This window comes from Rhipicephalus sanguineus, chromosome 8 (assembly GCF_013339695.2).
Source record: "Rhipicephalus sanguineus isolate Rsan-2018 chromosome 8, BIME_Rsan_1.4, whole genome shotgun sequence".
In the NCBI taxonomy this organism is placed as follows: Eukaryota; Metazoa; Arthropoda; class Arachnida; order Ixodida; family Ixodidae; genus Rhipicephalus; species Rhipicephalus sanguineus.
In genome coordinates this window covers 35,326,923-35,399,011 of record NC_051183.1, presented here as the reverse complement: position 1 = coordinate 35,399,011, position 72,089 = coordinate 35,326,923, and the positions used below count along the sequence as shown (strand labels likewise).

The 72,089-nt window shown below is 46.4% G+C and overlaps 3 protein-coding genes across 4 annotated transcripts; all 3 read right to left on the bottom strand.

Annotated features, from left to right (window-relative positions):
• Positions 1–19,058: 19,058 nt before the first annotated feature.
• LOC119401717 (uncharacterized) lies at positions 19,059–23,153 on the bottom strand. Its single transcript, XM_037668646.2, has 4 exons — positions 22,802–23,153; positions 21,622–21,822; positions 20,238–20,427; positions 19,059–19,339 (listed from the first exon to the last, which is right to left on the bottom strand). The coding sequence occupies exons 1-4, from the start codon at positions 23,028–23,030 to the stop codon at positions 19,084–19,086; spliced, it is 876 nt and encodes a 291-aa protein (XP_037524574.1). The 5' UTR covers positions 23,031–23,153; the 3' UTR covers positions 19,059–19,083.
• Positions 23,154–24,026: 873 nt separating this feature from the next.
• LOC119403146 (uncharacterized) lies at positions 24,027–28,859 on the bottom strand. The gene is made up of 3 exons (XM_037670094.2): positions 28,519–28,859; positions 26,124–26,295; positions 24,027–24,243 (listed from the first exon to the last, which is right to left on the bottom strand). The coding sequence occupies exons 1-3, from the start codon at positions 28,823–28,825 to the stop codon at positions 24,027–24,029; spliced, it is 696 nt and encodes a 231-aa protein (XP_037526022.2). The 5' UTR covers positions 28,826–28,859.
• Positions 28,860–42,096: 13,237 nt separating this feature from the next.
• On the bottom strand, positions 42,097–59,613 carry LOC119401715 (uncharacterized). Of its 2 annotated transcripts, XM_037668644.2 has the most exons (8): positions 58,549–59,613; positions 55,414–55,671; positions 54,160–54,331; positions 51,441–51,647; positions 49,691–50,025; positions 46,026–46,229; positions 44,774–44,963; positions 42,097–42,918 (listed from the first exon to the last, which is right to left on the bottom strand). In XM_037668644.2, the coding sequence occupies exons 1-8, from the start codon at positions 58,559–58,561 to the stop codon at positions 42,669–42,671; spliced, it is 1,629 nt and encodes a 542-aa protein (XP_037524572.1). In that variant the 5' UTR covers positions 58,562–59,613; the 3' UTR covers positions 42,097–42,668. The 2 variants fall into 2 exon arrangements, with proteins under 2 accessions (XP_037524572.1, XP_037524573.1); XM_037668645.2 differs by lacking the exon at positions 46,026–46,229.
• Positions 59,614–72,089: the final 12,476 nt, after the last annotated feature.

Sequence of the window (72,089 nt, the reverse complement as noted above, 5' to 3'; positions counted from 1 at the left end):
GAAAGCACTCTTGTGTTTTTAGAGAACGACGGGCTTATGCGAACGCCTCTGACTTGTGGTGCAATCCCGCACGCTGTAGTGAATGCAATGCATCTCTTCTCTCTCTCTCTCTCTTATTTTTTTTCTCTTTCCTCCCTTCTATTTCTCGTCTTTCTATTCCCCTTCCCCGACCCCCCAGTGTAGGGTAGCCAACCGGAATTGTTTCTGGTTAACCTCCCTGCCTTCTCCTTTTTCTCTTTCTTTCCTTTTTTGATGCAAGACCACTATCAGAATACATGAACCTGGGATCTTGGCCCACGGTCTCGTGCATGCAAAAAGCCACAAAAGCCCTATTGTGCTACTTGAAAGCGACCGGGCATCACGAGCACCTGTGAACTACCAGGGCGAGTTCGCGTTGCGTCTTCGCACTCACTGTTCATGTCTTTGTTTTTTAAATGTGAAGCATTTCTTAGCGAACTTCTGCGACTTTGACCGTATCTATCTATCTATCTATCTATCTATCTATCTATCTATCTATCTATCTATCTATCTATCTATCTATCTATCTATCTATCTATCTATCTATCTATCTATCTATCTATCTATCTATCTAGCCGCCTACGACTTCGTGCTCTCCTGGTCGCTTGGTTAATCGAATGTGCACCAAAATTGGTATGGCGTAACATGACTGTATGACGAACATAAATGAGAAGTCATAACATGAAAATCGTGACACGAATGTCATGTACAGCATGATTTACATGCTACGCTCATGATGCGCTGGCGGCCGTTTCGCTAGCTTGATATACACCAAAATTGGTATCTTGTGACGTGACTGTGTGACGAACATAAATAACATGAGTTAACATGAAAATCATGACACGCATGTCATGTATAGCATGACTTACGTGCCACGCTCATGGTGCGCTGGCGGCCGTTTCGCTAGCTTTACATACACCAAAGTTGGTATCTTGCGACGTGACCGTGTGACGAACATAAATAACATGAGCTATCATGAAAATCACGACACGCATGTCATGTACAGCATGACTTACGTGCCACGCTCATGGGGCGCTGGCGGCCGTTTCGCTAGATTGATATGCACCGAAATTAGTATCTTGCGACGTGACCGTGTGACGAACATAAATAACACGAGTTATCATGAAAATCATGACACGCATGTCATGTACAGCATGACTTACGTGCCACGCTCATGGGGTGCTGGCGGCCGTTTCGCTAGATTGATATACACCAATATTGGTCTCTTCCGACGTGACCGTGTGACGAACATAAATAACACGAGTTATCATGAAAATCATGACACGCATGTCATGTACAGCATGACTTACGTGCCACGCTCAGGGGCGCTGGCAGCCGTTTCGCTAGATTGATATACACCAAAATTGGTATCTTGTGACGTGACCATGTGACGAACATAAATAACACGAGTTATCATGAAAATCATAACACGCATGTCATGTACAGCATGACTTACGTGCCACGCTCACGGGGCGCTGGCGGCCGTTTCGCTAGCTTGATATACACCAATATTGGTCTCTTCCGACGTGACCGTGTGAAGAACATAAATAACACGAGTTATCATGAAAATCATGACACGCATGTCATGTACAGCATGACTTACGTGCCACGCTCATGGGGCGCTGGCGGCCGTTTCGCTAGATTGATATACACCAAAATTGGTATTTTGCGACGTGACCGTGTGACGAACATAAATAACACGAGTTATCATGAAAATCATGACACGCATGTCATGTACAGCATGACTTCCGTACCACGCTCATGGGGCGCTGGCGACCGTTTCGCTAGATTGATATACACCAAAATTGGTATCTTGCGACGTGACCGTGTGACGAACATAAATAACACGAGTTATCATGAAAATCATGACACGCATGTCATGTACAGCATGACTTACGTGCCACGCTCATGGGGCGCTGGCGGCCGTTTCGCGAGATTGATATACACCAAAATTGGTATCTTGCGACGTGACCGTGTGACGAACATAAATAACACGAGTTATCATGAAAATCATGAAACGCATGTCATGTACAGCATGACTTACGTGCCACGCTCATGGTGCGCTGGCGGCCGTTTCGCTTGCTTGATATACACCAGAATTGGTATCTTGCGACGTGACTGTGTGACGAACATAAATAACACGAGTTAACATGAAAGTCATGACACACATGTCATGTACAGCATGACTTACGTGCCCCGCTCATGGTGCGCTGACGGCCGTTTCGCTTGCTTGATATACACGAAAATTGGTATCTTGCGACGTGACTGTGTGACGAACATAAATAACACGAGTTATCATGAAAATCATGACACGCATGTCATGTACAGCATGACTTACGTGCCACGCTCATGGTGCGCTGGCGGCCGTTTCGCTTGCTTGACATACACCAGAATTGGTATTTTGCGACGTGACTGTGTGACGAACATAAATAACACGAGTTAACACGAAAATCATGACACGCATGTCATGTACAGCATGACTTACGTGCCACGCTCATGGTGCCCTGGCGGCCGTTCCTCTAGGCTGATCGACCCCCAAGTTGGTATTGCGCGACGTTACTGTGTGACGAACATAAATAATAGGAGTTAACATGAAAACCATGACACGCATTTTCCTCAATGACATACAAGACGATGTATGCAGCTCTTTGCTGGCTGCTTCGCATTACATCGATTCCCACAAGGCGTGGGATCTGCCGGCTTTTTTTTACTTGTTCTTCCTGCTCTACCTTATCTATTATTGCGCCTCCCCCACCCCACGTGTACCGTAGACAACCGAGCCAGAGCTTGGTTACCCGTCCTGCCTTACGCCTCCCTCTCTCTCTCTCTCTCTGGTTTTGGTTTGAAAATCTCAGGAATTCTTATTATGCTTTGTGTTCTCCGTGCGGCATCTATTTTCCCAGATTCAGATCTTTTTAATGTTATGTTTTGTCTACATTGAGTCTTTAATGTCTGGATATAGATTTGCTGAGACACTTCTTTTACTCTTTGTAAACAATGCACGATTGTGCTTGTTGTGAAGGTACAACAATTAAATTAAATGGAAGTCGCGGTGTCACGGTGAAAAATGTCTGTGCGGCACGTAAAAGCGCGTGCCCAAATTTTTGGCGTACCGAGGACGTAAGGAAAACGTCTTAAAACGTAGTTTCTAACTTTCCTCGAAGAAACTTGGACGGGTGCGATTCACGACGATTTTCTCTCCGTAGCTTTTACGAAAGCGGCACGCCACTCAAGTTTAGCTGTGCTGGTAATGAGACTAATAACACTATTCCGAGTCCGGGGCGATTAATCCTAGCATCACGCGGCAAGCCCATCCTTCAAAACACATTTATGACAGCTCCCTTGCTTAATGAAGGCACGAAAGCGCTAATTTCCTGCCTCCTAATGAATCACTGCCAACTTAAACCAAAACGAAAGCGAAACTGCATGCTACACGCAACTTATCACGCCCATCACAGATCCCCACGAGGATATGCACTTAACAGAAGGCTATCTTTATATGTACCACACCGCACGTTTTGTGTGTCTGTGTCTGTGTGTGTACGTGTGTGTGTGTGCGTGTTATGTGTCTGTACTGTGTGCTTACGGGCGTATGTGTGTGTGAGTTCTGTGTGCGTGTTTGTGTTTGTTTGTGTTATTTCTCTGTACAGTGTACCTACAGGCGTGTGTAAGTGTGTGCTGTGTGTTCGTTTCTGCGTGAGTACAATGATGCTGTATACAATGGCGCTGTACAGTAATGATGTGTGCTTGTGCGTGCATGTGTGCGTACGTATGCATATGTGTCTCTTTTTACATTGCGCAAGATTGTGCCAGGCTCTTCACGTGCTACAAATGAAATGAAATAGTTTTCTTCCGCAAGAGCCGTTTAACAAAACTTTTGACAAAAAATACGAACCCAAAACATACCTTCTCGACACACAGAGTTGCACGTAATGGAGTGGTACTACAAACACGTTGCTACGCCGTCTCCTATCCACGCGACTAAGGAAAGAAAACTAATTTTCTCAGAGTGAGGGCTTTTTAGAATGATAACGCAACACAAGAAGACGAAATGGAATGGGAGAATGAAACAACCAAGCCACGTTGTGTTTCCCTGAAACCTTCCTGACAAAGTACAACGCCTATTATGCTGTTCTGTTTGTTTGAAACCGTTAGTCACTCCCGTCCTCCTACTGAACGTCTCTGCGCATCCAAGGAGTGTTTTTTCTCATTTTGCAAGCTCTACGGAAAAACGAAGTTTCGCTTGCTACTTCTGGCCCAAGTTGGCAATGTCTTACAACTTGCGTGGCTTACGTTCTTACGAGATTGAAACGCCATGAATTCCGTCCTAGTATGCGTGCCAGAGAAGGCTTCTTGTAAGCATCTACCAAAAGAACATGCAGAATGTTTAATGTGTAAAAAAAACAATGATAGGAAAGGAATAGTCGTATGTAGATGTGGAGTAGAATATGCAAGCACCAGCCTTTCCGAACATCCCGCGATCTCATCTGTAAGGACTCCAGGATTGAGAATAGCGCTGGTTTTGTTGTTGTTGTTGTTGTTGTTGTTGTTGTTGTTGTTGTTGTTGTTGTTGTTGTTGTTGTTGTAACGGCAAATACTAGGGCGAAGTTCCAGCGACGCTCCCCAGTGTGTCTGTGGAACTGGATTGTCCTATATATTTTTCCAAAAAGAGGCGGTACAGAGTAGTTTGACGCGGTGCAAAAAATACCATTGCGAAACGCAAAAACTCGGGTTGTGAAACGTGCAGCGTTACTTTTTCTTCTACCCAATGCTCAGCAATGCGAGGCACTGCCGGTGGCAGGGCGGCGCTTTACCGAGAACAATAGGTTATCGACTACCAGCGAACAATCGCTGATACGTCGGTGTAGGCCCACAACCAAACCAAGCGAGTTTTGTTTTTGTATTTAGTCCTTTCGGCCCCACCCGCTTTAATACACCCACTTTTTTTGTTTTGTTTTATGAAGGCTTATTCTCTACTTTTTCTGTCAATTCTCGTACTCGTAATAGACCAAGTTTCTCCCTAGAGGGCGCTCAACTGATTCCCAACGCGCAGCTGCGGAACACCTAACACACGACCTGTTTTGGTGTGAGACGACAGCTTTTTTTTACAGGCTCCCTGCGTTTTCCAGAAGGCGCTTCGTAGTGTTCAATTATAGGGCTCCTCGATGCCAACTTTCCTTCGTGCAGGATGGTGACAGCATCCACTGTTTGACTCAATATGGCAACATCACGCAGCATGATTGCTTCACTGTTTCACCCAATATGGCGGCGGCGCGGTCAATGGTGTCATCACCCTGTTGAAGGAACGCTGGTATCGAGGCGTCTAACTCATTTATTACACAGTTGTCACCCACCACGGTTGCCAGAGGGACGAATAAAATTAGAATTCACTAAAACGACACGCGCACACGCTTCATTACTTAAAGTTCATGGCACGCGATGCAAGCACACAATAACACGTTCAGGTGACGAACACTCGCGTCGTGATAAAAAGTTTAAGATTTCATGGTGCATTTTATCAAGTTACCGCAATTTCGCTTCTTCCGCTCGCTGGGCTGTGCCTTATGCCGCATCCGTCGTGTATACAAAGCTCTAGCGCTTGGCGCCTGTGCTCATGGTCAACTAAGGCTTCCTGGACGCCGCCATAATCACTTCGGGGCTGTTGTTAATATGAGTGATCCCCCAAAAATGCACAGCCGAGACTGTGACGTCAGCTTTTGTACTCGCGCACAACAGTCGAGGAAGGTGATATTTCTTTCCGTTGAAAATATCTGTACACATTTTGAAATAAGGCTACCTGGGTACCGCCATATTCGTCTCTTGGCTATGGTAACTACGCTTGACCCCCCGAAAATGTACTGCCGACGCAGCGACGCCAGCGTTCGTCAGCCTTTATACTCCCGTGCCACAGTCCAGGAAAGAGGTGCTCCCCGTCTTCGTTTAAAAGGTATACAGGCTTTATCAGCGGAGACAAAAAACACCTCCTTTCCGGATTGAGACATGGGAGTACAAAGGTTAACGTCACTCCCTCGGCAGTGCATTTTCGGGGGCTCACGCCTATACTGTGGCGCTCAAGGAGACCTCGGTGAAAAGGTGTATAGCATACTGCAACTCCATGTAGCAAAATGCGCCCGTCTAGGAAGCAGAGGATAGCATTTTTTTTTCTTTCAGGCACCATTCCAAGCTTTCGCTGACGCCGTTGCATAACAGCCTCTGTGAGGCGTTGCCTGATGAGGCTGACACGTGAACGGGTGAGTTCGATCGAAGGCTTCTCGACTGCATAACTGTGCGATGAAGCTCATTTATTTATCTTTTGTTTTGCCATTACCGGTTTACCCTCTGGCCGTTTCCGTAATGCACTTCTGCCGGGCTACGCTCTTGGTAATCAAATCACGGACCCCATAACGCACTGCACAGGTACTTAGGACTGTGCACTCGTCTGCCTGTAGGTAAATAAGAAAACAAAGGCGACGAAACTTCGTTGCCGATTTTCTCGGCAAGAGCGTGTGTGATCCATTTGCCGGACGCAGGTTATTTGATGAGAGCTAGAGCTATAATTGAAATGACGAAGGACTGTTCCTGACGTTGCAGAAAGGAATGACATAAACCTTCGTTTTCTGTCTCGGCAGTAGGGATGGCGTCAGGGGAGCACGGAGGGAGTGGCACCGCCTCCAAACCTTTAGCTCCCCCCCTTCCCCTCTACACCTGTTCCACCCCAAATCCCAACGCAGTCAAAACACAACACATAAGCTCTCCAGTTCCCTCCTTCCCCAGAAGGAACTAACTTGTCGTGGGTGCCCTCGCCCCCCCCCCTCCCCTCCCTATAAAGAAATCCTGGCGCCTCGCCTGCCCTGCATTCATCGCATTGTGGAATTGGCCGCAATGTTGTACTTTTGAATTGTACAAAGTTGCAGAGCTTTACTTTTTCTTGATATCTGTTATGCCAGCTGTAGCCTTACAAGGTAGTTCTCTATAAATGGCTTTGAGAAAGTAGTACCAAAATAAAAACAAATGAAAGGAATTTTTTGCGTAAGAATGTCACAGAGCTCCAACTATGGAGCTCTGTGACGTCATTACACAGGGTTGAGCAAATGAAGAAAAGCAAGGAATATATAAAAATAATCGAACCCTGCAAGTGCGGTAGGAGAAAGTAAATGGCAAAGAAAGTAGTGACTGATAAACGCCAATCTCATTTTATCATAATTTCATTCTTTATGAAAATTCAGTCGTAAAAATCAAACCGGCCTTGGTTGACTACCTCTTTTCATTTCTTCGGGCGCTCGTTTATAACACTAACATAATCGATCACATCATATCTATTTCTTTTTGTATAGTGATGGCGCAACACAGACAAAATTCAGACGTCTTGTGCAATCTCTTATCATGTATCCAGCGGTCATAGCTGGTAGTTTCCCTTTAGTGTAGTCACTTTAGCTTGCATGAGGCGACGGGAGCGTTCCGACTGTAACCGTTGGCATGTCCTTAAATTCCAAAGTTCTTAGTGACTTTTAGAGGAACCTTATTACAATAAATAATTCAGTAGATCAACCGCTACGGTTTAGTGGAAGCAGGTATTGTTCACGATAATCAGGTAGATTGAGCATGGTTATTAGAATATCTTCCTGCCTTTAGTACTTGTGGCTACTGCCATAATCCTACAGAGAGCTTTTTTTTTTGTATTCTCAGTTCGCCTTACCTTTGGGCGTTGCTGAAAACAGTGGGAGGCGTTACAATGGGGCTAAACGTTTACCAAAGTTTTAGGTTATATGATTGATTGATTGATTGATTGATTGATTGATTGATTGATTGATTGATTATACTCATGCCAGAAATGTTCGCAACATTAATGTCCACGACCTATCCACAGGATGAAGTGCTAGCATGAAATGTTGGTTCCTCTTCCAGCGCTGTGGAAAAACGGTGGTGGTGCAATGGTGGTTTTGTGTTGGTACAATGGTGCTTAAAATTTAAGAAGGGCTACTAAAGTGATTCGCTGATCAATATATTGATATTAATTGGTAATTTGAACACTCTGGTATTGGAAGTTTTTGTAGCATGACTATTCACGGCCTCTTCGCAACTATACGTGGTCACGCTAATGAAAAACATGCGTTTAAATCACTACTTTCGGTAAACTGTCATGTAGTTTTGCACCGCATGCAGCGCACTAACCTTTTTAAAAGAAATCTCATTCGTGTCTTGCGCTCTTTCAGATATCTAGTAACGTACCACGTAGTCCGGATCAATGCAGTGAAGGTGCTGTGTTCGTGGAATGAATGCAAGTTCTATTTCGTAAGTGTTCACAATAAAAGAATGTAAGACGTGCAGCGTCTTGCTTTTTTCTGAAGGCGTGTGCCTTCCGCAGTGACGTTGAGACGTTGACATGGTACGTCTCGTGGAAAACACGGGAAGAAAAAGCACATCCTAAGACTCGATGAATGCAACTTTTTTTTTTCTTTTCTAAGGCCACCAGTTGTCAGCTCTCGCAAGGCATCAAAAGAAACCCAAGAGACATCTCATTGCCTTCAGGATATTTGCTCTTTCCTCACCCGCAGCTCTAGAGCCTACGCACAAATATCAAACGATGTTTGACTTGATCGCATTGGGCTACGAAATAGAGATGTACACAAAGACTGATGTGGTGGGGATCGAACAGATTTCCTTTTTAACTTGTTCCAGTACCGCTGCACTCTATCAGAGAATGCCAACACGTGAGTTGCTTGTGCTTGCTTTTTTCCCAATGAGAGACACCCTGAGGCACACTTATTCGCGAGAGCACGAAAAGTTGGCCCGTATTTGGCCGACAAACAACGATAGGAAGTTTTCCCATCGAAAGAGCTTGGAAGTCTACGCGAGTGGGAGCCACGGTTCGCCCACTTGTGTCAGTCGCCATTGGAAAGACTCTCAGGTACAGCGTCAGAACGACTTCACGAGTGACGTATATATCAAGCGCAAGTACTTCGGGGCATTGAGAAAATGCAGTACCCGAGCTAGCAAAACCCCAGCGATTCCAGGTTAAATTCAGTGCGGAGAACGGGACATATCGACAAGAAAACACTGGAAAAAAATGAATTCCTGGAGTGCCTACTCGAAGTACTACGCAACTAGTCTGTTGAGTAGCTTGCGGAGAGATTGACGTCAAAGTGTGATGGTGATTTTGTGAATTTGTCAAAGGAGTGCTTGCGTATCCTATGGTGGCGTTGAGCGTTTCTATGTGTTAAGATAGTGTGGGCTACTGAATAAAGCGTCCAATGAAAAATAAGCATAAACGTTCAGAATATTTATCTAGCTAGACATCTCGAGGTTCTCATAATGCTTAGCCGAAACGTGCCCCAGCCTTCTGAGGAAAGATCATAGTGGTTTCTTGAATTTAATTGAATTTGCTTTGCAACTCCGTTGCCAGGATGACTAGGCAATAATAGCTACAGTTAGCAGGTTTATGTGAACCTCGCCACCTTATACACAGGGCAGCTTCATAGCGGGCAAATAAAAGACTAACGCATTATAGTACGTACAAGGAGTTATGATTCAAACGACAAAAAATGTTACACAGAAACGCATTATGTACAAGCGTAACAAAGAAGACCAATAAAACGAAATGAACCTCGTACACGAGTATTTACAACCATGCAAATGTATGGCGTAGATCCTCCAAAGACAGAAGAAATATAGTTCAGTTATAGTCTTCTTGCATCTGATTTAATAGTCTTGGTCTTCCTTGAACATGCAGCTCAATAGCTCAGAGCTAATATTTGAACAAAATGGGTCCTTCATCCCGCGCCAACTAGTGTCCTCTGTAGCACTGCGACAAGCAAATATCGCGAAAATATAAGCTCACCTGCTGAAAGCTCTTGACCATACTGGCAAGTCACTGAGGGTCACCACTGCTGCAAGTGGTTCCAATATACGGCGCACTATGTCGTCGATGTCACACTGATTTCACTTATAAATGCGAAGCATTTCTTAACGAACTTCTGTCACTTTGAGCGTATCTATCTATCTATCCAGCCGCCTACGACCTCGTGCTTTCCTGGCTGTTTCGTTCATAGGATGTATACCAACATTGGTATGGCATGGCATGACTGATGACGAACGTAAATTACAGGTCATAATATAGAAATCATGACACGCACGTCATGAACGGTATGATTTACATGCCACAGTCTTAGTGCTCACGCGGCCGTTTCCTTAACTTCTCATATACTATAATTGATATAGGGAGGCAATAGTGTATGACGAACATTATTGACAAGATGTAACGCGCGAATCATGACATGCATATCATGTAGGGCATGATTTACATGCACGGTCTTAGGAAACTCGCAGCCATTTCGTTAAATGGATATATGCCAAAATTGGTATGGCTTGACGAAACGGCATGACGAAAATAAACGACAGGTGGCAACATTAAAGTGATGATATGCATGTCGTGCATGACATGACTTACATGCCACTCTCATGGTGCGCTCGAGGCCGTTTCGCTAGCTTTATGTATACCAAAATCGGTATGGCGCGATGGGACTCCATGAAAACCAGAAGCGACAGGTTGTAACACAAAAATTATGACACGCGGCAGTTCCATTCACTGGACATTTGCCAAATGGCTATGGCGCGACATGAGTGTAGGAAGAACACTAATGAAAAGTCGTAATACGCAAATCATGATGTGCATGTTGTCTACGGTCTGATTTACATGCCCGCCACGGTAGTCTAGTGGTTATGGCGCTCGACTGCTGACCCGAAGGTCGCGGGATGGAATCCCGGCCGCGGCGGCTGCATTTTCGGTGGAGGCGAAAATGTTTGAGGCCCGTGTACTAACATTCAGGCGCTCGTTCAAGACCCCCAGGTGGTCGAAATTTCGGGAGCCCTCCATTACACCGTTTCTCATAATCATATCGTGGTTTTGGGACATTAAACCCCAGACATTATTAATATTAATATGATTTACATGACACTGTTTTGGTGCGCTTCCGGCCCTTTCGTTAACTGGGTATATACCAAAATTGGTATGGCATGACATGAGTGCGTGGCGAACATAAATGACAGGTCATTGATTTCATATAACAGAGTATACGTTTCATAAGCACGGTACATAACAGATTGTACATACATGCATGCATTACGACCATGCGATAGTTAACTACATGTCATGACATGATTCATTTGCCTCAAGGACAAGCAATGCTACTTAAGACCTTGCTAATAATCTAGGTCGGCGACAAGATTCGCTTTTTCTTCAGCCTCACACCACTAGCTCAAGCTGCCCACATTTTTTTTTCCTTCGTCCTCGTGTGCTTTGCGCCTTGACGTTGCAACGTGTGACTATGACTAATAAAGACCGAGCCCTTTCTCATCTTTTCTGATGATTCTTTCTCGTCAGAGTAAGCCGTTTCCCAGAGTATTCGTATCCAACGTGTCATAAAATACACGTTTACACAGGCATTCCGTCGCGTACCACAAAGGATAGGAATATGAACAGCGGATAATGAAAAAGGAAATCCTCCTTCGAGATTTCAACTGATATCCCAGTTAGAAAAAAAAAACAAATACCTGTACGCGTGTTAGTCGCCTGATGGCGCTATAAACGGCAAAAGGTTGGACAGGAAGAGGAAAACGACTATGTTACGCCCAGGGTTGTCGCCTTTTGTTGCTCTACAATGGGCGGTGTGTTCGCTCAGATTCATCCGTTCACTGGATCGGGGGCGTTCCATTTGCGCGCCGCTGCCGTTAGCGCTATTTCCACGGATTGTTTCCGCGTGACCAGCGACGGTTCCACGTCCGCGGCGCGCGTGGGGATTTCGGGGCCATTTAATGAACCAGGTGGGGCAGTTCTGCCGGGCCAGCATCGCCACTGAAGGCCTGCGGAGAGCGTAACAGGAACTAGCTTTAACGGGCAGAGGTGCGCTTTATGTTAAACGTTTCGAGCCTATTCTCTCGGTGCAACGCGCGTCTGATTTCCATACAGCTTACACGAGATTTAAGTAGCTAGAAGGGTGTATGCAAATCAATGGTGGAAAAGTGCGCGATGAAATCGCTATGGGCATAAATGAACACAGACAAATAGGAGAGTACAGGACACAAGGGGCGTTAAGTAGGCGCGTTGAAAGTTTCTCGAAATAGGTCTACTAATTTCTGGTTTGCTACAGTTTAGTGTACGAGAATTACCTCGAGGTCTCAATTACAAATTCTCATGACTACTCTATAATGAGGAGGGTACGTTATTCCGTAGGTAATGCCGCCCTATAGCTCCAATATATAAGCTGTGTTGAGCCCTGACCATGCTACTTGTTTACGTGGTAAGCCACGTTTTCAAATTTTCACGTTGGTCTCCCAGTACACATTGTTTATAGTCTTATAAGCAATGAGAATGTAGATCTTGATTTCCGCTTATTCTTTTATTGTTTCTTTTCGTGGTCGCATTTTTTATCACGCTTTCTGAATGCTACAACGTCAGTTAGGGCCATCGCGAATTATTTGGTGATGATTTGATCGCCGTTCTGGCGCGGTCCACCCCACGAAAATCAGCTTTTTACTGTTAAAGTACGCTAGCTTCACTCATTTCGATACGAGAGTGTAATTATAAAGTAAAAAAGCAGGAATTACGCTGTTCTCAATGCCATGTTAATACGCGACCATTATTTAATATTCGGCTCCTACGTCCACTAAGCATCCACGGCGTGGTAATATATATCACATTTTTAATAAGCAGCTTGCTTCACGACAAGCTAGTACGGTACAGAAAGTGCTGAGAAAAAAAAAGAAATAATAAGCGCGGCATTTAATTTCACACATGAAAGCTAGCTGCGTAGATTTGAGAGCTGATGTTAGTAGCCAATACTCTGGTTGCCATTAGAAGAATTCAGTAAGGCGGAGTAGTCCAAGTTAGCTGCGTACTCATATTTTAGAAACTTCTTTCAGACAGTCGACGGAGTGAAGATGCGTTCAAACAATAGTGCAACCGAAATACTGCGAGTATTAGCTCGTGTTATAGAAGCGAAAAACTTCGTGGTCTGGAAACTGCGGCGAGTTGGGCAAGTTGGTAAAGATGCTTGACGTAAAATAAATGGCGCTAATAGACTAGGTATAAAAGCATTACACCATCTCCCGCTAAAAGGGATCATGAGGCGATGCGTAGCAGCGTTTCGGCATGTCGAGTCCGCCTTTCAGAGGGGGAGTGGAGAGGGGAAGGGGAGGGGAGAGGGTTCGCGCATGCGCAATAAGGGTGGTCACGGCGCACATCACCACCACTACCACTGGTTTGAACTCCGCCATAAGATGCTTCGCATCTAAAAAACGTCTCCTCTTCTTTCCCAAGCTTGTCTCGTGAACGCATTCTTCCCCGAGTTTCCCCGCTGTTTGTTTTACGTGTGCACTCCCAAGATGGCCGGCTGTCTTACACACTGATCAGAACAGTGGGAGTGTTTCTTTTCTTTTTTGGCGGCGTATTACCTACCGCATATGTTGGGAAACTCAACGGGCTTACTTAAGATGGTCTTTCGCGGTTCAAGTATACAACCTATAATTACTACGATGTGCTTGAGACGCTACGCAACAGCAGAGGGCACCTTGCGTAACGCACCATTCTCTATTACCAAGCTTATCCCTGGCTACTGGAAACTTCACTAGGAGGCCATCTTGTCACGCGATATTAAGATTGCTTTTTTTTTCCGCACTGCTTTGCGAGCAATGTGTGTGGTGTCCTCTTCACCGCAATCCCTGCACCCGCCTTTCAGCTGTCAATATCAGATATTGCTTTTTCCTTCACTACGTGAAAGGAGGCGCCCGTCTTTTGGGCGCCCCTTAAGCGCGATTTGCTCCGCAAAAACAAACTCTGTTGACCATAGCACGCAGTCTGTGTGCGCGTGTGTGCGAAAGTGTGTGCACGAAAGTCTTTCAATATTTCTATTTTAGCATCTGAGATAAACTTTCTTAAGTGCATGGAGAAGAACTTCGGAGGAAGTACACGCAACCTAAGTTCCCGCAGCCAGAGTTTTCTTCTGTCAACTGATAGGACGCTGTCAGCAGCCTGTCAACGGCAGCACGTCTGTCGCACTTGAAGCCTGTCGTGAGCGAGCGTGCAGTTTCGCTAAGCGGTTTTTCCTGTTACCCTTCAGGATTTACGAAACGCGATTGCTGATAGTCCTTCTAGAAAACACGACCAGTGGTTCAGAATGCACATTTATTTCAAAGAAACAGCAAAATCTTCTACGTTAGAGCTAATGCCTCACAAAATTGTATTTAGGCTGTCTAAAAATGAGCTTAGACAGTCAATAGACTGTCTAAACACATTTTTTATAAGGGATATGCGGGCCTGATAGAGGCTACCCTAATTAATACACGTCTGCTGGCTGTCCGCTGTGAAACAATAGACGTGACTCCACGATTTCTGGGTGACAGAGTTGTCACAATGCTCTTCGTTTCGTTCTGAACTATTTTTTTAATGAGGCCAATCACATATGTTGCAACGTTATCCTCCTGTTTCGTTTCCGTTTTTTTTTTATTTATTTACGTACGTGCCAAATAAAAAACATGAACTATAGCTATATAGTACTGTGTTTTTTGGCATACTTTGATCTTGCCCCTCACGTAAATCACATTTATTTTAGCCCTGTTCACTATATACATGGCAAGGCTTAAACAAAAATTGTCATTTTTATCCTAAGGCCCAACACTGAAACACCGAACGTTTACCGTGGCCATACACGTCACAGAACGTTATCAGATATGAGTAATGTATCATCATCCTTACAGCCATTGTGCCTCAGTAGTGCACAAGATTAGACGAACGAAAACCCAGGAGAGATATTCAGCGCCAAGTGAGAGACATAATTTTACCATATTGGTGACAGACATATATCGTTAGCTTGGCATTCGCTATACGTTTCGCACAGAGCAGTGTATGAAGCACGGCGTGGTATCCGCCCAGGTTCCCCGCAGGAACGCTGAAACCTGTTCTCACGATAGACATATGCCAGCAGCTCCAACCAGAACGTTGCCTTGGCTCCCGCAGAATTGAAAAATTCATCATCAGCACCACCACGCCCACGGCAGGGCTATGGCCTCACGCATGTTTCACCAATTCACCCGATCCTCTACTTTCTCAGGCCACGTTATTGCCGCAAACTTATTAACCTATCTTTGTGCGTCCCTCTCGCGCAAAATTAAGAACGAAATTAAGGGGGCGTAACAGTAGGTTCCCTTGGCTTTGTCGTTTTTACACTTCAGTGCCGAGCATGCGCCAACGGGACATCACGGCGCCGGCAGCGCCAACGGCGATGGTGCAAGCGCCCTTCCATAGGCCGTATAATTGGCATCTAAACCATTCAACGCATCAGAATGTTTCCAGCTTAGACTTCAGTCAATCTACCCATTATGAAAGCTTTACTGGTGAACCACTTAGGGAATTCTATCTTATGAAATGGCGCTTACACCTTGCAAATAAAGGAACCAGACTTCAAGCATACGCCTCTTTGAGCGTGTCATTGCTGGAGTACGCATCAACCCTTTGCCATCCTCACAACGATCATTTAACCCACTAAAGAGATTTAAAAAATCAAGGCAACTTCGCACTAAAGGTGCAAGCCTGAAGGAAGTGCGGAGCGGGCGGCCTGCCTTGTTTCTCTTTATTGTTTATCTTTCTCTCTCTATTTCTCTCTGTATTTCGGTCACTCTTTTTGTCTTAGTTTATTTCTATTGCTTTCTTTCTCTCTCAACTTCTTTACCTTTTTTCTCCTTCTTTCGTTCTTTCTCTCGCTCTTTCTGGCTTCTTTTTCTATCTTTTTCTTTCTTTGATTCTCTTTCTCTTCTTCTTTCCCTTTCTCTCTTGCTCTCTATTCTTTCTCTATTTTTTGGGTGCATTGATTTCCATGTATTTGTACCTTTTTCAGCCTTTCTTCCCTTTCTTTCTCTCTGCAATATACATGCGCTATGGTATGCTTCACCCTCTCCCTTCCTCCTTTCCCTCCCCCTCATAATCACTTCCCTTTCCCACCCCTTGCTGTATCACACTATACAAGGCTATGCTATACTTTCCTCTCTCCCCTCCTCCTTTCCCTCATCACCCGCCACGGTGTTCTAGTGGTTATACTGCTCGACTGCCGAGCCGCAGGCCGCGGGATCGAGTCCCGTCCGAGGCGGCCGCTTTTTCGATGGCGGTGAAAGCGCTAGAGGCCCGTGTACTTAAGGTTTAGGTGCAGGTTACAGAACACCAGGTGGTCGAAATTTTCCGGAATCCTTCACTACGGCGTCTATCATAATGATATCGTAGTTTTGGGACGTTAAATTCCAACAATTAGTATCATCGTCACCTTCACTTTCCTTTCCCGCCCCATCGCTATAATATACTATAAAAGGGTAGGCTATGCTTTGCTCTCTCCCCTCCTCCTTTCCCTCCTTCTCACATCTCTCCTCTTCATGCTCACTTCCTTTCCCGCCCCCTTGCTATGCTATACTATACAAGGCTGCGCTATGCTCTGCTAGCGTGCCTGGATAGCCGAGTGGTTATGACGCTCGCCTTTGAATCTTGGCAACGCGGGTTCAAATCACACCTCAACTGGAATTTCTGTTTTAAATGCGAAGCATTTCTTAGCGAACCTCTGGCACTTTGAGCGTTTCTATCTACGTATCTATCTATCTATCTATCTATCTATCTATCTATCTATCTAGCCGCCTACGTCTGGGTGCTCTCATGATCGCCTCCTTAACTTGGTGTAGACTAAAATTTGCATGGGAGGGTAAGAGGATTTGACGAATATGACTGCCGGGTCATGACATAAATAACGTTAAAATCCTGTCGCGTACGTCGTCAAACCCTTTCGACTAGACACGTGTGGTACATACCCGTTTACCACGGGCCGCGGTCTACGGGTATGCGCCACAGGTGATTGACAGTTTATGTCTACCCAGTAACGGCGAGAACAGACATTGGTAACTTAAATGCTAGAGAGGTAAGTAAAACCAACATCGGCAGCTTTGACTCAACGAATGGAAATAATGAAAATTATTATCCCAGCAGGAATCGAACCCAAGCATTCTGCGTAGCAATCAGGTATTCTACCACTGAGCCACGCCAGGTCTATAAATTGGTTTGGAAAAACAGCCTACGCAGGCGTAATATCGGTGCAACGTCAATTGTGGTTGTGGTCCTGGCTATCTAATTTTACAAGAAAGCAATAAACACTACATGATACTCCTACAATGTGTACTCCTACGATACGGGCGTCATATCAGATTGACGTCTGTAGTTCCAGTGTTGGCTCCGATTTTATAGCAGTCTAATAAACATTACGTTTGTATTCCTATGATTCAGCAAGCTATATTGAAGCATTGCTCCACCCCGGAGGAATACATTAACGAAAGTTACATATGATATCCACATCACCGCATCGTAAAGTGCACTTCGTCCAACAGAACGATGAGGTGTCCTCTTCATTTCTTAAGAGGCTGGGCGATGGCCTCATGCTGACCGAGGATGATGTCAGATTGATTGACAGCCGCATGTAGACTAGGCTACGTAGGCCACATACGCCCAGGTAGTCTACGAATAGGAGAAACACCATCCACTGATGTTGGTCTGCGTAGCACTATTCAGGCCTACCAGCCTCGACGGCCTATGAATCACCAACGCGAAATGTGGCTTCAGTTTCCGACATGTCACCGGCTCTGTCGACAGACAATTTGTCGAAGAAATGACTGAGGCATCCGTGAATTTCAACAGCTCTACTATACCACATACTGCAATACACATGGACCCCTCTTCACCACGATCATGACCGGATCCTATAACAAGTCATGACCAGCTGCTGGTGCTCACTCATCACGGTGATGATGCCCTTGTTCAAGAACTGTCAAGAACTTCTTGCACACATGCACACGGGTTCGTGAAACGCGCGTGCGTTCTCGGGACGTATAAGCACTACATAACAGCTTACCGCTTCTGGTGTTGGTAATACCCACGTTGTCATTGGCAGCGTTACCCAACCGTAAAAAACTGCTTATATAACACATATGCAGCTCTTCAACATGTATATGTGTGCGTATAAAATATATACAAATCTTTAGCGTCATGTTGTAACGTGTCGCTCAGTAAAAAAAGTTACGCCACAGTCACCTACTCGCCGCACGCTTCGCATAACATCGACTCCCACTGTACGTGGGATCTGCCGAATTTTCTTTCTATCTCTATCTGTACTCGTTTCCCCGCCCATCAGAGTTATTGCATTCCACGTCGGTCAATTCGGCGCACGTGTTCTGGCAGCGAAGCAGAAAATGAAGAAGAGGACGAAGGGGGTGCATGCTGGTTAATGATGATGATAATTTCTGTTCGCGACTAACGGGGCATCTATGAGCTTAAAAAGCTCCATTGTGAAAAATTAATTAGAAGTAAATTGGGGGAATGGTCAGTGCATCAACGGTGGCTAAACAGGATGATGATGATAATTTCTGTTCGTGACTAGCGGGACTTCTCCGCTAGTCACTAGTAGGCCAGCCCCGATTTTAAGAAAAATGCGTTCTCTTCTCAATTATCGAGAACAATTAATCACCAGCAAAGCGTATTTTCCATAACAGACTTAATGTTGCTCCAACGAAGATTATTGACCCATTTTTACGCCGGTAGCAACCTCTGAGATTTCGCCTGTCTAACGATGTCTTTTTTTTTTTTTTTGTCATGTGCCCAGCCATGTTCTATTATCTTTCCATAACTGGTTAAAATGCGCTATCCACTCAATTGACTTTAGTACTCGTCGGAATAAGGTGTTATGCATCTTATGAATACTTACTGATGAGCGTGTTGGCTCTGCCCCTCTCCTCCCCACAATTTTTGCAATGCCCCAGTATGGCCCTTGAATTACTTAAATAAAGAAACGTAATTCGTAAAATACTGTTATTGCTAGTGTAAAACATCTCACCCTTCCAGCAATTCTTGGCGAGCTTTCCAGTTTTCCGCTAACTTCACAATGGTACTAACTACTTTTCAGTCATGCCACCAGAACAAACCATTAAGGCATCTTCAAAGCGAGCAGCATGAAATTGTCAATAATTTATTTGTATCACAGTGCACAGAGTTTAGGATTTCTTGGCGCATTGAAGCCATAGCCTGTCCTCTGGCTTCCTGCCACTAGTCAGTATGTCGTAGATAGAAACTGATTGCGGCGTGTGTGCGAACTTTTGATCGTAGCAGAAGCCCCAGAAGCAAGACTGTTCGTCCACGCGGCTCTCTTCCACAAGCTGGATGATCGACGTCACCGTTCCGCCGATGAACACGAGCAGGCCGCTAAGAACCGCCAATGCGAGGCAGATCTTCATTCTCATGCTCAGGGGCCTGCGAGAAAGATGGAATTCGCAATAATTACTTGAACTTTTCTTGAATTCCCCATTTACGTACTTTTAATGACATTGTAATGAAAACAAACCAACGATGAAGCCCAGGTAGGGTATAGGGGACGTTATTTGTAGTCTTTTAGGCGTATAATTATCATATAAAGGAAGAAATTAAAGTGGACGAAAAGACAACGTGCCGCTGGCTGGTACCGAACCTGCAACCTTCGGATGTCGTCTGTGGGTTTTCAATAAGGTTGTGCTGAGAAAAGAAAAAGGAGCCTTAAATTCTGTTCTTTCTCCCGTTTAAGCGATTGTTTCTTAAGTTGCCCGAAATTAGTTCTGTGATACGATACTACGATACTTTCTACGAGCGTATTCTCAAAGACAACCAGTTGATGCTTCTCAGAACAAACCGTCCCAGCTGAGTATATATATATATATATCAATTACCTTCTTTCTTTTCAATGTCTCTCTCTCGCTCAGTCTCGCAGCCGCGTCATCATGTACACGGACGCCTACCAACAGGACGTGTCCACCTAATCACTGTAAGAAACTACAGGATCGCTTTTGCATTTGCTAAGACGAGTCGACGGCAAAAGCCATCTTTTTCTTCTGTCAGATGACTGTATTTATCTCACCCCCCCCCCCCCCCCCCGCCTCAAAGCTTTCTGCACCCAACGTCGTTTTGCAGAGCCTCCGGGATCGGCCCACCTTGACCAAGCGACGAGCTTATGTAATGACGTCATCACGTGGCGTCGCGATATATGACTTCATGATCTTTTGCATTACTGGTTTCGACGCCGACGCTTGCGGTCACCTTTGGCGTTTGATGAGGAATCATGGCTTTCGCCTTAAAACTGAAAGAGGCTCAAGTGCCATATTTGACTGTGGTGACATACTTCTCTGGCCACTGCTCCGACCCCTGGCACAGCTTGTAGTAGAACACTGGGGGCAACACGAAGGCTATTGGACACAGAGCCAAAGACCCGACGAGTCCCATCAGGGCCCCGTCGTATGGTACGGCCAGCGCAAGCAGACCGGCGCACAGGGCAAGCGGAGACGACCTCTTGGCACGATTCCAGGCCACGCCTGCAATGAGAAACGCGCACCATGCTTGCAATAATCAAATTCACAACCGAGTTCTTTCCCACGTGCTTTATTAACTGTGCTATGGGTCGGTGCTGTCACTTGAAACATTGCGTTATGCCAAAGCAGGTGATGATCGCTGTGGTTATGCTCACAAATGAAAGAGACGAAGCCAACGAAAGCTGGTTAGATTAACCTTACAAAATATGTAGTTTACTACCCTACTTTGGGGGTGGTGAAAGAAGAGACTTGAAAGACGTGAACGGAAGTCAGCCTTCCACTGGAACGCAGGGCTTCTGATGTCATACCTCTCCAGCTGCGGCATGAAGCTGTTTGACATACTGAGACATGCACAGTTGTTATCCTAAATAAAAGGCTCATGTACTTAAATGCGGGTGCAGGTTTAAGAACCACAGGGAGCGAAAATAATTTCCTAGCCTGTTATTGCGTCTTATTCAATTAATCATTGTTCTTGCGCGTAAAATTCAACCTTCTTTTTTTTTCAAGTAATTGCTGGCGAAGAAGAACAAAGCCGATCGCGACGTCACTGTGAAGACATGACCTTTGACAACTTTCGACGGCAATTAATGAACATTTCTGTCGATTGTATAAAGTATTACATCGCGTTTCAGTGAATACAAATGGCCCAAAGTTTTCAAATGTTCCTCAACGGCGCCAGCTAAACTAAAACATCCTGAGATACTGTTGGCACCAGGTGCCTACGTTTTGGGGTATATTCAGGCATGGGGCGTGAACGATCTGAAACGACTGTCCAACTGTCACACGGCGCCTTATGCATTGGCCCAAGACGACTCGAAGGCGATAGCCCTCTTCTTGTGCGTCTTTTTCTACTCAGTCAATTGTTGTGAGCTTCGCCTCCGTCCCCCCCCCCCCGCCCCTGAAGCTTTCTGTGCTTCGCATGGCGCTGCGCTCTCTCAGCGTAATGACAATGTCATGTGATGACGTCTTGATGTGGCGTGGTGTTATGTTACGCCATGATGACTGCACAGATAATGCCATCATGACGCCATCTGTACCCACGTGACTTTTTGATTGTTTCTGTTGACGCCGACGGTCAGTTTTCGCGCTTCATGAGCGGTTTAAGGCTTTCGCTTAATAACGTGAAAATCAGACAAATTTTGGGAATGGCTAACAACAGTTACAGAACTGAAAAAAAAAAAGCAAGAACACACTCACGTTTTCCGTAATCCTCCACGCGGTCGTACTCTCCCATTATTATGTAGGTCAGGCTCATCGCCTGTTCGGTGCACATCACAGTGAAAATGTTGGCGGCGATCCTGGTATCTCGTCCGTTCAGGCTCAACACGACGTTTCCGGTGACCACCGTAAGAACCGCGTAGGCCGTCACTCCAACCACGAACAAGGCCAGCGTGCTCCCTGCACAAAATACATTACGCAGCTTAGTGGTTCTAAGTGCAGAGCACTTAAAGGACCCGGCTTGTCGCCCATCCATGCATCTCGTGTGGCATGATCAGTAAAGCGCTCAACAGAGGCCATAACAGGCTAGCAATGCTCAAAACCGGGTTTAGATGAACGAACCAGGCCTAAACTAATATCATTAGCAGAAATAACCAAGAAGTAATCGCAATAATGAACTAAAGATCGCTAAAAACGTTTCGGAAACCTGCGGCTGACTCCAGGGCCGCGCAAGAAAAGGCGCTGCCGCCTCGCCGAGCGAGCGAATGCCTCTCCCCCTACGCTTCGCCAGCGCTGCGTCGCCACATCTGATGCGGTAAACAACCAGAGAAAACTCGCTGCAGACGACGCTTATCTGAACTGCCGTAACAAGTCGATAAAGCGCAGCAAAAAGTAGCGCACATGTCGCACACAGGGGTTTGCGAATCTCCCTAACAAGCTTCTACTCGTGCCGGAGAAACTCGACATGCTTACTTCTAACATTGACGTCATCGACGCTTTGGTAAGCGGAGCAGTGGGAACTCTACGAACGGGAATCACTGGGTGCCCGTGCTACGCACTTCCTCAGGTTCACAGTAGTGGAGCAGTTTCCTTGTATTTTATAAACACCAAGTATTTCTGACATAAAAGGCTCAATTCAGAATTGTATAATGGTTACATATATCACAGAATACCGCAAATGAGTTCTGTGGATTTCCGCAGGGTGACGGGATCGAATCCCGGCCGCGGCGGCCGCATTTTCGATGGAGGCGAAAATGCCTGAGACCCGTATGCTTACATTTGTGTGCATGTTAAAGAGCCTCAGCTGGTCGACATTTCCGTAGCCCTTCACTACGGCATCTCTCATAATAATATAGTGGTTTTGGGACGTTAAACCCTAAAATTAATAATTATTGGTTATGTCATCAACTCCTGCGGATGCCACTTTCCAGCAACTTACCCGCAACTCCGAAGGCAGCGGCCTTGGTGAAACAGGGCGGTGCCTTCATGTCGCGTCGAATATTCGTAAATCCGCACACGGCAGCGAAATTGAAGGCCAAGATTCCGAGACCGACGAAGTAGAGAACGCTCCTTGATTGGCCAGGAACGGTGCCGAGGAAGGAACTGAGATTGAGCGGCAGACTGAGCGACCCTATGGTAAACAATGCCCCTCCTGTGCCTTCAGCCATCTTCTTGTTGTCGGCGATGCCCACCAGCAAAAGAATCGTCAACACCAGAACAAATGGCGTGTTGACCAAGCCGCACCTGCACCCAGAGTTGCCAATACAATGACTTTCGTGCGTGATATTATTAGGAAGATTGGCGTTCACTTACTGCAATCTTTAGAATCCCTCGCTGACTGCTGTACAAAAATTGGCTGAAGAACCGGTTAGTAGTCCACAGGATCCCTTATCACATGTTAAGACGACTTCACGGCGAAAGCCATTACGTTTGCATTATTTCTTCGTCTGTACTGTTTCGGCGTCATTTTAAAATATTCTCAGATACTTACAATTACACTCAATCTTTTTTTTTTCAAAATATCCTGTTACACTGAATTTTCTGCATTGTTTTCAATTACTTTCAATTATCTTCAGTTGCTTCGGAATTCTTTGCAATCAGTTATTTTACGTTTTAATTACTCTCACTCATTCATTGCTTCCATTTGTAATTGCTTTAGTGAAACTAGGCGACTTGTACAACGCTCTGACCTGACCAACAAGGCAGGGACCGAACCTGCAGCGAGGGCTTAATGGGCTCATTGGGAAGGTGCCAGCTCGTCAAGAGATCACGTGGTACGTGACGCCAGTGGGCAAAACGGAGCGTTCCACACTCACCGTCATGACTACGAGCGGCGCTGACTAACGCTCCCATGTTTAAATGCACAGAACTACCAGATAAAGTGCACGGGAGGACGATCGCCGTGCCAGCTCAATTGGTAGAGCATCGGGCGCGTTATCCGAAGGTTGCAGGTTCGGTCGCTGTCGGCGGCAAGTTGACTTTTCGCCCACTTTAATTTCTTCACGTTCATATCATAACTACAATAGAGTAGAAAGACCACAAATAATGTATGCTGCACCTTCCTGGCTTCATTGTTGATTTTAATTTAACTTGTGTCTAACAAAGAAAAACGATCCCTTAAGTTCTCTTCTTTCGTAGCAAAAAATCTAAGTGCGTTTCCGCCTTCACACTCGCCAGTATCTTCCATGGGGTGCCACAGGGCCGCTGTAGAGTGTGAAAAACACTCCGTAGACAGTGACAAGGCTGCAGTAGACGTATCCCTTTGGGATTGGCGTTGGCATGAGGGCGGCAACGAAGTCAACCATAGCGGCCGATGCGATAACAATGACCACGGCCCAGACTCCCACGACGCAGAGGAACCGCAGGGCCGTCACGACTTTCCTGTACAGAAAGCAGGAGCAGGAAAATCAAGAACATTGTAAGTGCATGAGTCCTAGCAAGACTCAGTATTAAGGCAATGGATGAAGAAAGGATCACCCATGAAGCTACCCTTGAGAATTCAAATTTCATGCTGATATAGCATGCATGCATATTTATTAGAAAGAGCGCAATAATAATAATAATAATAATAATAATAATAATAATAATAATAATAATAATAATAATAATAATCAATCAATCAATCAATCAATCAATGATTTATTTAACGTGCCCAGGAACAACCGTAAGGTCTTTGTGCTGGCGCACGCAAAAAAAAACAATAAAAATAAACAATACAATACAGACAGTTTTCAGAAATAAAAAGAGCAAAAACACGTAGACAAAGAGAAATGAACACAAAAGGGGAGGAGTAAAATAAGACAACACGAGAAATATTGACGGGGCATAAAAATTAGATTGCATATATACAACTATGTGGAAAGACTGAGAAGGGAAGACTTTGTACATTGTGCCACACTATGTCAAAACAGTATAATAATAATAATAATAATAATAATAATAATAATAATAATAATAATAATAATAATAATAATAATAATAATAATAATAATAATTTATAAGAGAGCCGAGCCCAAAGAAACGCAGGCGCAGAAGAAGGCACTGTAAACACACTGGCGATGCCAACACCAACGCTTCACCGAGATCGCCGAAATATCTTTTGCGAATGATTTGTCTTAAGTAAAAGTATTGAAAACTAGGCGAGTTGGTAGGCATTTATTATGGAACGTTTTCAGCGCTGTTGTGTGCGCGCTATTTTGTAGCTTTACCAGGTGAAGAGCTGTCATTTTAACGGATATTTATACGTTTGTACTTCGACAGCCTGATGATTCTCTTTTAATACTTGTGCTACCTGTGTCAGAAGCATACCGGTAGAATATCTGTTCATGGCCTCTTTCGTGGCATATGTGCGTCGTCCCTGTGCATATTCGTGCAAAAGAGAAGGCTTTTTTAATAAATAGTACTCGCGCTGTCTCCTCCATTTTTTCTCACCGTCTCTTCAAGATAGTCCTAGGCCGACAACAGGAGCGCCTAGGACTCTCTTGGTCCTCGGCTAGACATCCAGAATGCCTAGGATTGTCTTGGTCCTAAGTGAGACATCAGGAGTGCCTAGGAATTTCTTGGTCCTAGGCGAGACCCCTGGAGTACTTAGGGCTGTATCGGTCTAAGGCGAGACATTTGAAGTGTTTTGGTGTTGCCTTCGTCCTAGGAGAGACATCAGGAGTGCCTAGTATTCTCTTGGTCCTATGCGAGACATGTAAATTGACTAGGGCTCTCTTGGTCGCAGGTGAGACATCCGGAGTGTCTAGGATTATCTTTGTTCTAGGCGAGACATCCAGAGTGCCTCGCACTTCCTTGGTCCTAGCAAGGCATCTGGAGTACCTAGAACTGTCTTTATTCAAGGCAAGATGTCCGAAGCACCTCTGACTTCTTTGGTCCTAGGCTAGACATCCGGAGTACATAGGGCTCTATCGGCCTTAGGTCCGACAACAGGAGTGTCTACGATTTTCTTGGTTCCAGGTGACACATGCGGAGTCTCTAGGATGGTCTTGGTCCTAGGCGAGACGTCAGGCGTGCCTAGGATTTTCTTGGGCGTAGGCGAGATGTCCTAAGAGCCAAGGACCCTCTGGTCCTAGGCGAGACATCCAGAGTGCCTAGGACTCTCTAGGTCCTAAGGTCAGACATCCGGAGTGCCAAGGATTCTCTTGGTCTTAGGCGAGACATCAGCAGTACCTGCTTCTCTCTAAACGAAAACAGGATAAAAGGCAAGACAGGATTCAGTTTATTAGATAACTGAGATTAGTCGTGAACTCGACCCTTACGCTAGTGCTGGTCCCAAGGCTCTGTTGGCGATGTCCGAGTACTGTGTGTACCAGTGGAACCGGCGGTACTCTTCGTAGCGCACCTCCAACATTTCACAGCATGACTCGAGCAGGCTCGCGCTAAAGGCCGCGAGAACTCCGAACAGTGGAAGCCAAAGAATAGCACTCCACCCTGCAAACCCATTGAAACACATTCGGTTTGTCTCTTACTCTTACAGCTAGCGTTATAACATTATTGATATATCTCATTTAAAGGAGACCTGCAACGCTTTTTGAGATGGTCAGATAATGCTGCCGATCGGTAGTCGAGGCTCGTATACGGACATGTGAGCCAAGCATTACAGCGCAGCATGCGGCATGGAATGTACAAATAAATTTCTAAGTCAGCTACAAACTGCTCGCGCTTCTCGAGGCTAATAGTACTCTATACCTAATTTCAACTGCGTCATGTACCCAAAAGCGCATGGACGCGGCCATTCGCTGATCTAAGCATCGCGAGCTGCATAGTCACCGCGGTGTGCCGCGGCATGCGCGCGAAGCCCTCTACTCTGTGCGCTCTACGCGATCATTCTAAGAGTGAGTAGCGCGTTCAAAGAAAACAAGAAAATAAAGTGCTCAAGGTCATGAATAGTGCCTGACCTAGCTTATTGCTCCTTGTCATACGCAACAGTATACGCAACAGCTAAGCATTGCGTACATTTTCTAAAAAAAAACAATAGGCCTCCGCGGAAAGCGCTGCACAGTCACAGCGAAAGCTGGAAGAGCGGCATTGCTAGAGCCGGTTGCAAACTCTCTTGGGGCTACTAATGTAAGTACACTAGCAAGGTACCCACTACGTTATCAATAATAATTTTTGTGAAGCTGAGAAGCACCCACTACGCCATTATTCGTCATTCTGCGGAGAAGCGAGGCACCAGCTACAGACATGTAAGGCATTATGTGCACTTTGTTGATGCGACGGCTGATGACCATTAATAATTATGGCTGGGCCCTTTGTAATGGGTTGGAAGCTTTAAACTACCCACTCGTTGCGCAATTCGCTTTGTGTGATGCCTGGTTACAGAATTCGCGTCGTGGAACGCCTAATTGTTATTTTACTCTTCTACCATATTATATTACATATGTTAATGTGGTTCCTTCCCGACATGAAGCCTGTATACGGTCTTTTTGCAATAAAGTTTCAAGCACTGGCATAACTCTGTGGTAGATTACTGGGCTCCCACGCAGAGGACCCAGGTTCGAACCCGGTTGCATACTAGAATTTTTTTCTTATTTCATTTTTTTTCATTATTTCGCGCGATACCAGCTGCGGACACCAGCGGCGGCGGGCAACTACGGCGTCAAAAACGGCCGTTGTTGTTATCTCATAACAGCTTTCGCTGTAACACACAGAAGGAGCGGGATGCGTGAATAGCCTGCGCCGCTTGCATACCGAAAAAAAAAAAAGACAGCAAAAGTTTCGCGACTCGCTCGATGCGCGCATGCGACTGGCTCGATGCTCGCATCGCCAAATGTTTACTTGCCGCTTCGCTAGGAGGCGATGCGGATGTTTGCAATGTGAAAGCTTCATGAATGTGACGTCAGGAACCCTCCTTAGTTTTCCTTCGTCCATGTGGACGGGCGTTTAGCATTACTATCACCTCACAAGGCAAGTAGAAGCCCAAGTAGTATCATCGAATTCCTAGGTTGTACAATAGACGCGACGGCGGTCGCGCGACTGTGAAATCATGCAGGGGGCGACTGAAGCTAAACGGTCGCTTTTCGATCAATGCGACTATTTCCGGCAAACATGGCCGTGCAATTTCCCAACGGCGCCGATTTGAATGAGCCCCAAAAGTGCACCATACCGTAGAGTTGAAGCTTATACAGTACAAAACACTACACTGTAGTCGGTTACGACCTCGGAATAAATGTAGGCTCCACCCACGAATGTGACGTCAGGAACCCTCCATAGCACATCTCGCGTCGCTGCACCACCCAGAGAAAATTTTCATAAATACTGCATCCAATTACGATTGCATATTTCATTGACTTCAAGCACATTTCGCGTATATCACGTAGGTGACTTTCTCATACAGGCACATGTTCGTGTCGCTAGTTTTTGGTTGGAAACTAGAACTTCCTTTCAAATTTCAGCAAAGATTCCGACGACACTTCTCAACCAGACGTAGCAATGTAACAATGGACATGAAACTCTTATTTCATAATACGTGTAGCATTTACATTAACAGCAAAAGAGTACTTGTGGTTAGATCGCAAACCACCACGAATGACTATCTTGCACAGATGAACGACGGGCACGTTCCAGTACTGGGTGCTGCGCTTGTATTTATTCTTACGTTGCAACCCACTATAGAAGAAAGGTAAAGAAACACAGTTAAACCAAACGGCTCACCTATCCACACGAAGGCAAAGGGTATCATCACCATTCCAGTGCCGGTGAGATTGCCCGCCAGGGACGCTGCGGTCGCAGCGAGGCCTAGTGACGCCGGCACCGCCGGAAGCACCGGGTCGGTCTTCTTCCACTGCTGCCTGTACCACAGCTTGGTCTGCGTCCACCAGTCGCCTTGCTCGATAGGGGGCGGCGCCACAAATCCAGGCGTCACCGGGGCGTTGAGGATTGTCGGAGGCACGTCTCCGTAGTCCGGTGGCGGAACGTACACGGAGCCATTTGCTACGTGGACGTTGTGGGCAACATTCATAATTCAGTAGGCTCTCTGCTTCGGGTATCTGACACGCTGCAAACTTAATTACTGCTCAGGCATGCAAACACGCACATCCAACAAAATCTCCGTCATCTGCACACTGACGAACGTATGCAGTACATATGTTGCTCTTTGCCGATAAAGAAAAATCATTTAGTGGACCTCAGGGCTGTACATGACTATCGCAAAGATTACTTTTCCAGTGGTTATACAGGTTCGTTGGGGCGAGCGAATGCTACGAGAAAGATGAGGGATTTTTACAGACAAGAACTAAACTGACAGCGATGCTACATGAATGCCCATTTTTACTGGTTCTTTGAAGGACGTCCTAGAAAATGATCGCATCCCTGCAGTCCATGATGCAGACCCAAACAATCTCCTTAAGTGGATAACAATGACGTTTTTTTTTTTTTTTTGCTTGACACACGGCCCACTCTGAAAAAAATCACACCTTAACGAGAAGGGTCATCATGCGCAGTTGAAAGAACAACGATTCAGTGGTCGATGGCGCGAACATTCGGTACACGCCTGCACCAACGCGTCTTGATATTCATATTTAAAGATAGAAACTTAAATGGGTGGAGGAAAAATCACATCTGCTATACTTGGGGAGATTGTGTATCTAGAAACATAGGCGTGCGCACGGGGAGGGGGGTGAGAGCAGGGGGTGTCGGCCACTCTCCCTAGTCACCTAAGAGGAGGGGGCGCGAAATCTGCCCCATACATTCACCCCCCTAGTCACCTAAGGGGTGGGGGGCGCAACATCTGCCTCGTGCATTGACTTAGTAGGGGGGGGGGAATTCTATTAACCTTCTTCCCCCCCCCCCCCCGTGATGGGGAACCCTGCGCACGCCTGTCTAGAAGTATGAAAACTGCATTACATGGTAAAACGAGGTTTTAAAAAAGGAAAACAGCACTTAGAAAAGCTGTTCCCTTTTGAATTGTCAGGAAACATCACTGAATCAATGGGGCCAAATGCTTACAATCAGGGGTCACTGGCTCCACCCAAAATCCTTTCTTTGTTTTCTCGATAACTTATCGTCACTTTTGTACCAGCGGCCTTTTGAGTGGAGTCATGTGTGAACCTTTTGTCTCTGTCGTTCTATGGGGCTCTATCGATACTTTAAGAGTTTCCGATAAGAGAAAAGCAACGATCGCACAGAAGAACGCACGATTTTTATGTGAACTGATCGTATTACGTGAAGCTCTTCAACTGAAGCATGCGTTGCACCAACGAACGGTTGACGTTCCATCCCGTATCTTGGTATTTTCTGATGTCAGGGTCAAGAATGATAAGACTGTCGTGCAGAATAAAAGAATGGAGGCGTGAGATATACAGAGATTACGTAATGGATCAAGAAGTGGGGAGGCGACCGGGTCCCCGCGCGTTCAACGCGCTTTTGTAGGCTCAAGAGCGGGAAAGAGATAGCCGATGAGCATGTAGGTGAGAAGCGACAACGAGTCGTGAGACGCACCACGCGAGCTTTTCGAAGTGCTACGACACACGCAGGCACAGGAAAGTTCGATTGAGGTATTTCATGGCTGGTGAATTGTACACGTGTTATATCCTTGGCAAAAGTTAGGATATTTAATAGTTGGTGGATCGGAGTGGTATATAACTTTATGGGAAAGCTAACAATCATCAAGACCTGCAGCAGCGTCCCGCTCGTATCTATTGCCGGGCTAATGTCTATCCGAGCGATCTTTAATTTTATGTGTCATTCGATGAGTATTTGACTGCCCACTCAAGCCATCGTCGGCCCCATAGGGCCAATGAGGGGCGTCGCAAACACCAGTGGGCGTATCCTCGGCGTCGGGTGGAGTGCAGAGCTTGGGGCCATTGGTCATTCCAACACGCTGCCCACCAGAATAATTAATCGCATTTCCACCTGACATAATCGCACTCCAATACGCACACACACACACACACACGCACATATATATATATATATATATATATATATATATATATATATATATATATATATATATATAGGAAAAGTATATGCGCTTCGAAACAACTGTTCACTTCTCGCAAAAAAACAGCCTTTTGGGCTAGTTGCTAAATATATGCCTTATATGAAAAAAAAGGGGGCGCAATACAATACATGGGCCAAACGTACTTGGGAAGAGAAGAGACACAACTAAGCGGTTATCCTAATTTCATTTGCCAACGGTTTCGACCGGTCCTGACAAAGACCGGACTGGTCTTCGTCAGGGCATATAAGCATAAACCCTGACGAAGACCGGTCCACCGGTTGAAACCGTTGCCAAATAAAATTAGGATAACCGCTTAGTTGTGTCTCTTCCTATATATATATATATATATATATATATATATATATATATATATATATATATATATATATATATATATATATATATATATATAATGTAGAGACAGACTATTGGCAATATTTGCATCTTTCATTATTCCACTTTATGGTAATCTCGAAATGCGAAGTGGCACTTTGGAGAAACGAGCTATTCTTTGAGCAGGGGAGCTGTTGCAGAGCTCGACCGGGTGACAGATGAGTGTCGAGGGTAGTCACGCTCCGGTTCCCAGATACACCCTCATAGATCGCGTTACCGCCTCGGTCGCGGACGAAGTGGTAGCCACGCAGTGATAAGGGGAAGGGCGGCTCGAGCGTGAATAGGGCCTAAAGTCGTCCCGCAGAATCAGGTTTCCAGATACACCCTAGACGGCGTAACTGCCTCGGTGAAACTGCATCAGATGACAAAGAAAATAAGTTCCGTCAACGGGAGTCGAGCCTACTACCTCTGCAGGGTCCGCGACAACAGATGCCGGGCACGCGACCCCCGCCCCACGTTCACACACTCCGTCGGCTTTACAAACGCTCCTTTTATATATTAAACATTCCTCCTACATTACTCTTGTTCGGTGGGGTGGTGTCGCCCTCTGGAAGCGGTAAAGTGAAGTAATGTGTCATGACCGTGGCCTCCTCGATTAGCTCCTGCAACGCATAGCAGCTACGCGTCCGTCCCATTCAGCGCGTTTCCAATAGGAGAAGTGCAATTACATCGCGGCGTGGCAACTTTAGCCCAAGCGTCGGCTTCGCTCATAGCATTCATCCATACCCAAAATAGCTCTGCGACGCGCGTCTGCCTCACCTGGCTGTAACACCGCGTTCCCCGCTTACGCTCGCCCTGAGAAAAATCGCGGCCGGGCCACAGGGGAGGCACGACGCGCGTTGCTTTTCCCTCTCGTCCGGCCGGCCGTGGTATTCGATAACTATTTAACATGCCGCGGAATGGCGGCCTTAGCCCAAGTTCTGCGTCCATTCGGCGCTGCTCTTCTAACAGTCGCACCGCATTTTCTGATTACGCTCTCACCGTTAACTACTACAGCTGCTACAAGGGTTTGCTTAATCATCGAGCACGGACGTCAGTTGTCAGGATAAAGATGTACCACCAACCGTCAACCTGGGTGCATCCACATTAACAGTGCCATAGCTGCAAAACATTGTGCAAGCTCTCTTATATCAATGAACAGCAAATATTTAACTACTTATGTAAGGAAACATTTTACTTTCTTGTTATACTGACTCCTATGACGGAGGGATTAACAATGTTTTTGTATGTGTTGTAGTTGTGTGGCAATCGAGGGCTTACCAGGCACGTCGACAACACTGGCGTTTAAAGGGTGACTTCAGCCTGACGTAAGGTTAGCACTCACGTTAGAGCACATAAGTCAGTATTGCCACGCCCGCCTTTTCTTTTATTTTGATGTATTCGGTTTTCTCCAGCAAGGAAGGTTATCAACGCTCGACGCTGACCGCGCCGCAGCGTTCGAGAAGCTTCGCGATTGTAGTAGATCGCTTCGTTAAGATCGCGCAGGACGCGAATAGTCTACATTATTCCAGCGTTTGCGCGACCACTAGTGATAATTCTGGAAACGACTACCCCTCAATACGGACCCCTACCAGACAAGCCAAGATCCACGGCGACGAAGACAACAAACTCGATGACGGCCGCAGTGTCCCCTACAGCGATAGTGATGCAGCCGCCCAGGGAGCCGCCGACATTCCGTGGTTCACCATGTGAAGACCCCGAGACCTGGCTGGAGACGTTTGAAAGGGTCTCGACGTTTAACAACTGGAGCTCAGACGACACGCTGCGCCACGTCTACTTCTATCTAGAAGACGCCGCAAGGACGTGGTTCGAGAACCGAGAGTCCGCGCTACAATCATGGGATCTCTTTCGGACGACGTTCCTAAGCACGTTCACGAGCGTGGTGCGCAAGAAACGGGCCGCGGCTATGCTGGAGACCCGTATGCAGCTGCCCAATGAAAACATTGCCATCTACACGGAAGAGATGAATTGCCTGTTTCGGCACGCCGACCCGAGTATGCCCGAAGAGAAGAACGTCAGGTTCCTCATGCGGGGTGTCAAATAAGAACTCTTCGCTGGATTGATAAGAAACCCGCCGAAGACGGTCGCTGAATTTGCCTCGGAGGCTTCGACAATCGAGAAAACGCTTGAGATGCGAACGTGGCAATAGAAACGCAGATTCTTGGCCACAAGCGATCTACTACAATCGCGAAGCTTCTCGAACATCGCAGCGCGGTCAGCGTCGTGCGTTGATAATCGTCCTTGCTGGTCAAACCCGAATACATCAAAATAACAAGAAGAGGGCGTGGCAGTACTATTGAAACGAAGTGCGCTTTGCGGTACCATGATGTGAATATCATACGTAACTTTCATTAGCGCATTCCTCTGGGGTCGAACAACGCACCACTGTAGCTTGCTGAATCATAGGAATAAAAATGTAATGTTTATTAGACTGTTATAAAAGCGGAACCAACACAGGAACCACAGTTGACGTTAACCTGACATGACGCCTGTATCGTAGGAGTACATATATACTGTTTATTCCTTTTTTATAACATTAGATAGCTAGCACTACAACCGCAATGGACGTTGCACCGAGATTACGCCTGCACAGGGTGTTTTTCCGAAGCACTTTGTAGACCTGGTGTGGCTCTGTGGAAGAATGCCTGGCTGCCACGCAGGATGCTTGGGTTCGATTCCTGCTGGGATCGTAATTTTTTTTCTTTGCATCCGTTGGGTCAACGCTGCCGATGTTCTTTTTTTCGTCTTGATACTCTCGCATGTAAATCGCCAATGTCTATTCTCGCCGTTCATTGGTAGATATAAACTGTCAGTCACCTGTAGCGCATACCTGTTTTTTTTTTTTATGTAGAGAAAGAGAGAGCTCTTTATTGAAAGGCAGAAAATTTAGCCGGCGTGTGTAAATTCGCTGACTTGCTACTCTGCGTGGGGAAGGGGATTGGGGACTGAAGGACACAAAGAGAGAGAGAGAGAGAGATAGAAAAAAATATAAAAAAGTCCGTACTGTAATAACTGTGGCTCCATAGAAACTGTCGAGCATATTTTGTTTGAGTGCCGAGCGTATGCCGAAGAGCGTGCGCTCTATGAACATTGCATGCATATGCTGACCAAAAGAACTTTATCAATTGACTGTGTATTGGGCCCTTTGCCCTGCGCCACGCAACAGAGGCATGCGATGAAAGTACTGTTCAGATATTTAGAGAGCATCAGTCAGCTCGACAAACTTTAATGCCCCCTTGAAAGCACGTAATAACTCATCAGCACACGTCCCCGCCCAAGATACAAAAAAACTCAGTTTATGTTTTTACCTCCTTTTTTTATGTAGCGGCCGTACCCGTACACTGCGGCCCGTGTTAAGTGGGTATGTGCCACACGTGTCTGGAGGAAAGGGTTTGACGACGTACGCGACAGGATTTTCACGTTATTCATGTCATGACCAGACAGTCATATTCGACGAATCTTCTCACCCTCCCATGTGAATTTCGGTCTACACCAAGTCAAGGAGGCGATCACGAGAGCACCCAGAAGTAGTCGCCTAGATTAGATTAGATAGATAGATAGATAGATAGATAGATAGATAGATAGATAGATAGATAGATAGATAGATAGATAGATAGATAGATAGATAGATAGATAGATAGATAGATAGATAGATAGATAGATAGATAGATAGATAGATAGATAGATAGATAGATAGATAGATAGATAGATAGATAGATAGATAGATAGATAGATAGATAGATAGATAGATAGATAGATAGATACGCTCGAAGTTCGTTGTTTCTCCTTATTTTTTTCATTTCTCTCTATTTCCCACTGTTTCTTGTATCTCTTCTTCTTTCTCTTTATTTTTGTCTTTCTTTATTCTTCTCTTTCAGTTTTAAGACACGACGAGAGCAATAACGGAGGAATCCTCGTTAATTTTGGGACCACGAAGTGTTCTTCAACATGCAGCCAGAGCACGACAAGCGAGACAATTTTTCTCCTACCTTCCAACATTGGTATAAAAGGGACCGCTAAGGCTCTGATTGAAAACCACCGACATCCACGAGGGCCGTGAGTGTGATGTTAGCTCAATATGGCGAGAAACTCGACAAGCTAGCCTTAGTCCACGATGTAATGCCTTTGCAACAAACCACGATTTGACGCACATCTCTTACCACCGTCTTTCCTGTCAGAGATGAAGACAGCAACTGCATCTCAAAGGCACAGCTGCTGCGTTTAAGACATGACCACTTGTCTAAATGTTGGCTCCCGCAACACCCCGTGTTTAATGATTTTTCATCCAAATCGAGCTTCCATCCTCCACTGAACGCCTTCCTTGTTTGGACGTTTTTTATGTCAATTAGTCGCTAGTGTTGCTTGATGCATTACCAGATGAATAGATTCAGTAGCATGGTAGGTCAAGCTACAACCCTTGACTTCCCTTTAGACCAATCACACTCTAAGCCAATAATAATAATAATAATAATAATAATAATAATAATAATAATAATAATAATAATAATAATAATAATAATAATAATAATAATAATAATAATAATAATTTCTGGGGCTTCACATGCCAGAACTACGATGAGATGCTGAGACACGCCATGGAGGGAGGACTGCGGATAACTGCGGTAGGCTTCCTCTTCATAATCCACACTAATCCAAAAGGCACGAATAAAATTTACTTACACGCTGGAGGATTTTGCTCCATCTGAAATCCATTCTCTCCTTTCTCCCCAGGATAACTCATCGTCGTCACTTCTGTACCAGCGGCACCTTAGGCAAGGTGAGCGACTGCGAACCGCCTGTCTCTGCCGTCCAAATATGGCTTTATCGGAACGTTCCGCTCTCTCGGAGTGTGCGGGTTTGGTCTTCTACAAATGCGCGCGATAGGAGAAAAAGCAGAGATAGCATGGCGTCGTACGCGTGAGCTCTATCTGCGCTGATAGCATTACGTCAAGCATTCCCCTTGAAAAACCACAGAACAGCTCGGGTATTTTCAGGCATGTTGGTACTTACCGATGGCCCGGTCAAGAACGATAACACAGCACACCAGAAGAGAGAGTGCAGGCGCGACAGATACAGAGATCTTGCAGTGGAGGAAAAGGTGGTGAGGTAGCTGTCAGTGACCAAAAGCTGACCTGCTTTTGTACACTGAAGGGTACGATTAGATAGTGGATGTGGAAACAGGTCAAAGGCGACAGTGCAACGTGAACCAAGTCACTATAGATATTTCGCCGAATTAAGCCACTCACAGGCACATAAATAGGAGCAAGGCCATTTAATGGTTGGTTCATCAGAGAAGTACGACCGTATCGGAGCGTTCATTAGAATCATCAGCTACATAGCACTCCACTTGTATCCACTGCGAGGTTATTGTTTCTCCTATCGATCTGGCGCTTCTCCTAAGTTTTCTTCTAAATACAGAAGTTTATTCTCTGTCACTCTGGCTCTCTCTCCCTCTCTCTCTCTCTCTTTAATTACATCCGCATTTCGCCAGCCCATTTCGTCGCAATAAGGATAGTAAATTAGGCGATTTCGATAACGTTCCTGGTTCAAAACCGCAAAAGGACGCGGACGAGAGAGATCAGGCGACGTATCCTGTTTCTCCCGCACCTATTGCGCGGTTGAACCATGAGATTTTATCTCATCTCGACAAAAATTGCCTACCTTTATCGCAACACTTGTTCCATGGCACCCACCAATACATTTCCCTTGCCTTGGCAACCCCATCATCTGACTTTAATATAACACTTCCTATCCCTGCTAAGCGTTGCACGGCTTCTCAGCTTCATTCTTTTCATCCGCTGTTCAGGTGCAGTGCTCATCACTTGAAACGCGTTACTCGGCTCGCGTGTGAGAGAGTGAAAAGGAGAGTAACCATTTATTATAGCGACTGGCTCTTTTTTCATCATCGGCTAGTGCAGGGGGCACCTTGCCAGCTCAATACGGCCCAAAATTAAAACAAGAACATTGTTCCTTCGTTTTGACGGCATTTGCCTCCACGCTCCCCCGAGGAGCGACACAGTACCGGCCACCATGCCCGACGACTGTACGTGGTGCTTAGTAACCACTATACGTGGTTACTCACGCCTACCTTCGTCTGTCTCTCTTCTTCTAGTACCATTCCCTATCTACCGCTGTACCACTCACACCGTACAGGGTAGCCAGAGGGGTAGCCCGTATTGGCTACCCCACCTGTTTTCCGTTGCTAACCCCTCATTTCTGCGTATCTTTTGAATGACGAAATAATGGCCTCGTTTATGAGGTAGTGCGTACATTCATGAAATCTATTACCACAACGCATTACTTCGCTCACTTTGGATCCACCCGGCACCGTACCATTCAGCTCGCCATGACCACGTGCATAAAGTCAACGTACCTCGTCACAACACCATAGCATGTTCACAATCATTCCTCCCTAAGACCTCAATCGATTGGAATAATCTACCTGCATCATTAGTAACCATCACTGATCCTACTCGTTTTAAGAATGCACTAATAGTAAACTTGCAATCGTGAATTGCACCAACGGGTATAACTATTATTGGTGTAGATTGGCTCTTTAGTGTATTCTTTGTGTATTTATTTCCATTGTCTGTTAATAAAGTATACTCTTTGTGTGTAATATTTACTATTATGCAGTATTGTTATCTCCACTTTAATATCCTGTATTTATTTTGATGTTGACCTGCATTTCCGCCCCTCCCCTCTACAATGTACAAATGTACCCTGAGGGTTTCACAAATTAATTAATTAATTAATTTGAGGTGTACTGCGTGTTGGAATTTAACGGGGTCACCTGCCATAATCGGTGACATTACATGGAGTGGGTCCTACGCAGAGGAACTTGCGTGTGTGCTACCTTGACACTCTGACATTCATTACTCTGAGGCTGGTCCATCTGAGACAGATCCGTCTAGAATTTCAGCGTTTCATACATATGCTCGATACTATCAGTCACCACTGTCTCTTTGTGGTCTACGCGCAGCGTTTCTCCGAATGTAATGGCTATAGTCCTGCTGAAGATCTTTTAAGGAGCGTAGCATTCTTAGGTTAATTTATTCCGTTTGCTCTGTCCGAGAAGTAAGCGGCTCTAAATCTCATCGTATTTATTCACTCCTGCCGAGTCCAACTCGCTTTCTAAGGAGCACTCTACGCAAAAAAAAAAAAGGAGTCCGTTGACCCTCTTTTGTGCAGCCTTCTTTCCACGTGTATGGCTCTCTTTACAGAAACACGTGAACTCTCTTTGTACATCATTATACTCTCTTCGAAGACTCGCAAGACCCGAAAGAGAATTAGCGTGTCTCTTTAAGGAGAGTCGTATACGTGGAAAGTCCGGAATCACCGAGAAGAAGAACGCATACCTTATTTTAAAGTAAAGCTACACGCGCCATATCTGGAGAGCTAGAATCGCAAGAACATAGCTACAATCGGAACTTTACGCCCCTTTTCTAGAAGACCAAACTGGAGAGGAGGCCATCCGTTGGAGGTAAGTTAAAACAGGTCTTTATCAAAGCTGAAAGAGATTACACGCATGTTCCCGACGTGCTATAGAGGTACCGATGCGGTGGAAGTAGCACATTAGAGTCTTTTGGCGAGTTACGGAAATACGGTATGCAAATACGGTAAGGCCTTGCCGTAGCGCTCCTCTTTTCTCGCTCGTTATGCTTAGGCCACTCCCATGTTTTAATGACAGTGCGTCACCCCACCAACAGGTTCCTCGTTAACAATGCGTAGGCTGGCAGGCAACAATCAAGTGTGACAACCCCACAGTAATTTCTGAAAAAGGTTTTGTGGTGTCGGGGTGCCTTCACTGGAATTATGAGCGGCAAAAGCACAACAAGCGAGAAAGGAGGAGCGGTACCGTAATACTGTACCTTATTTGCGTGCCGTATTTCCGTAACTTGCTAAAGGACTCCATTGTACCACGCTATTTGGGGCTGATCGAACCGCCCCCACACCTCAAGGACCCGTTGTGGGCAGCATGGGCATGCTCACGAGGGAGACAGGGGGGTGGCGCCCCCCCCCTTCCCCCTCCCCTAATCACCTAAGGGGTACGCAGTGTCTGCCCCATACGTTTTCCAAGTCGGGCCTGTCTCGTCATTCTTTAAAGAGCAGGGTTATGGCTAAGCATGTTTTTGAAAATAATGGTTGCCGATGTTCATTCTGGACATGGACATGGACAGGGGCATGGGCGAAAGCCCAAGCCCATGTCCATGCCCATGTCCATAGATGTTCTATTCTATGAAATGTTTACCTGCCATCTTCACGAAAGACAGGGACCAAAGGCAGGGCATTGTCACAAGCAATACATCGCTTCATTTTAATTTTTTTCATCCATCATGACACATGTTGTCCATTGGACTCAACTACTCGGGGAGGGGGGGGCTGTGTCACTACAATGAAACATTGCCCCCCCCCCCCTCCGGATAGGGAACCCTACGTACGCCTATCTTCAGCAGCAACATTCACGCCAGAGCAGCTGGAGGTGCGAATCTCACGCTGAACTGGCCGATCAGCCCTCGCTGATCGGCAAGCGAAGGCGCAAGAAAGCATTGAGCACGTGCTGTCGTTTCTTGCTCGTGTGGCACTGGTCTGATAACGTAGACAAGCCTCGCACACCATGACAAGTCAAATTACATGCTTTATGGCGTGTACCGCGGTTTACTAAAGACGTTTCCAACATTAATGCACCTAGAAATCAATGTAAATTCCTTATTTGTGCTGACTCACCAGCCCCCGCGCTCATTCGTGTTTGGATAGAAATTTACGTCCCGCCTAATGAATCTGCCATTCGCATATTTAGTTGTGCGTGAGAGTGTGTGAAGTGTATAAGCGCATTCACCCGCAGTAAAAACCTCAAACGCGCAGCTGGTCTGTCGCTGTAAAATTTCAAGGCAGACTAACCACCGTCCAACTTTTGCTACGCGTTAGTGTATATCAAGACAGCCGAGGGAGTGTGGACCTACGTGATTGTATAATATATTCACGAGTTCGTTAATGGTGCTCACACTACATTTTTAACGGGGCGTCTTTTAAGTACGCGACACAGCGGGCATGTAAATGACTCATGAAGGACAAAGAAAAAAAAAACGTTCTGCTGCGCCCGAAGTTGGACAAGTAAAAGCATTCGAAGCAGTTATGCTAGCCGTGCACGAAATAGACGTTGGAGAAAGTGCATATAAGGTGAATATTTATTTCGTTTACATTTGTGTTTCATGGCGCATTCGAATACCATAATGTAACAATGAACACAGCAGCGAAGACTGTTTGCCCTCGAATAAAATATTTTGAGTAGGAAATGACTATTGACAGCTTGCATGAACAATGAGTGAATGAATTAACGAATGAGGTAATGAAAGCATGAATGAATGAATGAATGAATGAATGAATGAATGAATGAATGAATGAATGAATGAATGAATGAATGAATGAATGAATGAATGAATGTTTATTATAATATTTCAAAAACATATTACAAACAATTGTCAGACCTGTAGGCACGGATGAAACAACTAGACAGAACAAAACCTGCAAAATGATATTCTGGTGAAATGTGGAGTGACGTTGGAGTTTAAAAAACAATACGTGGTGCAGAGCTCAACACTGAATAACACAATAAGTGCACGTGCATTAAAACGCACAAAAAAGTCGAAGTAAAAATATGCATGCTTCTTATTCAAATGGGACTCAGCGTACTACATTAGACAAATGCTGATGTACAATGACATACATTTAGCACAGTGAAATTAAGGAACTTCGGATGGATCTTCAGTTAATTGTGATATCGAGTTTTGCATTAATATCTTAGGGAATTCGCAAGAAAGTCTTAAGAAAAGTATTTACAAGTATATGTTACAAGCACTGAGCGTCGGGTTCTGTGTAGCATTTTTTGCATGTGTCTTGCCAATACTCAAGCGCGCCGCGGGACACTGCGAGCATTATTGTTGGTAAAAAAGGAAAAATTCAGGAACACATTACGCGGCCGAAATCGTGGTTGGAAGAGGGGAGGAGCCATTTTCGTCTGACGGAACAGCCCGGCCAAAAGACGCCAGGCCTGCGCGGCACACGCAGCACAGTCACAGCGAAAGCTGGAGGAGCGGCCTTTCAGAGCCCGTTCTAAACTCTTCTGGGGCTACTACTGCGACTACACTTGCATGGTAACAACTACGTCATAAATAATCATAATTTTGGGAAGTAAGCAGGTACCTTAGCGGCATCAAATGTTGACAAAACGTTGCCGCCACATTGAGAAAGTTGCTTCAACGTTGTGGCAACATTGCATGCTACTAGGGTACCCACTATGCCATGATTCATCATTCTGCGGAGACGCGAGGTACCCGCTATATATCTGTAAGGCATTTTGTGTTCCTTGTTGATGCTGTGGCTGAAGACGATAAAGAATTATGGCTGAGCCCTTTGCAATATGTGGGAATTCTTTCAACCACTCAGCCGTTACGCAATTTGCATTGTGTGACGCCTGGTTATTATGTTACTCTTCTACCGCGCTATATTGCCTCTGTTAACGTGATTCCTTGCCCGACTGACGCCTGTGCAGGGTGTTTTCGCGAAGGAGATTCAAGCACCGGCGTTCGTTTGTGGTAGAATGCTCGACAGCCACGTAGAGTGGCTGGGTTCTAATCCCGCACATTGTGCGCGATAGCGCTTACGGATAGCGGTGGCGGCGGACAACTACTCCACCAAAATCGGCTGTTGTGATTTCATAACAACTTTCGCTGTTAAACATTTTCAGCGGGCCGAGCTGTGCGCATGGACGTATCCTCCCTGCCCAATCTTCCTGCCCTTCGTCTCATGGCGCTGATTGGCTTTCCTGTTACTCTGTTCAATAAAAATATACACTTATGAACCTATACAGATCACGTGACCCTGGCGCTTTTTTTTTTTATATGGAAGTGCGCCACGAGCCAGTTATAGGCTTGAACATGAAAGGCATGCTTCCAATAGACACTGACGAATCCGTGCGTAGTGCTAGTAATGAAGTGATTGACATTCACATTAATGGCAGTGTCCCTTAATTGCTATAGTATTGGGGTCTCTCGCCTAGTTGCACTGCGTGCGGAGCAGACGAAACACTCGAGCGCCTCTTGTGCGTGTGCCCCGCGTTTCAATCTCAACGAGCCGCCTTGATCGCCGCACTGCGCCGCCAGGGTTACCTTCGGCCAGAGCCGTATATACCCTTTGTGAGGGGATATACGGTTTGCCCGCGGCTACATAGAGGGACCTCCTCTTCCTTGCCTACCACCACACCTAGGTCTTCATGCTCTTTCCTTCCATGGGGACACTGGACTGGACAACCAGCTGTAGAAACCACTCTCTGCGTCCTCGGCCACGGAAACCTCTCTAATCTAACCATCATTAATTCCCTCCTGCAGACGCTGAGACGTGATCCCATTTAGTGTTGCAGAAATAGTGCCTTTTCCTCTCCTCAAATTTTACTCCTCCTCCTCCTCACCTAGAGAAGGTATTTGCACTTTCCAACGTTCTGTGGAAGCTCGACGTTAGGCATGTATCGCGTGTAGATGGCCGGAGGTGGTGCGTGAGCGTAGTGCCCTTCGTAGCAGAAGCCCCTGAAGCAGGACTGCTGGTTCATCTGGGATTCGTGAACGATCTGCATGATGGCCGTCACGGTGCCTCCGATGTGAACCACCAGGCCGGTGACCAGGGCCACCACAAGGCCGATCTTCATGTTTCGACTCAGAGGCCTGTGAAAAAAAAAACTTTTACTGCATTTAGGTACTCAACTTTTCACTTTCATAACAAGCGGTTCGTTTTTGTTTCGCTGTGACACTTTTCATTGCGACGAAAAGGAGCTGGTGTGTTCTATACACGCACATGGATACGTTCCATAGACCGAATTCGAGCTTTATTAGGCAATGAACATCGCTATGTTCTTGAGGACTAAAAGCCAGTCCAGAGAGAGAGATTTATTATGGTAGAAAAGCTGAGAGGTTTACCTGACATTTTATGCAGCGCCAAACTTTACGAAGACACACAGAAATGGCAAGCCACAAGCGCTTTCATCAACTAAAAGTTTACTTAATGTCATATTTTAGCCGCGAAAGAACGCATACACAGAGCAAAGCGACACACAACGACAGGACGGGTGGCGGTGTGTGTTTCTTTGCTCTGTGTATGTGATCTTTCGCGGCTAAAATGTTACGTTAAGCAAACACCCACTAGGCCAACAAACAGTCTTGGGTAAAGTTTATTGTGCCTAGTCATTTCTATGGGCCTTCGCAAAGTATTGCGCTCCCTAAAATGTTAGATCATTACCAACTAGCCCTCCGAAATTGTCTTTTAGGTTGAACTGAATCAACGGTCTGACCTGCTACTCAGAGTTGGAGAAAGGGATTGGCTGTGTAGGGAGGCGAAGAGAAATGGTGTTGATTCTGAGGATGAAGGTGGTGACAAAGAAAAAGCTTGAATGTCCAAGGATTTTTCGCTGACCCTTGTCCAGTTCAGTCTCGTACAAAAGTTCGTTGAGAGCTTTAAGGATATTGCGCTGATTGATGCAGCCGGTCGGTTCAGGCTTCTCCACTATGACTCCAAATAACATACATTGGCGACACACCTCCTACCACGGAGGATCGATTCCCCGTGTCTTGAATCAGTTGATTCTATCGCATTCCTGTATCTTTTTTATTTTAGCGCACTTGACGTGCCCAAATGCGTTTTGCTTCCTCTAAAACCCACATCACCTATTCTAATGCACGCGAGCATATGATGCTTTATGCATTAACAGAGCCTGCGAAACCAAGATATGAACGCAAAGGTGTAGTACGAATGAGTTCTGGGGAAACCCGCAAGGAGGTGGAAGTGTTGTGAAAGGGAAAACTGACAATGACCCGCTCAATTGGTAGAGCGACCGCCCCGGACCAGGACGAAGTTTCTCGGTCACCGTGAAGCTTTCTTTCTGAGAAATTTGTGTGGATCTCCTTTAGTTTTGTGCTACAAATGTGTGGTTATCAGCTTTGCCTACACAACAGTATAAGACAGTGGTTCTCCAATGGGGTCCGCGTACCGCAGGAGGTCCCCGAAGCCATCTTAAGGGATCTGGGAAATCCATCCTCGGAAAAACAAACAAAAAACGCGTTTTTTTGGAGGTACACTACCTCCTATGACTGTGGCCCCTTCTGATGTCTGATATGCTTCACCGCATAATGCTCTTGGATTGCGGCGGAGCTGACTTATGTTTCCCCTTTTCCATGAGAGGGTTGTAAAGCTTTTGTTGCAGTTTTCTACGACATATGCACGCAAGCATGCTTTTTCTATGCTTGAATATTTGCAGGACAGATATAGTTAGAAACAGGTTGGATATGACTGCAGACTACACAATTGGCATGCTGTTGATATCGAATTGGCATGGCACTTTAGTTTGACCATTCTTAGCCAGGGAGAAACAAAAGGCACCTGTTTCACGCTGCATGTCGTGTTAATTTATGACCCCCTCCTTTTCTCTCCCTACAAGGGGTCCCTCATCACTTCCACCAGTCCCCAAGGGCTCCCGAAACATCCATGGCCAAGAGCCACTGGTATAGAATATTTGTACGAATTCACCTCTCAGGCCACTGTGGCGATCCCCTGCAGAGGCCGGCGTAGAAAATGGGAGGCAGCACGAAGGCGATGGGGCAGACGAACAGAGATCCCACGAGCGCCATCAGGGGTCCTTCTTGAGGGACGACCAGAGCCATCACGCATGCCAAGGCCATCAATGGTGACGCCATCTTGGCACGGCTCCACACGCTCGCTGCGAAGCGACACAGACATGTACTACTTAAGAGTTAGCAACAATGCGGCACTTGGTAATGTCGTTTCTCACACTTTCCATGAGACACAGAGCGAGAAAGAGATAGAAATAAACAACACGAAAAAGAGATAGAAAAACGGAAAGCAAGGCAGAAAAGAAAGAATGAGAGAAATGGCTACGGCTACAGGTTTAGAAAACGCCATTTCCTGTAAAGACGCATATTCCTTTGAGATAAATTTTCATATATTTATTGTTGACTTACAGTGTGTGATCTACATAAAAAAAATATGGCAGCTTCGCACGAGTGGTGCAGGTCTGAAGTAAGAGCGCTGATGGGTGGCCTTCCTTGTTTCTCTTTATTTTTTCTTTCTCTTTCTCTCTGGAACTTGTATTCTTTCTCTCTCTTTCCTTGCTTCCCTTTATTTCTCTTTCTTTATCTTTCTGTCTTCCTGTATGCTTTTCTATTTCTTTTTCGAGTATTTTCCGCTATCTTTCTCTCTCTTCCTATGTCTTTTGTCTTTCTTACTCTCTCTCTCTGATTGTTGCTTTCTTTCTTCGTGTCTCCATACTTCTTTTTCTTTTTCCTTCTGTGTTGCTCTCTGCTTTTTCTATCTCTTTTTCGTGTCTGTTTCGTGTCTGTTTCTTTCATGTCTTTCTCTCATTTTATGTCTTTTTCTGTCTTTCTATCTTCTTAAGTCTTTATTCTCTTTATTTCTCTGTCTCTATTTTCTGTTTATCTCTTTCTCTCACTCTCTCTCACTCTCTCTCTCTCTCTCTCTCTCACGCCTTTCACGTGCTCCATTTCGCCGAGCAGATTTTTCGTTTAACGCTAGCGACTGCTGTATTCGATAGCGGTGCTTGCCCAATACCTGTGATGCATCATACCCACCTGCGGAGTTTCGCACGACGGAGCGCAAGTTGCCGATAGCTTAAACACCTTCACTCTTAAAACGAGGTGTATTTTGCCTCCCCCCATCCCCCTTATGCTGACGCCTATTCCCGTGATATAAATTTCATATAGCTGCAGAGCCACCATGTTTTGCTATGCGGTAACGCACTCACCCTTGCCGCGGTCCCCGACCTTGTCGTACTCTTCGAGGGTGCAAGATATCAGGTTTGCCGTCGGAGTGTAGCCCACTGAGAGTAGGATGTGAGCGGCCACTCGGGTTCTCTCGGTGTTCAAGGACATGATCACATTTCCGCTGACCATCACTCCGAACGCAGCGTAGCCCATCACGCCAATCAGGAGACAGGCTGCGGTGTACCCTTCAGAGAAACAGGGACTATTAAATTGTGCACTCTATTCTTCCGCAATCTCACAGCGTCTCTTGTGAGGAATGTCACAGTACAGGGGTCTCAAACAAGTGGCCCGGCCCGCACATGACTGTTTTCGTCCCGCATTTTGTTTTTTTGTTTTTTTTTTATTTCATGGCTTATGTTTTATGATTTTGCTCAATGGTGCTCCGATTATTTTCTCGAATATTGCGATTATTAACGCTTTGTCCGGGTGTGCTACGCAAGGTGTGACTGATCTCTACGTTGTTTCCGTGAGGCACCTCGTGCGGTCGCCAACTGTTGAAACATGACTGCGGGAAAAAAAACTGTATGCTTCAGAATAAGCGTCCAGATTTCAGTCATTCTGGATATTGGTATCGACATGTTGTTCGAATCCTAGCGCCACATCCCCTTCAGAAATGACCAATACGCCCCGCCACGGTGGTCTAGTGGTGATGGCGCTCGACTGCTGACCCGAAGATCGCGGGATCGAATCCCGGCCGCGGCGGCTGCATTTTCGATGGAGGCGAAAATGTCTGAGCCCCGTGTACTTAGATTTAGGTGCATGTTAAAGAACCCCAGGTGGTCGAAATTTCCGGAGCCCTCCACTAGGGCGTCTCTCATAATCATCGTGGTTTTGGGACGTTAAACCCCAGATATTATTATTTAAATGACCAATATACGACATATGCGAATGGCCTTGTTTGAAATGACAACGTTAGCTAACCGCTAACCTTTTGTTCAATCTAACACCACCACCCCCTACCCCTCCTCCTTCAACCTTGTTGTGGCCCTTGCGGGAATAAATTTCGTGACTGCGGCCCGCTAGCTGAGGTACGTTTGAGACCCGTGTCATAGTAGGAAGCCGTTTGAATTACATGGTACCACCCGAAGTTGCGCAACCCATGAACTTCGCAAAATGCACAGCTTTACTTGCACGAGTGAGGACTGACACTCTTGTTTTTCTTCCCAGCACTTCCGGTCGACTACTTACTTCGAGTATAAGCTTACTTCAGATAAAGGCTAATTACCCTCTAGATAATTAATAAAAATTAATTGAATGAGTTCAATGAAATAACAGGTGGTTTTACTGTGAGCAGCTGGGACCATTGCCGCAACTGACGGCGCAGGTTTCAACCACGCGCTCCTTTCTACGTGGCCTCTGTGATCCGATTCGGCATTGCGACGAAGCACAATGTTAAAACATGGAATACACCAGGGCAAACAAAACCGAGGGGCGAGTGCCACTAAAATACACCTAAGTCAGCGATTAGTTCTTTTTCGGTCTTCCTTCTACAGACATAAAGAATGTGGCGAGCCGCACTATAACCAGTACCCTCACTCCCAACAGGTGGAAGCCTAATCCGCATGTAGGTTTGTAAGTTTGCTACAGATGGTAATACCAGTGTAAGAAAGCGACGACAGCGCCCCCTTTTTTTATTGGTAATAGGCAGCAGCATATAACTTGGTAAATATGTACACGTTGCAGTGTAATTCTCATTACCCATTAGATGACCTTCTCAGGATCCACATCACCTGTGTCTAACTTTCCTAAGTAAACGCCTTCTTGAGCGGATTCAAGACGTTGGCTGCAAAGAACAACTTCGCCTTTGCTTGGCAGGTTATTGAGCTCTACTTAAAGCGGTACTGACACACAAAATTCTGGTGCATCGTTTTTTTTTTTTTTTGTTACTATATGTTCCTAGAGGTGATAACACGGCCACCGTTTGCTGCAGCGCGCGATAGAAAATAATTACAGTCTGTTTATTAGCAACCAGTCTCAGTTTCGGTTTGTGAGAGCTCTGATAACAAGCTACCGTGGACAACTAACGCCGTCTAGTGTGTGAAACGACGCACAGAACTCACACGCACTTCCGCGCTGCCTGCATGGTCTTTCGAACGCGGCACGTGCAACGCGATTTCGTTGCCGTCATCGTTATCCTCGTCAACTGATGACAAAGCCAATTCTTGAGGCTTCCACACGTTCGTCGCGGGCACGGACTAACGAGCAGCCGCCGAATAGTAGCCTGCTGGCGCAAGGGCGGCAAAAGCGCAATGGTGGCTATGACGTCACAATTCAGCTGGGCATCTCGGAGCTCGGCCGCAGTGGTGACGTCGCGGAAGTATTGGGGTCCCTTTCAGGTCGCTTTGTATGACGTCAATGTCACGAGGTGCGGCGCATAGCGCTAGATCGGGCACGCGAATTTCAAAATTCATATAATTTACCTGCCAAGCTGTATTCGCTATTGAGATTTGGTAGATGATATACGCATGTTCACGAGAATAGATCCCGCACGCAATCTCAGCCGCGGGATTGTGTGTCAGTGCCCCTTTAAGTCCTTGGCATGTTAGCCTTGAGACGTACTGTTAACTTAGATTTATTTACACGTTGATGAACCCCAGGGTGTGAAAATTATCGCGATAGCCACAAATACGGCATCTATCTCTGCCTCGCAGTTCCCATCACACGTTTAAACCCGCAAGTCGTCAATCAGAACTACTATGTTCGTAGGCTATGTAATTCAAGAAGAATTCATAAAACATACGCATGACCACTGTGAGAGGCACCGACGTGGTACAAATGCAATTTTAGTTTAGCGTTGGCGTGATAGAGGGGCTTAAGAGAATAGCGTTACCGTGCCGCAAATGTTCGTAGCAGACAACGCGTTTTAGTATAGCGGAATAGCGTTTACGCGCCCAAGCTGTGACTGTGGCGTCATCTGCGTTTTAAAAAAATGCGTTGAGTTGTTTTAAAAAAAATTAAAAGAAATAAAAGATTGAAACTGCTCACCTGTATCCCCGCATGCAGCAATGTTACAACTTTTTTAGTAATAATAAAAACAAATGAATATCAACCACACACCAAAAGCGAAACTTTATATGCTGCAGATTTGTTTACACCGATCATCTAGTCAGGCCTAGGAACGTTCGAAAAGGGAAGCGATCTCAAAAACTCCTCTAAGTTATCCGTAATACTTTGTCGTCGAAGCTGCCTGAAGGCAAAGAAGCCATTTAACAGTCATTTGCTGCGAACGAAGTGAGTCCTTCCACAGCAACGCCAACTTCAGTTCGAAGCGGGCGTCTGGCACCACCTCTATGTTTTACGTGCACTCCCTTACAAAAATAAATTTAGACAGTCCACAGGCTATTTAAACCCCGTTTTAGACAGCCTATAGAGCGTCTATATGTATTTTTGTAAGGGCTACGTAAACCCCGCAGACACGGTACCGCTAAATCTCAAAAAGAACGTGCGTACGGTAAACGGTACGGGTCGTTTAGCGCACTGCGCATGCGCATGCGCATGCGCATTTCGATCCCACTATACCACGAAGCACGCTATTCCGCTAAGCCCGTTAAACCATAACTGTCTATTTACGGCCGTACCTCCAGTTTTTACAAGATCAACGCCACGACTACATTCTCGCAGTGCTAGGGCCAGTATCGGTGCTTACCGGCAACACTGTAGCCAGCGGCTCTTCTGAAGTTCGACGGCGCCGCCATGTCCCGGCGCACGTTCGTAAAGCCCGAGACACCGGCGAAGTTGAACGCGATGACTCCCAAGCCGACGAAGAAAGGCACCGCGGATCGTTCACCGAACACGCTCCTTCCCGGGACCACGTGACCCGCTCCGGCCTGCTTGTACCCGGCAGCTTTGAGGAGTTCAGCCGGGTCAATCGAAGATCCCAGCACTGGTGACCACTGACTGGGACCGAGGAAACTGTCGGCAAGGCCAGCCAGCAGCAGGGACAAAAGCGACAGTGACAGCGGCAAGTGGACAACGCTGCACCTGCACCCATGGTCGTCGAACGGGTATTATAATACGGCGCTAAACGCAGAGACTGTTGTTAAGGCGAAAGCCTTCGATGCCTCATCAAACGTGAAGATTCACCATCGGCGTCAGCATCACCTGGCGTCAACACGAGTGATGCAATAAATCGTCATCACGTGATGACGTCACCCCCCCCCAATCATGGCGTCACAAATGGACAAATTTTGTGTCGTCACCGTGACGTCATTATGACGTCACTGCGACAACGTTGGTCAAAGGTAGGCCAATCATAAAGGCAGTGCAAAATCAAGTGACGTGCATAAAGCTTGCAGTGCCTCCGATCCTGGAGGCAGTGCAAAACCATCTCAGATGCAGAAAGCTTTCGGAGGGGGGCGGTGGAGGATCCATATGTCTACTGAGAAGAAAAAGAAGATGATGGCTTTTGCCTTCGAGTCGTCTTAGGCGAATACACGGGGAACCCTGTGACTGTTTGTGTGCCACTTCTGAGCAAATGATTCTTTTCTTTTTTTTTTCTGATGCGAAGCATTGAACCTCCACTACCTCATTGCCCGATTTAGTAGACTCCCTGGTTTGTATGAAGACTTCATTGAAAACTTCATTGAAAGAGTTGCAAGCGTGTTGCTTTAGTGGGACTTTGGAAAGCGTCGTCTTTCCCACTTTCTCTTGAGTTCTGATTTTCAAAAATAGCTGTATTCTTTCCTTGTACAAGAATCAAAATGATTCTCGAACTAAATGCACAGTGCCTGACAGAGGACCCCACACCTTTGTACACAGTTTGTATACAACTTACATTTGTTCAACAGTATAACAGTCAATACTGATAAAAAAACAGCTTTCACAGCATCCAGTTCAAGATGCAAAAAAGAAGCAATATAGAAAAATAAAGGAAATGAAATATTGACATCACATCACATCAGTAAGGTAGAGAGGTGGGCGAGTTGGAAATGATGCATGTTTGTAAACATCAGCACTCGTACTGTGTCATTTTGGTCTTGTGCTCCATCCTGTTCGCGCTGAGTTTTCAAACATACATTATATCAGGTTCAACAATAAAAAGAGCCTTGTAAGATATCAAAACAACCATCATTCTGGAAAAACGTACAGTAGAACAATGTGGAACATGCGAAATAGAATATTGCTATGGCTAATGCAATACAAAGTTTCATCGCCCTTTAATTAAATAAACCCCCTCTTGCCTCAGTGTTAGGTAAAAAACTCAATAATATTGGCGATATTGACTGAAGGCGGCGTTGGTATTCCAGCCCTCGATTATAACATTACGCGTATTAACTAATAATACTTGACAGTAGTTATTACTAGCCACCGTTCAGCCAACATAGATACTCTAGGAGATTTTCATTTCGTCACCATGTGCCTTGTAAAAGATCTCTTTCTTTCACCCTCTCACTCACCAGTATCGTGTGACCTCAGCCCATGGACCCTTCACTGCTGCGCTCATCGCGCCGAGGCTGACTACGAGAACGCAGTACATTTGGCCATGGGGCAACGAGAGAGGTATGAAAGCCAGCACGAAGTCCGTTATGGCCTCTGCTGTCAGGACTATCACCACTGACTGCAGGCCCACCACCGATAGCAGGCGCAAGCCACTCACGATCCTCCTGTAAGAGACGAAGGCATTGTTGTGTAATGTCTGGGGTTAAGAGAGGGAAGCAGACAACGACTCGTTTGTAGCATGAAACCACAAAGAAATCCATACGGAGTTTTCAGAAATAAGACCTCTTGGTTGCCGAACAATTCTGTCCGGGTCCAGGGACTGAATCCGGGACCATAGAGTTTCCTAGAACTCTGGCGCTAGTGTCTATGGGAGCTGCAACGCATGGAGCTTCAGCCAGCATGGGAATGATGGGTAGTAGACGGATCTGTCTAAACTTCGTTCTTTCGGCTCCGTTTGGCTCCGCGTCACCTGCATCCCCTTTGTCGCAAAACAAAGTTCAGCAAAAGTTAGCAGTTCCACTTCACCACTTTAACTTTTTTAGGCTCACCGCCAATTCAAATCTGGTCACGAAGTTCACAACGGTCTATTCTTTAATCCGAAACGAACGCCAAGACACATCAGTAAACAAAGACACAAGTGCGTTTGAAGCCGTAAGCACGAAGATTAGGCAAATCCGTGTACTACCCATCATTCCCATGGTGGCTGAACGATCGCAGCGCCAGAGTCCCATCTAGCATAAGTTAATTTTAGGAAACTCTCTGCCCGGAACCAATGTCTTGCAGCGGTGGTCGCTCTACCAGTTGAGCCAACCATGAAGCTAGCAAATGGCAGCGCAGAGGCGAATTAATCGTCGACTCGAAGCAAATAGACAGATATTATTGCAACTCAGTTCTGCAGAATCCCGCAAGGTGGCGGACGAGTTAAGAGGTTAAGACAGCCACCCACTTGTAGCATTAAGCCACAAGCAAGTCAATAATTTCCATTAGACTTCCATGTGGCTTCATCCTGCAAATGGGTGGTTGTCTTAACCTTTTAACCCTTCCACCACCTTGAAGCGTTCCGCAGAACTTATTTAAATTCCTAGGGTTTTAGCAGCTAAAAGGACGATATGATAAAACGACGATATGGACTCCGGATTATCTAGACCACCTCGGGTTCCATTAACGTGCGTTGAAATTGCACCGTACACGAGCGTTTAGCATTTCGCATCCACCGAAATGCGACTGCCATGACCTGAAACTCGTTTCTTTGCGGTCAGCAGCCGAGCATCGCCATCACAGACATTATAATTGACAAACACACTCTATTGTTTTTACTATTAATTTACCAGCTATGTCATTTTTGAGAAAACACACACCTTTTCGCTACACATTGCTATACTTCAGGTTAAAAAGATAGCATTACCATGGTGTCAACTCTGCTTCCCGTTCACTTCTGTCGACATTGGCTAACTGTTGGCTAGCACTGGTTTATGTTTGCCAACATTCTGCTGGTGTTGCGTAAAGTTAGCTATATCCTAATATTTCTTGATAATCGCCAGCGCTGAATAATCTGGTTTAACGACAAGAATAACAGACACAGACAATCCTGGACCTCCTTGCGTATAGAGTTCTCGCTACACTGCTTTTCTGTATAAAACTTGAAACACTCAACAAGTGTTGTGTCATGAAAGAAAATCTTTGACTTTCTTTGCAATTGACGTTGGCAAGAATTGCTTTGAAAGCGCTGGCGGCAATGGGGTCCTTTCGAAAGTCTTCTAGAGTATTCTATTCGAAACTGTGAACACAATTTGTGTATCGTTGTAGTTGTTGTAACTGTTATATCGATTGTTAACTGCGTTATGTTATTACCCATGTGTACCTCCCCTACGGAATGCCTTACGGCGATGTAGGTGAAGTGTAAATAAATAAATAAATAAATAAATAATAAATAAATAACATGTTTCAGCCAGTGCTAAACAATTCAGCAAAATTTGAGCATCTCTAGTTCTGTTCTTGGATATTTCTTCTAGTGTAGATAAGCAAACGCAGGTTCAAGTTGCAATAGAATTTGAGACTCGGTGTGCTGGTCAAGGATTATTTGTTAACACAGCGAAAACGACAACGAAAGGGAATCCCTGTGGTGTTATTTCCCTTATGTTCTCGCCTTCTACGCGGTCTGAAAGAAACCCAAATTTTACTCTAGAAATTTTTCAATGAACTCTAGTCTTTCTTTTTCAGTACAGCGTCATCCTTATACCACATTCACTACGGACACTTACTCTGACTATACAACAAAAGGAAACAACGCGTTTCCAGCCACTCGTAACCGATATAACGTCGATGATAAATGGGACAGATGTGCAGTTGGAAATCGCACCCCTTGAACACTCTTCAAACGAGCGACGTCAGCACTTGGTAATTTGTGGGATGCTTCGGGTGCCAGGAATACAAGCACTGGTGACCACTGTACACATATTCGGAAGTAGCATTAGATATTGCCTAAGCGGCTCAAGACCGCGTTATGCTTCCCGCACTAGTCTTTTTGTGATGCTGGTTGCACGCACTGTGATAGCGCATTAGGAATTTCGCAGTGTGGTCGCAGCCAGGCAAAATTTTCTAAATCAGGTTGTCTTCATCGCTCTTGTTATTTTATTTTGCGTACACGTCTCCTATGCGGGTAAAAGAACGACCTACCTGACTCCTGGACCGAGTGCCTTGGATGCGACGTCCGAATACTGGGTGTACCAGTCAAACTTGCGGTATTCTTTGCATCGCTCTTCCAGCATGGCGCAGCAGCTGTTCAGCAAACAAGCGTTGAATGCTGCCAGAGCCGCGAACAGGGGTACCACGATAATAGCGGCCCATCCTGCAAGAACCAAAAAGAACGTTCCGATTGCCGCATTCCGGACAGGTCTTAGCCATGTGCTTTGGTAAAGAGATTACTGGAGCTACCTATAGACGCTCAGTCTAACATCAGCACCGGTCTCATTTCACGATTAGTATTGCTTAGCATACCAATCGATCGGTCCTGCCTTTTAAATTATGTCCCCGCCTTTTTAGGTGCCGCACGTCTTCGTGATGCAGATATTACATATATCTGCCCGTGTCCCTAACATCGCAGCTTATCGGCAAAGACAAAGAAATGGGACCTTTTATTTTCAGACCTTGCGGTTCCATGCCGCCAATCACTCACTGGATTCTTGTCCTCCTAAGTGATCTTGATTATACTCCATTATGTCTCGCACCAAAGCGAAGGTCACTTTTCCCTACCTTACCGGTTTAAGAACTCGGCGAGAATTTTATGAACTGCCTCCGGGAAATAATGGCAGAACCTAAACTCTTTCGCCAGTGCTGTAGTACCACAGAGTCACCTGAAATATTTCTGGGCCTCAAAAGGAAACCCTATAGCGACACTCAGTGGGGCCCTTCTTCAGCCAAATCAGTGGCGAAATAGTTCAACTGCTGCTGTTGTGGTTTACAAGCGCCGGTGCTGCGTACATACCGGAAACAGGTTTGCACTCCTGACTTTGACCTGCTGCTCTACAGAAAGAGTCTGTGCAAGATTGTCTGAGAGAATGCGCCCTTAGTGAAGAGTTGGCGGCACGGGACCACGAGACCTAAAAGTAAGTTTGCCCCCTTTTTTTTTTTCTTGCATGCACATGCAGTTGTGATGTCAACTAAGCTCACTTCGACTTCTACTCTATCATTTCTGCAATAATACATAAGCGCTGTTGTGTCTACTGAGCTCGTCAACTTATAACATTGACCTGTCGTTCATTCACCATACATTCTTAGTCTCCAGCTACTTCACTGGTTTGAGCTTAGGGACCAATCGCCAACCTCTCGCATAATCTGGCAGCAGCAATTTATACTTCTCCCACCGACTCATGAGCGTGAGTCAATACAAAGCTACGTCAGTCAATGTCCTAATGTTGTCTAGGGAATCACCTATTCCAGCAAAGGCGTACGGCATCGCCACCATGCCCATGCCTACGAGGTTCGCCAGCAATGCCGCAGTAGTCATCGGCAGCCGTAGCATGGCGGACCGCGAAGTGAAGCGGGCGTCTTTCTTCTTCCACCGCTGGGCGAAGCATCTTTTCATTCGCTGGCACCAGCCTTCGCCACCGTTGGACCCCACTGTCGTCACTGCTTCTTCGGAGGTGACTCCTGTGTCTTCCAGGGGCACCACTTGAAATGTGTGAACAGCTGCAGAAAAGACGATGCGAGGTATATTGAGATAACATAATTGTTGAGGCCTTACGTCCCAAAGCCACGATATGATTACGAGGGACGCCGTAATGGAAAGCTCCGGAAATTTTGAACATCTGGTGTTCTTTAAACGGACATTAATGAGAAAAAATGAATCGGTTTAGATCGATAAATTGTGCTCCGAGAGCTCTCATGTCGTTAATTTCGCCATCATATGTTTATTAATAGAGGAGAAAATCAAGGTCAAAGTTTCATTTTTAAATTTCGCGCCGAAATCTCCCCGCGTGACGTCACGTATTTCAATGTGTATTTATCGTATTTTGGCGCCATTGGCTCAACAAAATTACCCCAAAGTTGGTATGTTAAGTCTATGGCCCCTCAGAGGACAATGTACTTCATTTTTACCGATTAGGATCTACGTAGTGCCTAGTAGGCGCCGTCAGAACATGTGACGTCACGGCGAATGGTGCGGAAACTTCAAGGTGGCGTTGCCAAGCACATTTTGTTTTTGCGCGTTTTCTTGCTTACTAAGCGTCTTCTCGCAGCAAGCGTGGTGTTGTCGGTATCGTGAAAGAGTACTTTACTAATACGAGAAAAATCGTTTTGCTCTTTAGTGTCCCTTTAAGGTGCACCAAGATCTGTGTACAGGGGCCTCTAGCATTTTTCCGCCGTGTAAATGCGGCCGCCGCGGCCGGAATTCGATCCCGCAACCTTCGGGTGAGCAGGGGAGCACCGTAACTACCAGACCATCGTGGCGGCTACAACGTAATGAGACCAACATACATTGAAGGCAAGGATGATACTGTGGACGTCATTTGTAGTCGTATAACTACACTGTAGTAATTATTTTATAAACGCAAATAAAGTTAAGCCGGCAAAAAGAAAACCGGCTGCCGGTTACCTTTAGATAACGCGTCCGATGTTCTACCATTTGAGTTGCGGTCGTCCTCCCGTCCATTTTATTGGATATTTGTGTGCATTTAGACATGACAGTGTTAGTCAGCGCCGCTCGTACCCATGACGGTGAGTGTGAACTTCCTTTCTGTTTTTATGCCAGCTGGTGTCACGCTGTAATGAGTAATCTGCGATGAATTACATTTGTTGGATGGAAATTCGGCAATGAAAAAACTAACTTCGAGCGAGTAATTTTTAGAATATTACTCATTACTTTGACAAGTATTATTGACTAGAATATAGACTGTCCGCTTCCCTTATGGCATAAAATACACCAATAAAATGAAAGAAAATAACGAAGACAAGTTAATCCGAGCGTCAAACCTCAAGCGTCGGTTTGGTGCTTCTGCGATGCAACAAAGATCAGAGATTTCAGTGTATATGCGCTGTAGATAAAGTGTACAGGACTTGGTGCATCACTGACGAACTGTCGTTGAAGTAATCGAAAGTAGTTGGATTACTTTTCATAAGTAAGTGTATTGAAATTCTATTGTACTTAACGGTTGGTCAGCTGTAATTTGTAACGTAATTTAGTCATATTTAAAGAAAGCACCGGAAAGGTATAAGTAGTATGCTTTAATTACGTTTTGGTAATAATTTTGCCATTTTTGGACTGGTTGCAGAAAGGGCTTTACTTAGACCTCTTACGCAAATATTTCAGAAAAGAGAGCGGTTCTCTATTGACACTTCACTTCTGCTGGCATAAAATAATTGACGGAATAGACAGACACGTCTCCTACGCTACCGACTTGCTGTCTCGGAATAAATACAAAAGCACCAATACTCGCACAAAGCCAGCGCACTAAGCATTCATGTTGATGCGCTGAAGTTGTCAGAGCCGTATTAATCCGCAGAAACTTGCCGAAAGGTGCCGAATAGTACCAATAGAAAACAGCAAGTCTTCCTGTCTTACGACGGTTGCCGTACCTTGTAAACGGTCCTTTACAATAACATTGCTGAAGTTTCATTAAAGGATTCATTGTTTGAGACGATTTCTCTTTGCTCCTTCACATGACTATGTGAGCCACGTTCAGTTCATGAAATGCAAGCCGGAGTGAAGTTAACGCGCCAAGTAATATGCCAGTCATGTAATTCTAACTCTGATCTTGCCAGGCATCTTTTAAAATAACTTCACGGACGCACATCTCACAAAATCAAGTATAGCAGCCAGAACTTGGTTCCTCAAGCATTTCCCGGAAATTATTTCTTCGATTTCCAGGAAAAAATAATTTCTGTATGGTTTGCTGGAAAACATCGGAAGGTCAATCAAATGATTCCACGTCGAGCATGCCTAAGTTGGTTCAATATGCTTTTCGTCCAACGTGTTCCTGGAATTAAAGTCAATGGTTAATAATAATAAATTACAAGTAACGGCTATGCAGTCACCGGCAACTACAAAAAAGAAAAAAGACGGCTGTAAGTAAAATGAGAAAGCGCACTCATCACCAACCGCTCCTCGCATTATGCTTCGACAAAGCGCTATTAAGCAACTATTAAGCGTAACATCCCAGCGCGCGTCCCTGACGCTTCGCTGGGATGTTACGTGTCATTTTTCATTTGGCGAAATCTCGAATCGAAAGAAGGTCTTTACATGATACGCAACCACGTAGCCCTCTACAGACGCACGCGCTGTCTAATCAAAACGTTCCTATATAAGCGGAGTGAACTCCCATAGCAAACAACACCGTGCCTTCTCTGGCAAACAGCACCGTGCCATCACAGGCGTAGCCAGGGGGTGGGTTGGGGGAGGTCAACTCCTCCTCCCGGAATTTTTCAATTTCGCACGTATGTATATGTGCACGCACGCACGAACATACGTAAAGAGTAGTTAACCTCCCCCCCCCTGCCTCCCTCCCTAGAAAAAGAATTCTCGCCACGCCCCTGCATGCCATCTCAGTTTTCGTACAATTTGATACTCACAGGTCACCGACATTCTTTTTCTTCAGAAAGCACACACAAATTCGTTGAATCTTCGGTCACACTCGCATCATCTCCAGCAGTAGAACGGGTCAAATGACACACTGAAGGTTCACTTACGCAGTCAACGTCATTCTCCAACGCCGCAAGTGATTACGATGTTCCTTTCCGTTTATTTTGAACAAGGCAGCCACGTTCACTTTGCTACGCTGCTAGGTGCTGGACAAATATGCGAGACACAGCCACGAAATTCAAAGCGCGTGCACCTCCAGCGGTCGATATCCTCCCATCCTCCTCGAACTTCTTCTGGTGTAGTCGAGACGTCGTTGCCGAAGAGATGTGCAGCGAAGCATGTGCTCCGAATGCCGCCGACGTAACGAAGCCAGGCTGACGTCACGGTTTCACTACCTCACTGCAAGCTGCTGTGACTGAATGTTGTTCCCCATAGTAAAATTGGCACGCAAAACTACGTCCTTATGCAACGGACGCGAGAGCAATTTGCGGTCGGGTGTGTTCTGCCTTCACAGTGACAATGTAACCAACGCGACTATCAACAAAGAAACCGCTAAAAGAAAGCACGCGTCGAACGGGAAGTGATATACTCTGGGGGCCTCCGAGCCGATTGCAACGGCGACGCACAAAGACGGCAAGCCTCCCGGAACAGTCAACCCGGAACAAGGTTATCGCCCCGCAAAATAACGACAGAATAGCTATGATACACACAACCGGAACGCGTAATTGCAGAGTTCGATGTTCGAGATCTAAGTCACACACTGTATCGACTTCCCATAAAACTGTACGAGCACATTCAAGAACTGAAATTTGGGCCACTTCCTGGCTTGTGTCCTTAGTGCTGTCTTGTGTCCCTGTCTTTTTGCGCTGCTTGTTTAATATGAGTGCCCTCAGTTCAGAGTTCCGAGCAAAGTCAAGCAGTCAAGAGCGTGTATACTTGAATAAATCAGGTCTTCAAACTCGAAGTCACAAGATGTCTCACACACAGATACACTGCAACTACCTGCTTTCCACTCTTTAGGTCAAACTTAAAAGCTTCACCGACGTATCCACGTTTAAGTTCCCGCAACAACGACTGGCGCAAAGCTTGCGTTCCTTCTTTCAAACCCCGATCGCTCTGTTCAACTCAGTTTCTTCTATCGACTTCGAAACAGGATATCCGGGGCCGGGGTGCTGTACACATAAATCTGTGATGCGATGGCGTCCGACACGAAGCGATCCTCGGCAGACGAAGGGACACTTTGTAACGCAACCTCCCAGATGCTTCTTTTAAACGACGCGGGTGACGTTTTGCACAACCGCGAACATGAAACCTCGCGCCGTAGTTGAATCAGTAGCAGCTCGAGCACTGTGTCGCCTTGTTGTTGTCTGGAGTGCCAGCACCAGGGACGTCTCTCTTCAATCTACAGCCGAAGTGAAGGGTGGCCTACGTGGAGGTGATGCGATTCTTCGCCGCTCCGATTGTTGCATACACCGTAACACAACTCCCGACGTCTGTCAAAATTGTGGCCCGTTGTGCAGTCTGGTCGAGAGCACACACATCGCCGGCCGTTCCTCTGGCGTCAACGGCTCCACTCGTATGTCTGACTGTGTTCTTCTCCGTCACAACAGCGTCCGCAGCGAGAAGCTCAGCAGGAGGTCCTTACGCCTCGAACCGTTTTCGCTCGCTCCGCGTGCAAGCTGCGGTCCGCCGCAACATCTGCGCGTAGACAACGGAGGCCGTGCCGCAAGCTGCGCGGTCATGCGAGAGCTCGCCTTCTTATTTTTCACCTTTCTTTCAATCTCCACCTGTCCCCAGCTACTCGACCACTTCGAGTGCCTTCTTTTGCACCGCAACAAATATTCTAGCCATCGAAGCGTTCTTCAGGACTATTGACACTTGAGTGGACTGCAACCCCTTACCCCCTTTCATAGAATATGGCTTCGGAATCATGATCACCATGCTTATCATAATCTCCTCCCTGCACAAGACGTTAATAGCGCGAAAAATTCACGAAGGAAGAAGCGAGGTGACAGCGCACAGCTTCGTCCCGTCCCTTGCCCTGCAATTAATTTTTGGCGCTGTTAATGTCTTGTGCAATAGAGTACCAACTCGGCCAAACTTTCAGGTTAATAGTTTTCTTGTTTCCTTCGCAGACGAAGTAAAGGACAGGAATGTGCTCGTCATTGCCGAAATACGGCTCCCAGGCTTACTTTTTATATTTGTCGTCGCAGCAATAACCACAACAACAAAAACGCCAGGCCTGCGCGGAACACGCAGCACAGTCACAGAGAAATCTGGAAGAGCGGCCTTTGCAGAGAATTTTTTAAACTCTCTAGGGGCAACGAATACAAGTGCACTTGCAAGGTACCCACTACACCATATATCATCATAATTTTTTGAAGTAGGGAAGCACCCACTATGCCATTATTCGTCATTCTGTGGAGATGAGAGGTACCAGCTACACATCTCGGAATAATTATGTGTACTTTGTTGGTGCTGTGGCTGATTACGATGAATAATTATGACTGACCCCTTTGTAATGAGTTGGACTCATTAAAGGACCCACTCTTTACGCAATTCGCAATGTGTGACGCCTGGTTGTTATTTTACTCTTCTACAACGCTATATTACATATGCTAACCTAATTCCTTGCCCGACATGACGTCATCCTGTGGAGAAGCGAGTTACCCGCTACACACCTCGGAGGAATTATGTGAACATCGTTGACACTGTGGCTGATTACTATGAAGAATTATATGGCTGAGCCCTTTGTAATGAGTTAGACGCAATAAACGATCCATTCTTTGCGCAATTTACATTGTGTGACGCATGGTTTTTATTTTACTCTTCCACTACCCTATATTACACATTACAACGTGACCCCTTGCCCGACATGACGCCTGCATAGGGTCTTTTCGCGAAGGAGTTTCAAGCCAGCGTGTCTCTGGTATAATACTCGGCCACCTCACAAAAGACCAAGGTTCAAATCCCATCTTATCCTCTATATATCAGCCAATCTGCTAAAGCTCCAGGGAAAACGTATGACTGGAAAAAACTATCATCGTCATAAACGGGTATGTGCTACAGAAATGGGGTAAACGTCACTACTCACCACTGGTCCACTAAAAATGAAGGCAACAGTTAGCCAAAGAAATGTCTATCATCAGGGGTACTTGCCACAGAAATTGGGCAATTCCCACTACTCACCAATGGTCCTCTAAAATGAAGAAGGCAACAGTTCACCCAAGAAATGGCAGCGCAGCGGCGGCGGCGAGCCGAAGACCCGAGGACTAGAACGGGAAAGGCAACGGTGGCTGCGAGAAGACCCCGAAGCGATGGAAGGCCTACGTCAACGACGACGTGCCCGTCGATCTATGAGAGGTGCGAACGCTTGGTTTCAGCGCGAGTTTCTGTCTCTGGGGTTTGTACATCTGTGTCGTGTCTGTGACTGTCCGTGCTTTAACTCGAACCTCCCTGCGCTCAGAATAAACCTATAAACAACCTAGCATCACCTACATAAACCTATCAACAACCAGGAAGCAACCTAAAAACAACCTAGCATCATATAACTAAAGCCTAGCAACAACCTAGAAGCAACCAAATATGACTTCAGGATTGTCCATTTTAGCTGTTGCAAGCCTTGCGCAATTTAATGCAAGCTTCGCCATATTTTTTCTCATCTTGTGTTTTGTTTTTTTCTCATTGGCGTGATAGCGGTTACGGGAACCAGTGGCGGCAGCAGCGGCGGACAACTACGCCACCAATAACGGCTGTTTTCGTGTACCCATAACAGCTTTTGCCGTAAAATGCTCCGAGAATGCGCACGAGTAAACGAACCTCCATTGCACACTAAAGACGGAGCTGATTTACAGCGAAAGCTGTTGCGAGATCACAACAACACTGTGGTAGTTGTCTGCCGCGGCCGGTGTCCGTAACTGCTACGTGAAATTAAAAAAAACGAAATGAGACAAAAAATATCCAACCAAGCTGCCAAAGCCCTCCGCGTGACAGCCCAGTATTCTACCACAGAGGCACGCCGGCGCTTGATACTCCTTCGCAAAAAGACCCTATACAGCCATCATGAACGGGAAGGAATCGCGTTAACAGATGTAATATAGCGTGGTAATAGAGTAAAATAAGAACCAGGCGTCACAAAATGCGAATTGCGTAACTAGTGGGCCGTTTAAAGCTTCCAACCCATTACAAAGGGCTAGGCCATCATTCTTCATCGTCATCAGCCACAGCACCAACAAAGGGCCCATAATGCCTTACAGATATGTAGCGGGTACCTCGCTTCTCCGCTGAATGACGAATGATGGCATAGTGGGTACTTCCTTACTTCCCAAATATATGATTATTTATGGCGTATCGGGTGCCATGCCAGTGAACTTGTATTAGTGGCCCCAAGAGAGTTTACAGAAGGCTTAGAAAGGCCGCTTTTCCACCTTTCGCTGTGACTGCACTGCATGTTCCGCGCAGGCCTGGTGTTTTTAATTTGAGAGTTCGTCTCTCTGTCTTCTGTTACCGGTTTCTTTGCCTTTCGTGACTGTTGGGATCGCTGTGATGAAAGGCGGGCGGAGCGCCACACGCAAGCACGCACAAGACACGCAAACTGCTGCCATAGCTATAGATCTCGAGAGCGACCCATTTGTTAGGCGAAGCATTTAGATGCCTCATCAAACGCGAAAATACACCACCGGTGTCGGCGGTGTCATCACTAGGGATGCAGACAATCATCGCGTGATGACCTCACCATATGACTTCACAAAGACATGACGTATCGCCAAAAGGCGTGACGTCATCACGACGTCTATAGGACGTCATCACATGACAACACCGCTCGGTCAAATGTGGGTCGATCACGGAGGTAGTACAAAACCAGGTGAGGCGCAGAAGGCCTGCAATGCCTCCCGTCCTGGAGGCTGTGGAAAACCAGCTTAAGTGCAGAAAGCTTTCGGATGTGGGGGATGATCAATACATCGAAGGAGAATAAAAGGAAGAATGAGAAGGCTCCGCCTTCGAGTCGTCTTCGGCGAATACATAAGGGTCTCAGTAAATGGTTTTGTTAGGCGAGTTTGTTCATAACTTTAGGAGGGAAAACCACAGCGTAAAACCGTAGCGCAGAAGAGACCCTGGGAGTTTTTCCATTCTTTTTAACACGAAAGTGTTTTATGCCGGGGTCCACCAAGACTTCAGTGACGTATATCCGTCACGGAAATGACGTCGAAAAAAGGTAAACGATCAGATGACTAAGAAAAAAAAAGGTTCCTTCACCGGACATCGAACCCACGACCGCTCGATCCGCAACAACAGATGCCGGGCACGCTACCCACTGCGCCACGGTCACGGACTCTAGATGCTTTACAAACGCTCCTTTTATATCTACCACTCTCCCGGTCGGCGGGGTGGTGTTGCCCTCTGGGAGCGGTAAGGTAAAGTAATTCGTCATTACTATGGCCTCCACGATTAGCACATGCAACGCGTTACACATCCGTCCCATTCGGCGCGTTTTAAATAGAAGCTCAATTTTGTCAATGCCTTAACACACCGCGAGGTGGCGACATTGGCCCAAACGTGGTAAAAGCGTCGGCCTCGCTCATAGCATGAAGCTAATCCAAACCAAAAATGGCTCTGCGACGCACGCCTGCCACACCTGGCTATAACACCGCATTCCCCATTCAGCGCTCGCCCCGAGAAAAGTCGCAGCCGGGCTACCGGGGCGGCACGACGCGCTTTGCGCTTCCCTCTAGTCCGGCCGTGGTGTTTAATCACATTTTAACATGCCGCGGGATGGCGACCAAGCTCTGCGTCCAATATGCGACGCTCTTCTGGCAAACCTCGTTCTTTGATTACGCCTTCACCGTTGACTACTACTGCTACCACAAGGGTTTGTTTAATCATTTAACATGGACGTTAGTCGTCGGGATGGAGATGTACCACCAATCATCAAAATGGGTGCATACACGTTAAACGGTGCCATTAGCTGCCAGACATCAATATACATTGTGCAAACTCTCGTATATCAATGTACAGTAAACATTCAGTTACTTCTGTAAGGGCACGCTTTACTTTCGTGTTATTCCGATTCCTATGACGGAGGGATCAACCATGTTTTTTTCTCGACCTCTCTGTTTATTGACACTGGGGTCCAGCTTGCATAACAGTGCAGCGAACTGACGAGATGCGGCTTTGAAAACAGCGAGAGGAATAAAACGGAGAGGGAAGGTAGCGGCACAAGGCGTCGTGTTTGGCTCCAGACGGCGGTAGCAAACCGCAGCTGCGAGCACAGATAACCAGATGGCAAGCGGCTGTGATTGAATACGCAGGCGTTTAGGGATCCCTCGCCGTTTGATGGACAGAACAAACCGCACGGCGGAATGCACGCGTCTGGCGGGTGTGCGATGCACGCCTAACTACTGATACGTCCAAAGTGGGGGACTAGAACTTCGCTTGCCCAAACAGTATATCGTGTGACAGCTTAATTTACGAGTTCCGCGAAAGACGTTCACGCTCGTTTCATTTGCAGCCATCCGTTCACCTATATATGGATATGAAAACGCTGTTGGGACGGGAAAGAGTACACAGCAGCTGAAGTTCACCGAGGTGGCTTAACTGTGGCTTAGCGCTGCTAAGCAGGATGTCCAGTGTTCGATAGCCGACCAGAGCGGCTAGCTGCATTTCGATGAGGTTGAAATGAAATAAACACCCGTGTACATAGTTCAGGCGCAAGTTAATGGACCCATAGAGGCCAAAGTTAATCTAATCTTCCACTGTGTCACGCTTCGTAATGGTACCTTGTTTTTTGAGCGGGGTGCCAAATGTGCTTGTTGGTTGAGCGTAAATAATGATGGACAGCTAATTCAACTCTGACCCACACGTGACAGGGCGGCCACCTTGATTATGTCTCTTGTAAGAGTCGACTTCCGTCAAACTGAAATCTTACATCTATGGAAGATAGGTTTGAATCCAGAGTCGGTGTCAAGTTTTCGCCACGTAAACCCCAGAATTTAACATTTGTGTGTGTTTGTGTGTGCAGAAACGAAGTCACGTCAGTTGTACTCTTTATTGGGTGAGGTTGAGCCCAGCAAAAAAGTAACACCCAAAAAACGGCAGTATAGCGGAGAGCACAGTCGCTGATTTTCTGGACTTTTCGCTGCACTTGTGGGGTCTATTACCCCGTACATTGCGGTGATGGATGTACAACCTCACGAGGCGCCGTCTGGGTCCAGTTCAACCGCCGGCGTCGCTTCGAGGAAGCGAGGGAACACATCCAGCGAGAGCGAGGACACTGAGCTGTACTCCGCATCGGGCGACGAGTCCTCGGAAGACGGCTTTCAACCCGTCCTGTACCGCAAGGCCAAACGACGGATCATCAACGCATCTTCAGCGTCAAGTACGGCCACCGTGAAAACAGCGCCTCAGCGATGGCCTCACTCCATCCTGTTTGTGCCGCTGAATGCTACCGACAGTCTACGTGTGCTGAACAGGCAAGCGCTCTCCTTGTATCTTGAGAACACTGTACCGAACGAGGTCAAAGATGTACGGATAAATACAAGAAGAAACATCCTGGCAATTGATGTGATGAACCCGAGCGCGCTGAGCACGCTGCAGCAAGTAACGCAGCTGGGAAACATCACAGTCAGGTCCATCATACCATCCGATGGTGCCACCGTAGCAGGAGTCATTTACGACATTGACACTGAAATCCCTAACGAAGACCTTCCTGTGCTCATAAAACCAGCGAGTGTAGACAACGTCATTGTGAACGTCGGCCGCCTTGGTAACACACGTTGTGTGAGAATAACGTTCAAAGGTGACTGTCTCCCCTCCTATGTGAAGGTTGGCCACTTTCGTCACCAGGTTCGACCATTTATCCCGAGACCTATGCAATGCTTCAACTGCCACAAGATCGGCCACGTGAAGGGCGTTTGCACGAACTCTGCAGTGTGCCCCCGATGCGCAGAACCGCACTCGGAAGACAACTGTAACGCTACCATATTGAAATGTCCTAACTGTCAAGGTGCTCACAGTGCTTCTTCCAAAGAGTGTCCGCGCATAAGGAAAGAGATATCTATTATTAAGCAAATGGTGCGAGACAGTTCAACCCACAAAGAAGCCGCTGAAACAGTCCGGCGAAGACGACGTCGCCGTCGGAGGTCTTCACGACGGACAACGTCAACTTCAGCAAGTAAGCCGACTCATCCGGGAACACCACCAGCTGCAGTTTCTAGCCTGGCAAATGCAGATGTTAGAAACCAGAAAACGGGCAGGTCTCTCTCTACCAAAGAATGGCCGCCACTTACACCTAGGCGACTTGAGGAAGAACCACAGCAGAAGCCGCCCCCATCAGGGCAAGCTGCTACAACAGAGGACTTGCGGAATACAGATCAGCAAGTGATTGCTCTTCTGCGACCCTTAATAAATGCCATTCGCGTGTTGTTAAACAACATGCACACAACGACCGCCAGAAATGCACTCCAAGTACTGGACGCCCTGAGTCCAGTACTGGCAGCCTTTGAGTAGATAATGGCTCACCAGCCAGTGTCATTCAGGGAAGAGGTCCGAAAGGCAGCGATTTTCCAGTGGAATGCCCGGGGACTGAGATCACGCATTGCTGATTTCCGTCGGTTCGTGTACACCAATATGTTTCCCATCATCGTCATCTGCGAGCCGAACTTACCGTACGCCATCAGACTCTCCGGATATGAATTATTTATGTCTTCTACAACTGCTGAAAACAGCAAGGTTCTGATGTTTATTCGCCGTGACCTCACCTACTTTCATCAGCCGGTGTCCCATCACGACGACAATCAATATATATGTCTTACAGTGAAGAAGAGACTTACCGTCACTGTTGTGGGCGCCTACCTATCTCCATCAAGTCGATTTGACCATAAAAGACTACAAAGCATCCTGTCATCAACTCCCCACCCGTGCGTTATCATCGGGGACTTCAATGCTCATCATACACTCTGGGGAAGTAGGAAGATCAATGCTAAAGGCAGAAATTTGGTGTCCTTCGCCTCCGACAATGAACTTTTCTTGTTAAATGACGGCACTCCAACGTTTCTCCGTGGTTCAACGTATAGCAGCTGTCTTGACTTGACGTTTGTTTCACGAAGCCTCGTCAGGCATGCTGGGTGGTTTCCGGACATAGAAACGCACGGGAGTGACCACATTCCCACATATGTCAAGATTGAAGGTTTATCCCCTTCCAAGATACGCGATAGCATTCAAAGAGTGGATTGGACAAAATTTCAATCTCGCATGGAAGAGCAATGTCAAGCGAATAGGTCACTCGACTTAGAGGAAACAATCAAGAGCACGATACACGACACTACGCGTACTCTCACGTGCTCTTCGAAATTAACAGAATTCGACATAGAGTTAGAGCGACTTCGAGCAATTCGCCGACGTGCTGAACGAAGACACCGACGTACGGGGGCAGTAGAAGACTTGCGGACCGCTCGACGTCTACAGAAGAAGATCCAGCGCCGGATAGATAAGCTTGAATCGCAACGTTGGACTGCTTTCTGTGAGTCGCTTGACCCTCGTAAACCTCTATCGCACTTGTGGAGGACGGTACGAGGCCTGCGCACAAAACCTATTCAGCGGTACCCATTCAAGGCTCTAGCCCTCTCCCAAAACAGACCATATATAGACGTGGCCGAAGAATTCTGTGCCAGATTATCTGGCCAAATAACAGCAGCAACCAGCTTACTACTCTCGAGCAGTTGTCCGCAACCACGTGATCCAGGCATGGATTTGCCTTTCTCCATCCACGAACTCAAGGCAGCACTAGCTTTGTGTGTACACACGTCGGCACCAGGGCCCGACGGAATTTCTTACAGAGCCCTGCGTCATCTGGGTGAGCACGCGAGAATGTTTCTCCTAGATATGTACAACGCATCTTGGAGAGATGGCTCGCTCCCGACAAGCTGGAAGACCAGTCGCCTGGTTCCACTATTGAAGCCTGGCAAGTCACCGTTGGAGCTCTCATCCTACCGCCCGATTGCACTTGCCAGTTGCGTAGGCAAAGTTATGGAGAGGATGATCCTCGGACGCCTGGAGTGGTACTTGGAGGGCAGCAACGTCTACCCAGATGCAATGGCAGGATTTCGACGTGGTCGATCATCGATTGATAACGTCGTTGACCTGGTCACCTTCGTTCAACACGAGAAAGGCCGTAAGCGTCTCTGCGCTTCTTTGTTCCTCGACGTCAAAGGGGCGTACGACAATGTTACACACCAAGCCATCCTCACCGCTCTCGAAGAGGTAGGAATAGGTGGTCGGATGTATCGCTGGATACGTAGTTACATCTCAATGCGATCCTTTTTTGTGAGCACCGAAGACGGCCAAACCTCTCCACATTACAGCTACCGTGGCGTCCCCCAGGGCGGCGTACTCAGTCCTGTATTGTTCAATCTTACGCTGATTGCCCTCCTTGAGCACCTGCCAAGCACAGTGAAGATATCAATGTACGCGGATGATATCTGCATTTGGACGTCCGCCGTAACACGCCTGCAGTTGCGAGCGAGAATTCAAAGAGCTGCCGCTCAAACTGCCCGTTACCTCCGTAATCGAGGCTTGGAGCTTTCTTCCGAGAAATGCGCCCTCGTGGCTTTTACGCGCAAACCTATGAATCATTACGGCGTATTCATCAATGGCCAAACTATACCGTATATTCGGTCGTACAAGTTTCTGGGTGTCATAATCGACAGGGATCTCTCATGGAGCCATCACGTATTGTACATAAAAAAGCGGTTGATCGGCATCTGTCATCTATTGAAGTTCTTCGCAGGCAAGACTTGGGGAATGTCACCAAGTGCTATGCTACAGCTGTACAGGGTACTTTTCCTCGGCTTCCTGCGCTACAGCTTGCCCGCGTTAACCAACGCAAGCAAAACAAGCCTACGAATACTACAAAGTGTTCAGGCCCAAGCGCTCCGAATTTGCCTAGGCTTGCCTCTTAGCGCGTCGACGGTGGCTTCTATAGCGATCGCCAGAGACCACCTCATCAAGACACATATTGATGTCGAAGCACTCAGGACACATATAAGGCATCTTGCTCGGACTCCCCGTCACCACCTAGCCTCTTTACCAGTAGACCGACCATGCACCTCTTTTTGCCGAACGGTAGCCGCATATCGCGAGTCTTTGCCAACAGGCTTCACGCCCGCTGCGAGACCTTCAGTTCCTCCGTGGTGCCTGACTCAGCCTATCATCAGCCTGGCGATACCCGGCATCCGTAAAAAGGCAGATATGTCGTCACCGGCTCTTAAACAGCTCGCTTTGCTCCTGTTATATGAGAAGTACCGAGGCTCAATGCACGTATACACCGACGGCTCCGTTATGACGAACAGTTCAACCGCAGCTGTCGTAATACCTTTGAAAGCCACGACAATCAAATTTAAGACCTCTCACCTTACGACATCGACAGCAGCAGAGCTCGCAGCGCTTCTTGCCGCATTACGTTTCATTACTGATGAACGGACACAAAAATGGACGATCTTCAGTGACTCAAAGGCGGCACTGCAATCCCTTCTGTCACCTTTACGCCGCGGCCCGCACGAGCAACTGGTATTTCAGATTGCAGAAGAGACTCACCATTTAATTGAGAAAGGCCATGAAATAACCTTTCAATGGCTTCCAAGTCACTGTGGAATTATCGGCAATGAACGGGCCGATCAAGCTGCCCGTTCAGCCCATACAGAAAGCAGTCAAATAATAATACCGCTCTCTAGGACTGACGCTGCATGGAAGCTCCGCGTGCTTGCTCGTCAATGCACCACGTCGCAATGGAACGAGCCGCACTTCAAGCATGCGCGACTATATTCCCTGGACCCAACTCTCAGCCTTCAAATTCCTCCAGGCCTTCGCCGACGTGACGCTACCCTCCTGTGCAGGTTATGGTTGGGTGTCGCATTTACGCGCGCATACGCGTGCCGCATAGGAATGGACGACACCACATCATGTGACCACTGCGGCAGTGATGAAACAATTCAACATATTCTGTGCGACTGCCCACAGTACTCTTCACAGAGACAGTCACTTTGCAACGCGCTCGATAAGTTGGACGACCTCACTCTGTCGGAAGAAAGAATCCTGCGCCATCGACCGGACCAAACGTCACAGAAAAAGGCTGTGCAAGCGCTACTGCGCTTTCTGCGTTCAACTGGTCTCTCAGAACGGCTCTGACTGGAACGTCTTGCGTGTGTGTGCATGTGTGCATTTTTTTTTCGTTTTCATTTTATCTCACTCTCTCTCTGTCCTCTTTCCGACCCCTATATCCCCACCCCTGTGCAGGGTAGCAAACCGGTCACTCGCGCCAGGTTAACCTCCCTGCGTTTCCTTTCCATCTATTTCTCTCCCTCTCCTCGGGGTCTCAGTAAAAAAGTTTCGCTATGAAACCAGCACAGCTTAGCCAGTTGTTTGCCTGCAATTGACGACCTTTGTTTATTTATTTATTTTTTTTCATTTTACAGACCGCTCCAATAAACGATTTCTTTTATTTCTCTCTAACTCAATACAACAACTATCGTTACCTTACGGAATAATATTAATAATGTTTTTTAAATATTATCTGGGGTTTAGCGTGCCAAAACCAGGATATGATTATGAGGGATGCCGTATTGGAAGGCTTCAGAAATTTCGATCTCCTGGGGTTCTTTAACGTGGACCTAAATCTACGTACAAGGGCCTCAAACATTTTCGCCTCCATCGAAAATGTAGCCGCCGCGGCCGTGATTCGATCCCGCGACCTTCGGGTCAGAAGTCGAGCCCCATAACCACTAGACCACCGCGGCGGGGCTTACCTTGCGGAAGAAAGTGCGACAAATTGTCACCTTCCAATCAGAGACACATTAATTGCAAGTAGAGATTTCAACGCAACAGCTTACGCCATGAACGAAATAAGGGGAATAGATCAAGGGCTCTTTTTCTTCGTTAGGGCTCGTTGCTTCCTTGTCTGTAGGTTTCGTTAGCTTACGACATGTGACACTAACGGCCATTGCAGCCACAGAGTTCTGACACGACGGGATGTTGCAGGTTGCACGAGGTAAAACACGCAAAAAGCTTTCCAGTGCATTCTTCTTCGTATACAACTGGATGCGCAAAAAGGGAAGGCCACTAAAGCACGTGCGTTTTCTTTTTTTTTTTTTGCCCTTGAAAACAGCGTAGTTCGAAAATGCAACCTTCCTTCGTCTGCCGTGCCGTGAGGCACGCGGGATGGCATGTAACAAAGGCGGGAAGCGAGGTGACGTTGCGTCTGCCGGTGGACTGTCGCGCAGAGCACATGATTGAAGCCTTTCGGCTAGCTGCGCCGGAAAACTGACTGCGTTCCACCCAGCAGTAGCGAAAAAGAGTAACTCCAAGATAATAAAAAAAATACATTGTCAAAGAATGATTTAGTGCACAAGCGTTAGTCGTAACTTACATCACTTAACCAACACGTGGCAACACATTAGCCATTATTTAGCCAACACTTGGCCAACACAAGCAAACATAGAGTCCTCATCAGTCACGATTAGACAACACTAGCCAATATTAG

Coding starts and splice junctions, on each gene's coding strand:
- LOC119401717 (XM_037668646.2), bottom strand. CDS start 23,030: ATGGCTGAAGGCACAGGAGGGGCATTGTTTACCATAGGGTCGCTCAGT. Junction 21,823..22,801: donor CGCTGCCTTCGGAGTTGCGG/GTAAGTTGCTGG, acceptor TATTTTGTGCAG/GGAGCACGCTGGCCTTGTTC. Junction 20,428..21,621: donor CGTGGAGGATTACGGAAAAC/GTGAGTGTGTTC, acceptor TTCTCATTGCAG/GCGTGGCCTGGAATCGTGCC.
- LOC119403146 (XM_037670094.2), bottom strand. CDS start 28,825: ATGAATGTTGCCCACAACGTCCACGTAGCAAATGGCTCCGTGTACGTT. Junction 26,296..28,518: donor CTTTGCCTTCGTGTGGATAG/GTGAGCCGTTTG, acceptor ATGGGTTTGCAG/GGTGGAGTGCTATTCTTTGG. Junction 24,244..26,123: donor GCCTTGGGACCAGCACTAGC/GTAAGGGTCGAG, acceptor CTTTCTGTACAG/GAAAGTCGTGACGGCCCTGC.
- LOC119401715 (XM_037668644.2), bottom strand. Junction 54,332..55,413: donor GTACGCCTTTGCTGGAATAG/GTGATTCCCTAG, acceptor TGGTTCTTGCAG/GATGGGCCGCTATTATCGTG. Junction 44,964..46,025: donor GGTCGGGGACCGCGGCAAGG/GTGAGTGCGTTA, acceptor GTCGCTTCGCAG/CGAGCGTGTGGAGCCGTGCC.